The sequence below is a fragment of the Zootoca vivipara genome, chromosome Z1 (genome assembly GCF_965207765.1).
Source record: "Zootoca vivipara chromosome Z1, rZooViv2.hap1.1, whole genome shotgun sequence".
Taxonomy (NCBI): domain Eukaryota; kingdom Metazoa; phylum Chordata; class Lepidosauria; order Squamata; family Lacertidae; genus Zootoca; species Zootoca vivipara.
In genome coordinates this window covers 2,296,138-2,352,908 of record NC_142583.1, presented here as the reverse complement: position 1 = coordinate 2,352,908, position 56,771 = coordinate 2,296,138, and the positions used below count along the sequence as shown (strand labels likewise).

The 56,771-nt window shown below is 43.5% G+C and overlaps 1 protein-coding gene across 8 annotated transcripts; it reads left to right on the top strand.

The window, feature by feature from the left end:
• The first annotated feature begins 9,216 nt into the window (after nt 1-9,216).
• C1QTNF7 (C1q and TNF related 7) lies at nt 9,217-55,205 on the top strand. Of its 8 annotated transcripts, XM_088657327.1 has the most exons (4): nt 9,491-9,832; nt 34,357-34,523; nt 53,321-53,566; nt 54,192-55,205. In XM_088657327.1, exons 2-4 carry the CDS (start codon nt 34,472-34,474, stop codon nt 54,821-54,823), a joined length of 930 nt encoding a protein of 309 aa, XP_088513453.1. In that variant the 5' UTR covers nt 9,491-9,832; nt 34,357-34,471; the 3' UTR covers nt 54,824-55,205. The 8 variants fall into 8 exon arrangements, with proteins under 8 accessions (XP_034967427.1, XP_034967426.1, XP_034967425.1 ...); XM_035111536.3 differs by lacking the exons at nt 9,491-9,832; nt 34,357-34,523 and adding an exon at nt 9,217-9,394; XM_035111535.3 differs by lacking the exons at nt 9,491-9,832; nt 34,357-34,523 and adding an exon at nt 9,231-9,439.
• The last annotated feature ends 1,566 nt before the right edge of the window (nt 55,206-56,771 follow it).

Here is a 56,771-nt window from a genome sequence, read left to right as displayed (position 1 = left end):
CACAGGAGTGGAAGTGAGAGCCGGACCATGGACTGCAAGAAGATCTCCCATGGACTGCAAGAAGATCAAACCTATCCATTCTGAAGGAAATCAGCCCTGAGTGCTCACTGGAAGGACAGATCGTGAAGCTGAGGCTCCAATACTTTGGCCACCTCATGAGAAGAGAAGACTCCCTGGAAAAGACCCTGATGCTGGGAAAGATGGAGGGCACTAGGAGAAGGGGACGACAGAGGACAAGATGGTTGGACAGTGTTCTCGAAGCTACAAACATGAGTTTGACCAAACTGCGGGAGGCAGTGCAAGACAGGAGCGCCTGGCGTGCTCTGGTCCATGAGGTCACAAAGAGTTGGACACGACTGAACAACTAAACAACAACAATAATTAAGCTCTTGCAACTGTGTCTTAAGAATGAGCTATATCTTATTTTAGGAAGCTTCAGCAGCTGCTGGAGGCATTAGATTTATGGAGCAGGGCAGGAATGCCAAAGAACAAGAAGCATTAAACAGAACCTACAGCAAGGAAGTTTAAATCAAAAGAAGAATACCCGACCCTTGTCCTGAAAGAACCTGGCCCAAGGGAAATATCACTTTTCTGAAAACAGGTCTGGCGCCATCTTGTGGAAGTTAAAAGAAGTAACCCATGAAATAAGTAGCTGCCTCACCAGTTAGCAGGCGTATGTTGCAATAAGGATTTGCTCCGTGGCTCTCCTCTTCTCTGTGATGCCCTGGTCTCAATAGAATTAAAAGGGCAAAGTAGCTTGGATTGGCATTCATAGCAACTAGAAGCAGCACTGAAGGCCAATGGTCGGGGTGATGTTGGGAAATGCATCTTTGTCTGAAGGATCACAGACTCCCCACCATGATATATAAGAAGGTGAATGTGAATACATAAGAGATATGGAAAAGCAGCCACTACTCAGGAGCAGCACTCTGCAAATCGGCAAAAAACTGCATTTCTGGGTCAGACGAAAGATAAATCTAGCCAATCACTCTATTTCCCAAAATCCACTGTACAGTCATACCTCATGTTGGCGGGTTGCCTTCTTCCAGGTTACGAACACAGCGCACCCAGAAGTGTTTACTTCCGGGTTTTGCCGCATGCACATGTGCAGAAGTGTTCTGTGCCCTTTGCACATGCACAGAAGCACTCTATCGTGCTTTCGCGCATGGGCAAAAGTGTCGCTTGGGTTGTGGACTTTTCAGGGTGCGAACGGCATCCCTGAATTGATCAGGTCTGCAACCTGATGTACTACTGTAGTCAGTTGCCTAAAACTGAAAATCAATGGAAAGGATTTTTTAAAAATCATTTATAGCTCATCACATCCTGAAGGATTCAGAAAAGTGTGACAAGCAATACCTCTTCCAAACAGGGAAGAATCATATTGAACCTAACTCACTGAAATTTCACCAACTTTCCCCAATTCAATTGTAATCTCCAAAGACCAACTCAAACAGGTGGGTCTTACACTACTTCTAAAACATACTCACGGATTTGGGCGAACCCCCCATGGGAGGAAGTTCCATAGCTGTGTCTGAACCTTCCATTATGGTGCTGTCACTTGGAGAGCATCTTCTGAGGGGTCTCAGAGATTATAATAGGAAACAAGTAATGAGGTTGTCTCTTGTGCATGTTGGAACTATGGCAAGTCATTTAGAGTTTTGAGGAACCAGTGAGAGAACCCAGGAATTGTGAAACAGAGAGACAGACAAATTCCAGCCAAAGTCCCCAAACCACTAAGAGCAGTTTGTCCATGTAACATGGTCTCCACACATATAGTTCAGATGCAGATCACAGATCTCTCCATCCTGCATGTTTTTGTCGGGGGACATGCATTTACCTCTGCCCTCTCATAAGCTATTTTAGTGTCCCAAAACATCATTTTATGATGCAGTTAGGAGTGGATGAATCTCTCAGTTTCTTGTTTTTCCAACCTTAAGTTCAATCATCAGACAATGCTGTTTTAAGCCATTAGAATATTGGCATTGTTTTGACTTGGGATTTTTCTCTTTGACGTTTAGGAATCTTTTCAGGATTCTAGAATAAGTTTTAAAATTAGGTCTTCTCATGGCTCAAGTAATCAATTTAATGATTTTAAACAGCAGCAACAACACCCTGCCAGTCTAAGACCAAAGCTAAAGCTATCTCATGTTGCCACAAAACAGGAAAATGGGAAGGTCAGCTGTGATATTGTGCTTGCTTACAACTTATCCTCCAAGCTCTGAAACAGTTTCTCTTGGTCTTTCAGGTCCTAATCTAGATGGAGGAGATGCTGGTTCCAGCAACCAGCAAAGATGCCCCACACGATATCCTGTTCCTGTATGGCTTTTGGAAGCTAGAGGAATCCTCCTGTGAAATTTCATAATAGGTATTGTATAGAGCACCCACCCTTTGCAGATACTGCAATCCTGGCCAAAAAAAAAAGATTAATTTTTTGCTTTTAGATAAGCATTATTTTGCTGGAAAACCTTCCACAGACTTTAATGGGGTGGGAAAACCTTAATAAAATTTTAGTTGGTGATCAGAGCTTCCCCAAACCAAAGAAAGCTTGTGCTTCACAACAAGCCTGAACAAAGCACATTTACTACTACTACGTACTACTATTTTCATCAAAATTGAAAGAAGTATATGATATACTTTCTTTGGGGAAAGGGGTCAAATTGCCAATTTCCAGTACTTTTTACCTTGCTATATCTTGGGCCATTTTTACTAGAGCAGCTTGAAATCTGGCACTTTCATAGACCATCTACCAATTTTCAAGTCATTTGCTCAAAAGGTGCCATTTATTGAAAACAAAGTTCACCACAGCCAATCACAAACAAGCAACCACACCCTAGGCCAACCCCAACCTCTCTCACCACCAAAGAAATACAAGCGAATAGTAAAGAGAACCCGCACAAGTGAGGCTGACACAAAACCCCACACATACAATAAGTAGAAGTGAAGCATTGCCACCCCACCCACCTTCCCCCTCCACCTTCCCCCTTTTCTTCCTAATGTAACACTAACGCCTCAACAAATGAAACTGATCTGTAGAAAATGTAACTTGAAAAAGAGACATTGCACATACTTTTGTAAACCAAAAAAACTTTAATAAAAATATATTAAAAACAAACTATAGAAGAACTTCTGTGTCCCTATATTATAGGAGCCAGTCCCAAACTCCCATAATGTTGTAATCTCAGCTATATACTTAACAAAGTGTGAGGATTTGAGGGGTTTTTTAAAAATAAAATAAAAACTTTGCCACATCTCTCTTTCTCTGAGCCTCCTCCTCTGCTCCCCACCAACACCCGCTTTTATGTATGCAACTATATTCTGAAGATTGCTTCCCTTTGATGTTTGACAGCCTGCCTTGTGCAACCCTTAGTCAGCATTTTTAAGCATGCCACCTCCAGGGAGAAATGTCTATTTCACAAAAACATCTCTTCATTCTCAGTATGAAATGGCAGGCCCCGTAGCAACAGCAAAAGCCATTTATCAGCTGCAATGTTTTTAATTTTTTAATTTTTAATTTTTTTTAAAAAAAGATCTTTCATCTCCACTGAAGTAACGCTGGAAAAAGTAAGAGGTATTTACTGAGGAAGGAATCGTGCCATGAGAAAAATTAAATTAAAACAAATTCATTACCTTTACCATGATGTGCTGTTAGACGCAACCCCAATCCTGCCAGACTCTGCACCTTCATTTACTAAATACTTCATTTACTTGGCTTCTAAGCTCTGCCTCCTGCATCTCAGTCTCAGCCTCCAAAGAAGAGTAACCCTAGTAATTACTATATTGTCAGCTATGTAATGAGAATGAAACCCACACATTACTACCTCCTTGCTGTGGTTGCCATGTGTCCTCTTTTTCCAGGACACGTCCTTTTTTCTCATGGGTAGAGTCATCATAGCGATCCATAGTTAAAAGTATGAGTCGGCAAATGTGTCCTCTTTTTTTCTCTTCGAAATATAGCAACCCAACCCTACCCTTTCCCCTTGACTCATGGGCCACAGCTGAGAGACCCAGCTTCACCACGCAGTCATACACTCCATCATTTCTCCAATGAAAACGAGGATGTCCTAAGGAAAAGTGGGACATTCCAGGATCAAATCAGAAACTGGGGTGACTTCTGTAAATCCAGGACTGTCCCTGGAAAACAGAGACATTTGGAGGGTCTGCTCATATAAGCTAGTTTCCATTAGTCTTCTACAGGGAAGGGCATTCCACGAAAGACTGGCATTTTGGGCTAAGCAAGGAATCACCAAGAGCAGTCTTCTTCCTATTACATGTACTAGTCCAGAAATCAGTGCTGCTCATTCTCCATGACCAGATCGCTCTGGGATTATTATTTTTACTGGAATGAGTCTTACAAAGTATTCTTCTTGCCTGCCTCTAAAGCAGGAGTGATTAACACACAGTTTGAGAGTAAAAATAATAATCATAGAATCATAAAATAATAGAGTTGGAAGAGACCACAAGGGCCATCCAGTCCAACCCCCTGCCAAGCAGGAAACACAATCAAAGCATTCCTGACAGATGGCTGTCAAGCCTCTGCTTAAAGATCTCTAAAGAAGGAGACTCCACCACACTCCTTGGCAGCAAATTCCACTGCCGAACAGCTCTTACTGTCAGGAAGTTCTTCCTAATGTTTAGGTGGAATCTTCTTTCTTGTAGTTTGAATCCATTGCTCCGTGTCCTCTTCTCTGGAGCAGCAGACAACAACCTTTCTCCCTCCTCTATATGACATCCTTTCATATATTTGAACATGGCTATCATATCACCCCTTAACCTTCTCTTCTCCAGGCTAATCATACCCAGCTCCCTAAGCCGTTCCTCATAAGGCATCGTTTCCAGGCCTTTGACCATTTTGGTTGCCCTCTTCTGGACACGTTCCAGCTTGTCAGTATCCTTCTTGAACTGTGGTGCCCAGAACTGGACACAGTACTCCAGATGAGGTCCGACCAGAGCAGAATACAGTGGTACTATTACTTCCCTTGATCTAGATGCTATACTCCTATTGATGCAGCCCAGAACTGCATTGGCTTTTTTAGCTGCTGCATCACACTGCCGACATCAATCAAAATGCCCCACATCAGGGGTTTTTTCTGTGCTCCGCCTTTGTCGCCCCCCCAAAAAAACCCTATAACACCATGTTATGTATTATATTTTTTCCTTAGCCATCTGAGGATTGCACTTTATGCATCTGATGAAATGCACAAAGGTTTATGCCATAACAAGCTGGTGCTAAGAGATTCTTTGTTGTTTTGCAGCAGCAACATGGAAATCGTTTGGAAATATTGTGTCTTTTTTAAAAATTACCACTGGAGGGCAGTCGTATGCAGAAAGCCATCAGAAGGAGTACTTTGCCCTCCTATGAAGCATCCAGTCAGTTATGCATGAAATGTGCACACGTCTGATCCATGGGGTAACATGCGTGTTGCTGGCATGCTTTATTGCAGATTGTTTCTATGCAGGAATTTCTTAACGTTTCAAGCCGTTGCTCAAGTCTACAGGTAGCTCATCTTTTTAGTCTCAAGACTATTGTAACCTCTGGAAAGTTAATTTTTTGGGAATCTGAATCCATTGACAAATGGAAAGCCAGAAAACATAGTGGGGGCGGGGCAGGGCGGGGCGTGATTGGTGCAGATCCTGCACAATGGAACTGAACATGCACCAAGTCCCTCCCATTTGATCTAGAACTTCCTGGGAAGTATCAGCTCCTTCCCATGTGCACCATCTCTGTGCAGAATGGTCTGTGAGTCCTTTCCTCCACTGTCGCTTAGTTGTGTCAACTGCATATCTGAGGTTGTTGATATTTCTTCCAGCAATCCTAATTCTGGCTTGGGATTCATCCAGTCCAGCCTTTCGCATGATGAATTCTGCATATAAGTTAAATAAGCAGGGCGACAATATACAACCTTGTCGTACTCCTTTCCCAATTTTGAACCAATCAGTTACACCATATCCAGTTCTAACTGTAGCTTCTTGTCCCACCTAGAGATTTCTCAGGAGACAGATGAGGTGATCAGGCACTCCCATTTCTTTAAGAACTTGCCATAGTTTGCTGTGGTCGACACAGTCAAAGGCTTTTGCTTGAGCTACTTATGGCAATGTACATTCGCCACACTTTTCATGCCAGGTGGTACCAATCCACAGTCAGCCATAATGCAAGGAAGACAGGGCAGTTGTGTTATGAGTTTCTGAATGCAGATGTATTCAGTTTGTAGAGCACAAGGGAAATCGCAGATGCTGACATCAAAGACTGAGCCATATTTTATGCCACAGAGTCACATTCCTCCCTGCCAGACACTCGCTGTACATCAAGACACTCACTTGATTCCCAGTGCTGCTCCTTGTGGTGGAAATTACTTCTATAGCCCTGATTAGAACCTGCTGAATCTCAGAACTTCTTGGAAAGAGAGTGTGTGAAGAGCATCTCTCAGCAAGTCACAGCTGCTTGCCACATGGGCCTATGAAAGACAACAGCTACTAAGGACATCGTGATGGTTTGCAGCATCTGATACATTCACCTCCAGCTGCACATGTCCCTCTGTTGTTTGGGCTTATTTTATTACCCTCTTAGTCAAGAAAAGCATCTATAAACTACGAGGGAAATGCTGGAAAGGAGCCATGATTTCCCTTTTTTGTGTACTTTTAAATTCTTACTTTTAATATGTTTGTGCATTTATATATTTCAACTGCAAAGTGCCCCACTTGCATTACTTCAGAAATTATTACCAACAGCCTTGTAAGGTAGACATTATCATTTTCCCCATACTACAGATGGGAGAGACTGGTGCCCAAACAATTGTGGTTCATTTATTGCCCCATCTCAGGGCTTGGAGCAGATTTTTTCAGGGTTTTTAGCCTCCTCCTCTGGTCTTGAATTTGGAGAAAATATCAGGGTGACAGGGCAGAAATCGCAAAATAAGACATTTAAATCAAGAAAACAAAAATCATTCAAACACATTGACAGTCTGAGCAATGAGGAAGCAAGCTGGACCTCCTGTAGGACATTTCGCAGCCTAGGCACCACCACCGATAAGGCCCTGCTATGAGTCACTTCCCCACAAGTTTCACACAATGGTAGGACTGCCAGCAGAGCCCCCTCTGCAGAACTTTATTGACAGGATGGCAGATACTCCTTCGAGTTTTGGGGTGCAAGTCATTTAGAGCTTTATATGTCAGTATCCAAATCCAATAGTGAACAAGCAACCAGTACAATTCAAGAAGGAATCATGCAATTCCAGTAAGATATAGAATATTCCAGTCTCTAAGTTACCAGAGCATGAATTGGTGTGGCAAAGTTATCTGGATCCAGGAAGCAGCCAAACCAGTTGGATCTTGGCAGACATTATGTAGCAATATTATGTGACTTTAATGGCATTTAATGACTTTGTGGCTAAGAAGGGATTTGAATGTGGCAGTTGACACCAGCTGGTTTTAAACTGAAATTACAGTCACACCAAAACCCTGCCGTGGCCGGAACAGCTTGCAACTCACCAAGCACAAGGCAGCCGCCCCCCGCTCCAAAATCTCGGCATTGTGGTCTTTCAAGTACTTGAGAACTCACCGTCCCCCACATACACTAGTTTTCAGAGGGTGGGGCAAAAATATTTAAGTGGTAGAATGACAAGATTTTCAGCAATGTTTTAAGTCTCATTCTTAGATGAATTTGAGGTTAAATTACAAAAAAAGAAAAGCCCAACATTCTATGTGCTTGAGTTAGCCAAGCATTCATGAGCAAAGTGCTAATGTCTCTCAAGCCAGGAGCGAAACTAGGCTTTATTTTGCCCAGGTCGAAGACCCAGTTAGTCACCCCAACACACACACATTTGCATACACACAGAGGCTGGGAGCCTCCTTGGTGCCCCCTAGAGGCTTCACCCAGGGCAATAAGAGCTGTTAACATCTGGGCCCAGCTACTGGATGTGGCAAGGCTCAGTCTTGATTTGGTGTTTGGGGCTGGTTTGAATAAAGGTGAGGTGGAGGGGGGGGACTCATTTGTTCCTTTGTTGTGGGCAGATCACTATAAGGTAGACCTTAGGATCAAGTGTGAATCCTAACTCAACAGGAATGGAGGACCTATTAAGAAGATCCAAGCCAAAGACTGATGCATAGCTGCCAAGTTTTCCCTTTTCTCGCGAGGAAGCCTATTCAGCATAAGGGAAAATCCCTGTAAAAAAGGGATAACTTGGCAGCTATGCTGATGGAGCCAGACTGTTTCCTGATGCTTCCAGATTTATTACATCTATTACATTGAATTACTGACATGTGTTCTACATGGACACATCTAGGATGTTTGGGGAACATCTAGGATAGTGTCATATGAAGTTGTGTTGCCTTTGACAGGAGCCAATTGCTTGGAGCATCAGACTTGGTCAGTACACCATCTGCATTGGCATCTGGTTCATTTCCAGTCTCAGTTCAAAGTCCTGCTCACTCCCTTTAAAGTCCTCCTGATATACGAGTCTGCCCATTCTCTGTGGTTGTCTAGAGAGGCTTTGTTGCATATTGTGTTGGGATCTGAAGTTCAAAATGGCAGAGCCTTGGAACAGGGTTTCTCAGTTCTTGAGCTGAGGCTTTGGGAAAATCCTGCCCTGGAAGATCCATTTGGCATTCTGTTTAAGACCAAATCCTTGGTCCACACCATACATTGAAAGCACATCCAACACACATGATTTTCCTCAAAGAATTCTGGGAACTGTAGTTTCTTGAAGATGCTGGGAAACAATTCTCAGAGAACTACGGTTCCTAGGGTACTTTAGGGAGTGTCATCTGAGTTTCAACCTATTTCATTGAGCTGCCTTGAGTATGTCAAACTGAGGCAGAAAGGTGAAATACAAATTCTTATCACTGACTAACTAAAAGACAACATGTCTTGCGAGCATTGTGTTGCAGTCACTTCTTTATAACTCATGTAATGTTGTAGAAAAGGGAACAGCAACTGGAACTAGCCAGTAAAGAAGGCAGCTGGGAGAATAATAACTATTATCTTATTTTATTTTATTTTTTTAACATAGAGTTAACCCTTGTCCCTAGCTTTGTACCTGCCATTTTCTAGAATTAAATCACTCACCATCACACAGCTGCATTAAACAAAACAAAACAAAAACCCAGAAGAAGAACACGCTGGCCAATCTCCAACATCAGGTCTCATCTGGCCCTGAGCCAGCCTTTATGGATCATCCGCTCGTTTGGTTTTCATTGGGAGCCTGGAGGTTTGTAAGTCTTGTTTCGAAACCCATTACCAGTTCAGCTTTGGCCAGAAACAACAGGAGTTTCCCTTCTTTTATGCTTTTCTTTTCACAGGAGGAGACAATTTGAACAATTGCATTTCCCAAATATTATGTCACATCATTATCCAGAACATATGGTACTCCAGGGGAATCTTACGCTGGTCTACACAGAAGTAAGTCTTCTGGAAGTCCTTGAGCTCCATAGGGCTTGCTCCCAGGTAAGTGGGTCTACGATTACAGTCTAAGTGCTGTATTACTTCAAGCAGGGAGTGAAGCAAGCCTCTTGCCCCTTATGCAGTGTGCAGGGACCTCTTCCCTGCATTTAAAAGTAAAGTTGACAGTTGCTTTAAATTAGAGTGGCTGGCTCAAGTTCAAGGCAACGAGTGGGTGTTTATTTAGCTGAAGAAGACAGTTGCAAAACTTGGGATTCAAGCTCCATATGAATCCAGAGAAACCTATTATTTAACAGAAAGACACCTCTCCTTGTTTTCGGAAGGGCTTTTACTTATTTGGTACAGCTATATCTGCGTGAATTTTAACCAGTATGTTGCAGCTCCAAAGAAAACATACAGTTTTGCTGGGAAAGCTGAGATCAGTGGCTCCGAAGCAAGGTAAGAAGAAAGTGGCTTTGCTGCAAAACTTTTTCAAACAACAATTAATGAAGGGAACAAAAATGGAGAGGGCTTTGATTCAAAATGCAGGTTTGTACAAAATAATAGCTGGATTCCAGTGCTGTAAAGTTGCTGCAGAAGTTCTGTATATCTTGTCAAACGCAGAGTTGTATATCCCAATAAATAGGAACATTCCTTTCAGAGCAAACAGGGCTTGTAAGAGCCCCCTGTTGTACAAACAGAACAACTTGAACAGTTTATAGCAGAAGCATTTGCATTTTTGCAAGTAAGTCCCACTGTGTTCAATGATTCTGTTTGGGAGGCGGTGGACTCTCCTTCCATGGAGGTTTTTAAGCAGAGGTTGGATGGCCATCTGTCATGGATGTTTTAGCTGAGATTCCTGCATTGCAGGGGGTTAGACTAGATGACCATTGGGGACCCTTCCAACTCTACAGTTCTATGATTCTATGAGACTACTGGCTAAGGCTTCAATCCTTGCCCTGCTTATCTGGGAGTAAGTTCTAACTGAATTCACTTGGACTTACTTGTGAGTAGATGTGGTTAGAATTGTGCTGTAAATGTGCTTCAGATTACAGCTTTAATTATATTAGGCACAGGAAGTTAACATTTGAAACTTCTGGATTTCAGTGAAGGGGCTAGGGGTTGGTTTTTAATTGCACAAAACCTTTTGAATGTTGCTATAAAAGTTTGGGTTTGGTACTGAAAGTAAGCTTCTCCGTTAATTAAGGGAAGGAAATGGGTGCCTTCATATATTATATATCATAGCTGCCAAGTTCTCCCTTTTTTTAAGGGAAATTCCCTTATGCTGAATAGGCTTCCTCGCGAGAAAGGGGAAAACTTGGCAGCTATGTTATATATGCATATTAATAGAATGACCCTTTGGAGAGGAATGTGCAAATTATAAAGAACATTTTAATTTTAAAAAGGGGACACAATACAACCATAGTTAAACACCTTTTGTGTTCATTTGCTTTCAATGAAAATTGAGATCAGCAGGGCTTAAAACTGCTCAATTGCTCTTTCCTTTTCTCTCTTTTTTTTAAAAAAGCCATACATATTTGGTTTGGCTTCTCTCATTCCTTTACTAACTGACTTGAATGTTTCTGGTTTTGCTTTCTCATGAAAGATGTGAACATAATTCCAAAGATTCCCTTTAGCTCAGTTGCTATGGCTCCTCATGCACTTGTTTTTCTAACTGCTCTGTAAATACAAAATAAACTATAAGGCTTCGGAGTCATGAGCTGTAGCAAAGTTTGAGCAATCTCTCTCTCTCTCTCTCTCTCTCTCTCACACACACACACACACACACACACACACAGGCTGGCCAGTCTCAAGCATCATTTGAGACATCTATCACAACATGTTTACTGAGCTTTCTTGACATTTGAAGGATTGCGGCTGCTTAACACTAGGTGGGAGAGAACATGCCAGAATGAAAGGAAGTCTTCCATTCTCTGCTCACGCCCTCTTACAAAGTGTGAAATGTATGTTGTGTACACATCAGCATTTACTTTGGCACCTGTGTGCTCCCACTCCTCTGTTGGAAGCTGAGTACACATGCAGTTGGCCATAACCCAGATGTTTACCGTTGTTCCTTGAGAAATCCTTGGATTCTTTCCCCTCAAACCAACTTCCATTCAACTTGAAAACATAAGTTGCAATTACAAACCCTCCAGGTGTCCCTATTTTCCGAGGACAGTCCTGGATTTACAGAAGCCATCCTGGTTTCTGATTTGATTCCAGAATGTCCCACTTCTCCTTAGGACGCCCCTATCCTTATTGGAGGGTGTGTATGGAGTTTTGAGACCTGCCTGAGCCAAGGAGATAACTACACAACCTTTAGAAAACATCTGTAGGCAGCCCTGTATAGGGAAGTTTTTTATAAAAGTTGTTTTTATATGAGTTGGAAGCCACCCAAAGTGGCGGGGGGAACTCAGTCAAATAGGCAGATAATAATAATAATAATAATAATAATAATAATAATAATAATAATAATAATACCCTGCCTATCTGGCTGGGTTTCCCCAGCCACTCTGGGCGGCTTCCAACAGAATATTAAAATACAAGAATCTATTAAACATTAAAAGCTTCCCTAAACAGGGCTGCCTTACAGATGTCTTTTAAAAATACCGTGTTTCTCATATTATAAGACACGTCTTATATTTATTTTTCCCTCAAAAAAACACACTATGGCTTATTTTCAAGGGATGTCTTATTTTTTTCCTCCTCCTCCTGCCGCGGCCGGCATTGCTGCTGCACCTATCACTATGTCTTATTTTCGGGGTATGGCTTATATTCCTTGAATGCTTAAAAATCCTGCTATGGCTTATTTTATGGGTATGTCTTAAAATATGAGAAACAGGGTAGGATAGTTGCTTATTTCCTTGACATCTGATGGGAGGGCGTTCCACAAGGTGGGTGCCACTACCGAGAAGGCCCTCTGCCTGGTTCCCTGCAACTTGGCTTCTGGCAACGAGGGAACCACCAGAAGGCCCTCGGCACTGGACCTCAGTGTCCGGGCAGAACTATGAAGGTGGAGACGCTCCTTCAGGTATACTGGACTGAGGCCGTTTAGGGCTTTAAAGGTCAGCACCAACACTTTGAATTGTGCTCAGAAACGTGTTGTGTGGTCTCGGCAGCCGCTCCCAGTCAGCAGTCTAGCTGCTGCATTCTGGATGTAGTTTCTGGGTCACCTTCAAAGGTAGCCCCACATAGAGTGCATTGCAGTAGTCCAAGCGAGAGATAACTAGAGCATGTACTGCCGAGACATTCCGCAGACAGGTAAGGTCTCAGCCTGCGTACCAGATGAAGCTGGTAGACAGCTGCCCTGGACGCAGAATTGACCTGCGCCTCTACGGACAGCTCTGAGTCCAGAATGACTCCCAGGCTGCGCACCTGGTTCTTCAGATGAAGATCTTGAGCAGATCGCGCACCCTGGTGCAGAGGGGCGGAGATCGCTCCGCCGCCCGCCCCGCCCTCTCAGGGCGCAATTGGTTTCCGCGTGGCTTTGCCGCGCGGCGCCCAGCTTACCAGCCCCCCGCCATGGTGCACTGCGCCACCGGGGGTCTATGAAGAGCCGGCCCTGTCAGGGGCATAGTTACCCCATTCAGGACCAGGGAGTCCTCCACACCTGCCCCCTCCTGTCCACCACAAACAGTACTTCTGTTTTGTCAGGATTCAACCTCAATCTGTTAGCCGCCATCCATCCTCTAATAATAATAATAATAATAATAATAATAATAAGAAGAAGAAGAAGAAGAAGAAGAAGAAGAAGAAGAAGTCCCTATTTTCATTGGAGAAATGTTGGAGGGTATGCAATTAAGCTGAGGTGTGTATATCTGAGGCCGCTGTTGCATGTGTGCAGATGACAGCTTCATTGAATTTGGGAGTGTTGCAGGTGCAGGAAAACAAATAAGGTACCTGTCATGTGTGTCAGGTGTGTGCAGTAACAGCCTCACTATATTTTAAGCCACTATAAATCTCAATGAGAGATTTATAGCTCAAGCCTATACATGTCTACACAGACGTAAGTACCATCATTTTCAGTAAGGCTTACTCCCAGGTAAATTCTATACCATATTGTTCAAAACAAGATTGCAGCTTTCTTTTACTTAATAACCAGGGCAGCAAACAGTTAGTCAGATTTCATTGTCACTATACATAAATTGACAATTTAAGCCAAAGGCCTAGTTTATACCCTCAAGAGAATCAAGTACCGTCATAAAACTTTCCCTGCTCTGTGTGACTTTAGACTGCAGATTCCCTGGGGGAGAAAGGAGTCTGTCTTTGTATATCTTCTGGACGTTCCAAGGGTGCCTTTTCAAACATGGGGGGAAAGCATGCACTTGTATCTATTCAGAATTAAATGTTTTAAAGTTGTGCATTTGAAGAGCATTGGTTATAGTTTTTTCCCCCTCCTAACAATGAGAGCAGAGGTGTGAGTCCTTAGCTCATAGTCACCGTGATGTGCACACCTTATTTGGGTTTTTTCGATAAGCAAAGCAATTTGTTCCTTCCTCGATCACATTTTGCCACCTTTTGAAATAGCTTCTATAACTGTGGGGGGGGGGGGGGTAGAGACACACACACACACCACCCACATCGCAGAGATCTGTGCATGTACTTCATACACTCATGTAGAGTCCCTTCACATCATGCTAACCGAAACATTTGGAATTGTCTGCTCTCCATGCCCACATATTACTTCAATGCATGGGAGCAGCCTGACTCTCACTGATCTTTAGCTCCAAAACAAGTCAAGTTTTAGCACTGATTTCTGCATCTGAAACCTCTTTTGAAGGGATAGAAGGCCAGGACACACCTGAGCTGACAATCCTAATTTAGATTCAGGCAATTTAATGGTTTATTACAATAGTCAGTGTGTGGAACCACAAGTAAGTGGACAATACAGGCACTTCTGAGGAATCATAACAATTCTGAGGAATCACTTCTGAGGAATCAAAACAATTTCATTTAAACCACCTTAAATTAAATTTCTAGAGCCGTCCTTCATGGGAATAGGGCGGGGGGGGAGGGGCCTTCCCTGCACACAAATATAGAGAATGTTGGGGGAAGTTACTTTCTCCCTGATATGCCTTTCTTTTATGTGCAGGGGGAAGCTTCAACAAAGAAGCATTTTTAAATGAGCTGGGGAAATATGTGGCCAGATTACCTGTAACAGCTGCAGGTGACTCACATGTTTAATCCTGAGGCGGCCCCAGTCATGTAAGAAGCAGGCAGCAGGAGTCTCCCTCCCTCGATGTCCCATTGTCCCAGTGTTAGAGCCAAAAGGCTACCATGGACTCTGCCCATGAGTAGACCTGGGTTTCAATTGGTGTGTGCTTTTCTATTTGCAAATCTACCAAAGAATAAAATCAAATGGGGATTAAGGGGTTTTCTCAGGACACTGGAGGGGATGTGTGCTGTGTCCCGTTGGTACAGCGGTGGTGGGAATACTGTCGCAACAAAAAATGGGGGATTGAGGAGGGTCAGTTGCGGAGGAGTGAGAAATCTCCCTGTTTCCATCTGTGGGGTGTTGGAGACCATGGTCTTCTCTGAGTAGGGCTTGTGTTGAATGCCACCTTTTAAAGTCTGCTGATGAGGGTTTGAATGTGGTGAGGCCACAGGAAAAGTGGGGGAATGAATCTTTAGAAGAGGGACGGCAACAGTCTGCCTCAAAGACTGCATTGCGTGCAGCCAAAAGGGTTCTGGCAAACTCATTTTTAGCTCTCCTGATTTCTAAAGGCCACCTGGCTTAATTGTGCTCTAAGCCAACATCTGTTTCAATTGCTGATGTGGGACGCTTGAGTCTTCATGGAAGATAATGAAGTGGGATGAATATAATGGCCTCACATTTAAAATGTTTCTAATTAGGTAAAAAGATTGCCAGGGGCTGAAGATGCAGAGTAGCGTATTGTGCTCTGATTGTGCTTGGTTATTTATGTTTATATGCCACTAGTATGTTGGGAACAGCAAGTTTCCTTTATAATCCCCATTTAGTCAAAATGCATGGTTCATCAGCATAAGGCCAATTTGTGCAAAAGCCATGATGCATCTACATCTTATCCAGGAATTGGTTTTAAAGGCCTGCTTAGTCAGTGTACAGAACTGCAGGGTTTAACTTTGGCTAGACAGTGCTTGGGGCTGTTACCTTCCCTGAATTTAAAATCATAATAATAATGTTCTCTTTGAGATCAGTAAATTTGAAGTCAGTTTCCACCTACCATACTTGATTGTACTATTGTGTGTCACTTGCTGTGTTCAGATACTGCTTTGTCAAATCTAATACAACAAGGAGCATGGAGCAATGGGCTTATGGCTTGTCCCTGCCTGCTGGTTGCACAAACAATCCTGAACCTGGATTACAGGAGAGGACAGACCACAGGGTCAGGGAAATTTAAGGTACAGGCAGATGCCATGTCTCCTTAACTGGGGGGTGTTAATGTTCTGTGTCTGGTTGTGGAGTCAGGATGAGGGCAGGCTAAGGCCCAAGACTCATCCTTCTCTTATGCCAGATGAACATGCCTGAAGCTAACAGCTGTGGAAGTAGTGCTCAGTTTATTTTTACAACTCTAAAGTTGTAGTTCACAAAGGGTGTGGATTTCAGGGTTTTTGTTAAAGGAAATGAATATTGGAATATTACTTTGGATATCTGGGAAACACAAGACATGTAATACTAAAAGCAATACTAAAATAAACACAAGGAACAGTGGTTACAGGTAGGTAGCCGTGTTGGTCTGGATCGAAGTAAAATAAAAAAATTCCTTCAGTAGCACCTTAAAGACCAACTAAGTTTTTATTTTGGTATGAGCTTTCGTGTGCATGCACACTTCTTCAGATACAGTGAAATGGAAGTTTCCAGGCACTTATGTAGAGAAGGGGTGGGGAGGGGTGGGGATGGGGAGGGGGGATCACTCAGAAGGGTGGTGGAAATGGGTGATTGACTGACTGATAGCTGTTGATGACCGCAAACGACTGCAAATGGTTTTGCATGAAAAAGCAAGGGTTGAGATGGCTGAAGATAGCTTATCATGTATAATGAGATAAGAACCCGATATCTCTGTTCAAACCAGGTCCCTCCATGGTTTTGAGCTTGGTGATAAGTTGCAATTCAGCAACTTCTCTTTCCAGTCTATTTCTGAAATTCTTTTGTAGTAAGACAGCTACTTTGAGATCTTGTATAGAATGTCCTGGGAGATTGAAGTGTTCTCCTACTGGTTTTTCTGTCTTCTGGTTCCTGATGTCAGATTTATGTCCATTTATCCTTTGGCGTAGGGTTTGGCCTGTTTGTCCAATATAGAGAGCTGAAGGGCACTGTTGGCATTTGATGGCATACACAATGTTAGAGGATGAGCAATTAAATAGTCCTGAGATGGTATGTTGGATGTTGTTGGGGCCAGTAATGGTGTTGTCTGGGTGTATGTGGCAGCAAAGTTGGCATCTGGGTTTATTGCAGGCTCTGGTACCAGTGTCCATGTTAAGTCTGGTGGTTGTATTATTGTGGGTGAGGAGTTGTTTAAGATTGGGTGGCTGTCTGTAGGCAATGAAAGGTCTTCCTCCCAGAGCTTGAGAAAGGGAGCGGTCATTGTCCAGGAGAGGCTGTAGATCTCTGATGATGCGTTGTACTGTTTTAGCTTGGGAGCTGTATGTGATGACTAGTGGTGTTCTGTTATTTTCTTTTTTGGGTCTGTCTTGCAGCAGGTTCTCTCTAGGTATCTGTCTGGCTCTGTTGATCTGTTGTTTAACTTCATCAGGTGGATATTTTAGTTCTAAAAAGGTTTGCTGTAGATCTCTTAGGTGAGATTCTCTGTCTGTAGAGTTGGAACAGATGCGGTTGTAACGTAAGGCCTGGCTGTATACGATGGATTGTTTGGTATGTTTGGGATGGTAGCTAGAAGCATGTAGATATGTTTGTCGGTCAGTTGGTTTTCTGTATAAGGTGGTGTCTATACGTCCATCCTGTATTTTTATAGGAAAGGAACAGTGGACATCCATCTGGAACAGTGGACAAGGAACAGTGGACATCCATCTGGTGTGGGTGGGGGCTCTCAACTTTCTGTCACACTCAACCAATAAAAAGAAACACACACACCCCAGCCTTGGAGGTAATCTGATAGGAGCTCCCTTGATTCTCAGTTGCTGGGAGCAGCAGGGGCAGAGCTCAAGCGTAGCCTCTTCACACCAGCAGTGTCCTTGAGCATCCTCCTTTTATTTCTGCCATATGATGGTTGTCATTCATTCCTCTGTGGGGCAGGGGGATTAAAGTTCTGGAATTGTTGAAGAATCATAGAATCATAGAGTTGGAAGAGACCACAAAGGCCATCCAGTCCAACCCCCTACCGAGCAGGAAACACCATCAAAGCATTCTTGACATATGCCTGTCAAGCCTCTGCTTAAAGACCTCCAAAGAAGGAGACTCCACCACACTCCTTGGTAGTAAATTCCACTGCTGAACAGCTCTTACTGTCAGAAAGTTCTTTCTAATGTTTAGGTGGAATCTTCTTTCTTGAAGTTTGAATCCATTGCTCCGTGTCCGCTTCTCTGGAGCAGCAGAAAACAATCTTTCTCCCTCCTCTATATGGCATCCTTTAATATATTTGAACATGGCTATCATATCACCCCTTAACCTTCTCTTCTTCAGGCTAAACATGCCCAGCTCCCTAAGCAGTTCCTCATAAGGCATTGTTTCCAGGCCTTTGACCATTTTGGTTGCCCTCTTCTGGACACGTTCCAGCTTGTCAGTATCCTTCTTAAACTGTGGTGCCCAGAACTGGACACAATACTCCAGGTGAGGTCTGACCAGAGTGGAATACAGTGGAACTATTACTTCCCTTGATCCAGATGTTATACTCCTATTGATGCAGCCCAGAATTGCATTGGCTTTATTAGCTGCTGCATCACACTGTTGACTCATGTCAAGTTTGTGGTCTACCAAGATTCCTAGATCCTTTTCACATGTACTGCTCTCAAGCCAGGTGTCACCCATCCTGTATTCGTGCCTTTCATATTTTTTTTTGCCCAAGTGTAGTACTTTACATTTCTCCTTGTTAAAATTCATCTTGTTTGCTTTGGCCCAATTGTCTAATCTGTTAAGGTCATTCTGAAGTGTGATCCTGTCCTCTGGGGTATTAGCCACCCCTCCCAATTTGGTGTCATCTGCAAACTTGCTCAGGATGCCCTCAAGCCCATCATCCAAGTCATTGATAAAGATGTTGAATAAGACTGGGCCCAAGACAGAACCCTGTGGCACCCCACTAGTCACTACTCTCCAGGATGAGAAGGAGCCATCCTGAAGAGAAGGCAAAATCTGTACTGCATGGCTTGGCCCCCACCAACAGGAATTCTGCAGGTGGATTCAATGCACAAGCACTTCCCACAAACGTGCTCTACTGCTTATGGCAGAGATTTTGCCAGAGTACCTATACTGGCTTCTGTTTAATCCATATACTATTTGGGCCTCATCTGTTGCAAATGCCATGCCTTGCTGACCTAAGAATTTATTCCAGCTCTCTATTGGCAGGTAACAATAGCTTATAGCTGTTGTTATGAGTAGGGTAGCCTGTATGCTGAGACCCTTCTAAACCCTAGATCCCGGCAAGTGTTAAAATATGAGCTAGCTTCCTGATGAGGCAATCGCCTGGGTGATGGGCCATTAAGGGGAGCAAAGAAAAAGAGCCCTGTGCAAGATGGAGCCCATCCCTCAGCTCACATATAGTTAGAAGGACAAGGCCAGAGTTTAGAGTTGCAGTGATGTGAGCTAGACTGCTAGAGGGAAAGCAGAAAGCTGGAGAGAGAATCAGGCTGGTGTTTGATTTCTGTTTGAATCCAAGGCTGAGACTACAGGGTGTGAATTCTGTGAACCCCTCTCTTGTCGGCTCAGGTTGTATATGCGCATAACCATATCCTAGAGACACCACAGTCTCTGCTGTGCTTCATTCCAAAGGAAACACAAACCCTGGGTAAGCACCTCGAACCCCTGGAATCTCATCCTGCTCGGAGACTAGGGTTGTGTGCTTAAATGAAATGAGGACCACTCCTGGCTATTCTCAGCTCACAACCCTTTCTGGAACATTTTCAGAATCTGGAAAGCAAAATCTGTGCCATAAGCCAGAACATCTGGGGAAAGACTGTTTAAAAAATAATAATGGAGAGAATTATTCCAATTGTGCACTCATACACTCTTGCCAGAGTGCAGGATATGGAACGGGAAAGCATGGTGCTAACTTTGGGCAAGGTTCCCTTAGCCTCACTTAACCTCTCATAATTTCTGTGGCGATAAAATTGGATTGTCCTCCTGGCTTGGAGAAAGGGTGGAAGACAGGTGTGATGAAGGCATAGCTGCTAGCATGGTAGTAGTACATGACTGTTGAAACCTGTCGTTTCTTTAAAGCAGGAGGAGCTAACCTGTGACCCCCTCAGATGTTGCTGAACTACAACCCCCAAAATCCTTCCATCATTGGCCATGCAGGCTGTGGCTAATGTGAGTTGGAGTCACCTGAAAATTTGAAGGGTCCCACAGGCAGGGCCAGGTGGGGAGTGGGGCAGGAGTTCAAAGTTCAAAGTAGGCTTCAGATTCAGGAACCTGTTACATTTTTTGGCATTTGTAAAGTTTCACAACTTGTTTTTATGGACATGGGACCAACATGGGACAGACACACTCTCAGCTTAGAGATGCAAATGTACGGAAATAAGAGGTGTGATTTGGTAGAAGTAAGGCAGCCATACGTCCAGGAATCAGACTGTCAAAATGGCATCCATATGTCTGGGGAAACCTAGACATATGGCAACTAGGGCGATTTTTAAAAGAAAAACGCTGTAAAAATCCCACTTTTGGGACTATGGCAGCCCTAAAATGCTCTTTGTTTGTTAACTGTTATAGACTGAACTGGAGTTGTTCTCTTGATAACTGGAAATCTCTCTGCAGCTTCTGCAATGTAAATCTCATTGAAGAGACTACCTCTTTCAGCTAGTTGGAGAAGAAAGAGGGAGGGAGACAGCCTCTAGCCCTTTTCAGCTTGGAGAGAGAGAGAGACTGAGGGAGAATTTCTAATTGTAAGCTGACTGGAGAGGAAGCATCCTTGGAAGACAATTGTTCTCTTTGTGGACTGAGTGCATGATTAGTACGGTAGTTGTGTTGCCTGCTGAAAGCATCTGTGCTGTTTCCACCATGCTCTGCTTGCTCCTTAGTAAATACAGCAAAAATATGAAGCTGCTCTCTCTCATCCAAATAACCCTAAACATTGTAGTGTGGGGCCTGGATTTCTCACTCCTTGAATAAATTGCAGAATATCAAATCTAAAAGTACTAACATTAAAGTGCAGACCGTCTCTTGGGAACATTTGTTTCTTTTCCATAGAAATGAAACTTGTCAGCAAACTTTTTAGCACAGCTCAGTTAAAATTGGCAAGGAGTCAGACAACAAATGTTTTGGGGGGCCAGGACTGGTCTCTGTGTTGCTAGTTTTCTATCGCTTCATTAGATAATATCTCAGTTCCTCAAAAAGTCAACACTTCAGCGCACCTTCCCCACACAAAATGTCCTTATTGCGACCATCAAGGCATACCTAGAGGATGATGTCCTGTCTAAAACAAAGAGTCCAAGATTGTCATATTATTTATTCTGTCTGGTTGGATTTGGCTGTGTTTCCATGTTAAAGTCCTGCCCTGTGGACCAGTGGGTGGTTTCCCACACCTTCTGTAGGAGGTGAAGTGACATGCAAAGGAAGTTTGGCATCCAGATTCGCCGAGTGAAGGGGCTGCCACATCACTTTCCAAATTCATCAACCACATTATTTTGTTGAGGGTGGAGTGGGCACCTGGCTATTTTAAATGATACGTGTAGCAGGACTGTCCTTTTCATATGCAAAGGCTTTTGTTTTTCCCATGTTCTACTGACCTCTGAGGTTTTTCTGGAATGTGCTCGGGATTCTTAGAAATTAAAGCTAGATGATCCCATAGGAAGAAAAAAGCCTTGTTTGGACTAAGGCTGCCAAGATATCCTTAAAAGGAAGAGTCTGCCTGACACATAGCACTGAAAGCATTTTGTGGCGGTTTTGGCCTCTGCTGGAACTGAGGACTCGCTATGCCAAATATCCACGGGAGATTCCAGTCTTTCAGGCTGTGCAAACACCACACAAGGTTTGTAGAGCTATATCCAGTGTTTCCCAAACTTGGGTCTCCAGCTTGATGTTAGATTACAACTCCCATCATCCCTGATGAAGTTTGGTCTTGCCAGCTAGGGATGACGGGATTTGTAGTCCAACAACAGCTAAGGGATTCAGGTTTGAGAAACACTGCGTATTAAGTCATTGTGAGCAATAAGATCTCACGCAGCTTTAAAAACAAACAAAAAATCTGGGACAAATCCCCCACAAGGTTCTCTCTTATAGTAGCCACGCTTAAGTTGATGAGAACCACACAAAATATGAATAGTAATTTTTATTGAGTTTTCAATATTGCTATACAATATAAAAAGGAAAACAAATGCAGAATAAGAGAAAATAAACAAACCAATGTTTGTGGGTGGGGTTCAAAATAGCAACACCATAGACAAATGGAAAAGAACTTCTGGCATCGGAACAAGAAATTATAGATAAAGAGATCAATCTGAGAGGTCAACTCATTTTACAATTCCCAATATATCCAGTATCATAGCCATGGAAAGACCTGACTCTCTCAGAGATATTCTAAGGTCCTTTGCCAAATGTTCAGCATTCTTATCTTTTTAATCAAGTTTTCTTCCCCGTTACTTAGAAAGATATCAGAAAAGACGTGCAGGGTGTATTCTACCCAACTGCTCACTAAGATCTGGTGTGAACATGATACTAACCCACGCGGTGTAAATGTACAGTACTGGGGTCTTATTTAACTCAGGTGCTCAGCTTCTGCGCATGTTTTGTTAGGATCCCAGCACAGCACTCCACCCAGGCTATAGGTCCCTGACATGGGGTGGTAATCCTGTTTGTTTTATTTAGTAGGTTCCCATGCCAACTTTCCCCCAAGGAACTCAAAGCAGTGTACAGGATTTTCCTTTCCCAAGTTTATCCTCTCATCAATCCTGTGTGGTCAGTTAGGCTAGTTGGTTCAAAGTCACCCATTGAGCTGAACAGGATGCAAATCTGGGTCTCCTCAGTTGCAGTCTGACATTAACCACTACATCACACTGTCAGGCTGTGAACCTCCAGCCTGTGGGCCAAAAATGGCCCACCAGGGATCCCCATCTGGCCTGCCAGAACATTTCAGGTGTGGGGCAGCTACCAATGTGACTAGAAGGAAGCAATAATCACTTTGCTCCAATCACACCAAGCAGTTTCTGTTGAAACCAGTACGAAAACGGAGCAAAAACAGCTCTGTTAAGCAGCAGTTTCAATGACTTGCCAACTGTTGGAAGGAGCAGCCAAGCGCCCAAACCAAAGCTGAAAACAGTCTGTGTGTCCACATGTTGCTTGTGGATAGAACACTTAATCTTTGCTCTTGACTGGTAAGAGCAGACCTAATGGATTATAAGTAGAAACAGAAATGTGGGTAATTAATTGGCTCCAAAGGAGGTGAGAGAGTCCAAAGATTCACTCTGAGAATATCCTGAGAACAAGATAGGTCAGATGTAGCTTTTCTAGGCTGCTCTGTGTCTTTGACTCTTAATGCTGTTTTTCAGAAGCTCTGCCCAGATGTTCAGCTGTGAGACAACTGGACACAGTGAGCTGAGGGGAAGGAAGGAAAGCAGGACTATTTTGTAGTCTCTGTCGAGAGACCAGCTCCCTTTGGCTCTCTGCAACAATCACCTGCTACTAGCTGTTCCAGAAAGCTGCAGAGAAGCAAACAGGACTATTTTCTTTTACCTCTGCTGACGGATCAGCTGCCTTTGGTCCCTCGTGGCAGCCAGTCCAGCAGACTACCTGAACTGTTCCCACCCTGGGTGGTCATTACAATAACGGTAACATTAAGAACTGATGTCCAAGCTTGTTTTTCCTCCCTCCCTCCCTATGCCCTTTTCCTTATGTGTTGTGACTCTAAACTACACGGCGATCCTGTAGTAAGATACACACCTCCCTGTGTATGAAAGCAGCTTTTTCAGTTTCTTTGTGAGTAGAGTGAATATTCTGCACTCAGGCTACCTTCTGTCATGAGCTGAGTTATTTACAAATATGTACGCATGCAAGTTGAGCACAGGTTTTGCCACACTTGAATAAGCAGTCGGCCTACACTACCATTTCAGCCTGCACACAGCAAGTGAGATGTCCCACAAGTGCCTGTAGCTTGTAGTAGCCACCAGCCACCAAAGGCCATTAGCTGTGATCACCCCCCATACTGAGCTCTGACTCAACAGAAATGGATATTGAAACATCCAGCCAAATTGCTGCAATGTCTGAAAATTTGTTACTGTGCTAGTTCAGTGGCCAAAATCCCCCGCACTGTGAAATTATTTGCTAAAAAGGCTTATGTAACCAATTGCAAGAGTAGTCTGATAGAAAATAAACATTTATGCAAGAAGGCTGCTATATTAATGAAGAATAGGCATGGCTGTAAAAGAAAGCATAAATTTATCTTAAGTGCATGTCTATGGGGTACTTGAGATCTGAACAAGACCTGGATGAGTCCCAGGGCAAGAAATTCTTCCTCTGTTCACTTTTTCAGCATTCCCTACATCTTGTTGTTGTTTAGTCGTTTAGTCATGTCCAACTCTTCGTGACCCCATGGTCCAGAGCGGCCAGGCACTCCTGTCTTCCACAGCCTCCCGCAGTTTGGTCAAACTCATGTTCGTAGCTTCAAGAACACTGTCCAACCATCTGGTCCTCTGTCGTCCCCGTCTCCTTGTGCCCTCCATCTTTCCCAACATCAGGGTCTTTTCCAAGGATTCTTCTCTTCTCATGAGGTGGCCAAAGTATTGGAGCCTCAGCTTCAGGATCTGTCCTTCCTGTGAGCACTCAGGGCTGATTTCCTTCAGAATGGAGAGGTTTGATCTTCTTGCAGTCCATGGGACTCTCAAGAGTCTCCTCCAGCACCATAATTCAAGAGCATCAAATCTTCGGCGATCAGCCTGCTTTATGGTCCAGCTCTCACTACCATACATCACTACTGGGAAAACCATAGCTTTAACTATACGGACCTTTGTCGGCAAGGTGATGTCTCTGCTTTTTAAGATGCTGTCATTGCTTTTCTCCCAAGAAGCAGGCATCTTTTAATTTCGTGGCTGCTGTCACCATCTGCAGTGATCATGGAACCCAAGAAAGTAAAATCTCTCATTGCCTCCATTTCTTCCCCTTCTATTTGCCAGGAGGTGATAGGGCCAGTGGCCAAGATCTTAGTTTTTTTTAATGTTGAGCTTCAGACCATATTTTGAGCTCTCCTCTTTCACCCTCATTAAAAAGTTCTTTAATTCCTCCTCACTTTCTGCCATCAAGGTTGTGTCATCAGCATATCTGAGGTTGTTGATATTTCTTCCGGCAATCTTAATTCCGGTTTGGGATTCATCTAGTCCAGCCTTTCGCATGATGAATTCTCCATATCAGTTAAATAAGCAGGGAGACAATATACAGCCTTGTTGTATTCCTTTCCCAATTTTGAACCAATCAGTTATTCCATGTCCAGTTCTATATGATTCTCTCTACTGAAGCAAACTGCACCAAGCTCCAGAAGGATGTCTCTAAACTAGGCCAAACCCTTTCCATTCACCACTTTCTCAGTTGGGAGAGATCCTTCTTCTGGACCCTGGCACAGTCAACCTGGTCAAGTGGTTCTTCACAGGACCAAGAGAAAGGAGAGATGTCCAGTTCTAACTGTAGCTTCTTGTCCCACATAGAGATTTCTCAGGAGACAGATGAGATGATCAGGCACTCCCATTTCTTTAAGAACTTGCCATAGTTTGCTGTGGTCGACACAGTCAAAGGCTTTTGCATAGTCAATGAAGCAGAATAACCCCATCCAAGGCGGGCACAGATGTCTCTGGTACCTTGAAGCATGCCTGCAAGTTGAGAGCCTAGATCAGAATCAATCCAGGAAACCTGAATTAATGGTCACGTGGTTTGTCTAACTTTCCCAGATGACTTCTGAATTAGGCTGGGTGAGTTTGCCTATCTCTGAATGCTTTATATTGTTGATGGTTTCCTCTTTGGGACTGTGCTGTGACACACTTTGCACACGCTATTCCTACCAGAGTAAAAGTCTTTAGTTGACTCGCAATCCTCCACAGTGGGACAATGAAATGAGATGCCGCTGTACTCTGGGCCCTAGGCTTTATCTTCTGAGTGGTGCAAAGAACCCTTCCTATTGAGAGTTAACCCTTCTCTTTGAGAGTTTTGCATGGCAGAGCAGGTAAGTTCTACAAACCGTACTGCCATGTTTGTGCTGCAGTTGTTTGTCCTCAACTATGCATTCAGCACCGAGCCAGAAGATAATGTACTTTTTTTGGTAAAAGGGAGTGGGGGTGGTGAAGTTGAGAGATTCTCCTTCTTTCCCATTAGACCAAAGCCACATAGCATTTCCTATGCTAACATTTGCAGGGCACATAGTCTGCTTTGAGTTCTTCTGCTGTCAGGGTGGACAACTGATAAACTATGTGAGAACTTTGTAAAGGGGAAAACCAGGAAATTACTTATCAAGCTCCAGCTTTGCAGAGGTTCTGGTGCCAACGTTTGGGGGGAGGGGGAGGCTCGACTAAACACACAACATCTGCACACATTATAATCTTGAGGCTCCAGCTGTTCAGAACACTTTCAAGCTATGCAAGTAAGGAAAAAACTTTATTTCTCAGAGGCGAATTGTCATTACTCTCTTGGCTCCTGAAAGCTCTGAGAAGCCAGATTCCAAATAGGTTTGCTAATACCAGCTCCGGTTTTAACTGGCTTTCTTACACAGCAACACACACCCGTGGGCATGATAAACAGCATACTGTTTTCCTTGTAAATGTAATGATACGCTAGCCTATTCTCTAGGCAGCATTTTCTTCCTTTGCTCTTAAATTATAGAAATCTCTGCATTTGTGGTTTCAAGAAAAGGATATCTGATTTACCGGTAATTATCTTTTTGTTTTTCCAGTGCACACAGTGCAGTTTATTTTCAGAGTAAAGTGTGCTGTTGATAAACTGTGGAAATAAGCATGGTTATTACAAAGCTGCTTTTCTTGAGATTGTAGCTTGTGATTTGAGACAGATGAAACATTTTAAGAGACATCGGGCAATTTGCTGGAATCATTGCTGCCCTTAATACAAATTACATCTGTTTCTGCTCTGCTATGGGCTCCTGTCAAATGACTGGTTTTGCATTTTCTGGTATTATTCAGTCAAATGGGAGACAATAGCTGATTCAACCGTTGTTTATATGGCTGCGGCAGGTGTCTACTGGTGAGTGTCTATGACATCACTAGATATCTTCCTCACTAACCCTTGAGAAGTTTAGGAACAAACATGTTTGAAGTGTTTGTTTATGGTCATTAGTAGCTATTAGAAGGTATGGCACATTTCAGTAGCCAATCAGTTTTCTCCAAAATTTAACTAAGCAAGATTTAAATTATTTAACCTGTTTCAAACTCACTGAAGTCTGCGGGGCTAGAATGCAGTAAGATGCCCAACCCATGATGCTGCTTCCCCTTCCAACTTCCAACATCTCATCTCAAGTATAGAGCTAGACCCTTTGATCTGCCCAGGGGCAACTGCTCTTTGTGGATTTGGAGGCAATAAGCACGCTTGGGGGGAAGGCTACAAGTTTCATCAGTATCCAGAGCAGATCACTGCTAAAATGTAAAGCACTGGGCCTCTAGTCTCTGCTTTTTAAAGCTAACCCTATTCCCACTACCCAATTTGAGCTATAATGAGTGTTCACAGCTTCCTCACACAGGCAGTGCCATCCTTTGCATGCTAGCTCACAAGTAGTGCCCACTAACTTCAATGTGACTTTCTTCGCGCTAAACACACACAGAACAGCAGCCATGGTTTGCACATTCATGGATCTGTGCCCTACACACACACACCCCTGCAATAATCTGCATCCCTTCCTCTCCCTTTTCTGTCGGAGAACTCTCTACTGAAGCAAACTGCACCAAGCTCCAGAAGGATGTCTCTAAGCTAGGCCAGACCCTTTCCATTCACCACTTTCTCAGTTGGGAGAGATCCTTCTTCTGGAGCCTAGCACAGTCATCCTGGTCAAGTGGTTCTTCACAGGACCAAGAGAAAGGGGAGACGTCCAGAGGCAGAGGAACTGATGGACTAAAAGAAGTTCTGGAAGAGTGGTCCCAAGAGGGGAGCTTGAAGAGAGTGACCCTGTGTGGTTGTCAAGTTGTAATACTTCTTATTTTACAAGTATCTGTATACTTCACTTAGATTTTAAATCCTCAGCTTCTATACAATTCTAAATCTATTCTATACAATTCTAAATCTATTCTTGGTATACAATTTTTGCATGTTTTTTCAAATAGATTTTAAAGTCTTTCCACTCTTCTTCTGTCGCTTCTTCTCCCCGGTCGCGGATTCTTCCGGTCATCTCAGCCATTTCCATGTACTCCATCATCTTCATTTGCCAATCGTCCACTGTTGGTAATTCATGGGATTTCCAGTTCTTAGCTAGCAGAACTCTTGCCGCCGTTGTGACATACATAAAAAAATTAACATTTTTCTTAGGAATCTCTCTCCCGACTATACCCAATAGAAAAGATTCTGGTTTATTGGTAAATGTGTTTTTCAACACTCTCTTTAGTTCATTATAAAAATTTTCTCAGAAATGTTTCACTAATGGGCAAGTCCACCACATATGATAAAAGGAACCTTCCTCTTTCTTACATTTCCAACATTTATTATCTTTGTTATGATACATCTTAGCCAATTTTACTGGTGTAAGGTACCATCTATACATCATTTTCATTATATTCACTCTCAAAAGACTACACGCAGTAAACTTTAAATTCTGTTTCCATAATTTTTCCCAATCTTCCATCATAATATTATGTCCCACATCCTTTGCCCACAACATCATAACATTCTTTGTTTGTTCATCTTTCGTATGCCACTCCAGCAACAATTTATACATTCTGGAAAGTATTTTTGTTTTTGGTTCTAACAATTCTGTTTCCAACTTTGACTTGGAATTTTTAATTCCATCTTTAGCAATTTTCATATTATATCTTAAATTATTTTCAACATCCATTATCCTTAACCTTTAATCATCAAATATTCCTAACCCAAAAATTAATTTCCCAACTAACTATATTCTATTTCATCCCTTAGCCTAAAATTAATTCCCAAAAATATCCATAAAATCAAACATTACTTCTTATAACCTAATAACATTTAAGCACGTACCCATCTAATTCAGCCCCCCCTCCCCTGGTCCCGGTATCTCCCAGACGGTTCAGCCAGTTCCATGAATCAATCCAGTTTCAGACCATCTTAAGCAGTGGGGGGGGGAACCATCTCTTATTACTTCTCACCCCACTCCCACTCTATCGCAGCCTGTCAGCCGCACTTCCTTCTTCCTCCCCTGCTGTCTCCCCAGTTCCCTAACTGTTGCATGGTGTGTCCTCCTAAATTTCCACTTTCCATTCCTTTCACCACTTTTATTCCCCTTCTTACCCCAGCATGAGACCTTTCCTCCCTCTCTCACTGGGAGAACATTCTTCCACACTTGTTCTTCTTTAAAAACCTTTTGAATCAGGCGTGGGTCTTGTCGTCATCGTCCCCCTCACTGGGAAAACAATATTCCATGCTTCTTCCTCTTCTTCTTTAGGATCTATCACATTGTCTCGGAATGGTAAATGTTCATCTTTCATCTCTGTTCTCTCTGGTGAAATTAGTCCTCTTTCAAATTCCGCACACTTCTGGGTCATTTTTTAATCTGTATTGTATACTGTTGAATGTCACATCTTAATTCCCATAACGATTTCAAAAGTTCCACTTGGAAATCAGCAAAGTCTACTGGCTTATTATGTCTACTGGCATCTTTCACGTCTCAGATTTCCTGGCACAGCAGAGTTGTAAGACAGGAAATGGTGCAGTTTATATCTCCAATCTTCAAAAGCAAAATTTATGTCCAAACTGGGTGCAATTTGTCATTTTAAATTCTTGCTCATACGCTTTATTTCCATGTGCATTTATGAAGAGAACATTTATCAATCTCAGTCATATATTTTGTATTCTCTTCACTTCTTACAATTCCAACCTCAAGGAGGTAAACACATTCCTTCCTTATTGTGATGTCATAATGGTGGCTCGCTGATCCCTCCAGGGACCCATTTCCAGCGTACAGGGGGACTTTCCCCAGTCCAAAAAATAAATCTTTTACAGGGATTTTTTTCCAGTCAACTCTTCTCCCCTTTACCCTGCCTCAAGGGGAGAGTTTAAGTACAAATCTTTGGGGATTTAAAACTTCCCATCAGTCTTTCCAGCTTCGGGTAGAATTAACTGCTTTCTCACTCACATAGTGGGGGAGATCGACTTCTGTTTTTTGGCTCTGCTCCTGTGGCCAATTCCTTCTAATTTTAAATTTTTAAAAATCCTTTTATTTTACTCACGGTGTCCAATGCCCTCAAATATCTTTATTTTTGGGGAAATCCACCACTGCCAGCTTGGAGCTTTGCTTTGTGAAGATAGCAATTGACTCAAAAATGGGCCCGCGTCTCTACTCCGCTCACACTCAGGGCTCTTAAAAGAGCTTACTGGGGAGCGGAGGATACACGTCTGGGTGCAGCTGAGCTCCCACGACCCCACAAAGCTCAATCTGGGGTTCTTTTGGGGGGTCCGCTGTGCTCTCACGGCTCCCCCCCTTCATAGTGTCAGGAACATTGGTGCTCGAGGTTTCCTCACCGATCAGCGCTGGCGGTAGACCAGAAGTCCACAGTTTGTGTTTTAAGAAAATAAAAACTTGCAAACATTTAAATATCTGCACTTTAATATTGAATGGGTTTGGGGTTAGACTAAGTTGGTTTGGGGGGTCCTTGGACTGTGCATAACAATCTTACTGCTCTTACTGTTAGATGGCTATCTTTATTATGGAAACACTCTTTAAGAACTGGAACCGGATATTTTGCTAAAATTTATCCAGATATGTGAAATATACAAATAAAATGGAAAAGGATACTACACAAAAATAAGATTAATTGGGAAAACTTGATGAACCAAATGCACACAGGCACTTTTCAGTTATCAAACAGTATTCACCACCATTAAAGTGTTTGTGACAACTGACTAAGTTACCTATGGGCAATAAGCTCTGGTGATGATTTTTTTTGGTGGTATGGTATTTGTAAGCTGATTCATCTTGCAGTTTTATAGCTAAAAAGTACAGTGGTATCTCTGTTTAAGTACACAATTGGTTCCGGAAGTCCGTACTTAACCTGAAGCGTACTTAACCTCAAGCAAACTTTCCCATTGAAAGTAATGGAAAGTGGATTAATCCGTTCCAAATGGGTCTGCGGAGTACTCAACCTGAAGCGTACTTAACCCGAAGTATGGGTGTAATTGGTTCTGGAAGTCCGTACTTAACCTGAATCGAACTTAACCTGAATCGAACTTCCCTGTTGAAAGTAATGGAAAGTGGATTAATCCGTTCCAGACGGATCCGTGGAGTACTTAAACTGAAAGTACTCAAACTGAAGCGTACTTAAACTGAGGTATGACTGTATGTGTCTATAGTTAGCTTGCAGGATTGTATTCACCATTTTATTATTGTGTACATAGTAGTTTTTCCATTTTATATTTTACATCTCCGGATGAATTTTATTACAATTTACAGTGACTGTCTTGACCTTTTAAAAATTGCTTTTTGTTGTTGTGAGCAGTCTGCACACTTCTTTTTAATCTGGCATTTTTATTATGGAGCTTGAGCATTCATGAGGATGATGTTTTGTGTAGCAAAATACACTTCCAGCCTCTGGGCCTCTGGCTCCTGAAAGTACACAGAGTGTGCTAATAGGGCTAATTGTTACTGCAGCAGAGGGGATGGAATTTCCATCTGGAAAATGGAGCTGGGGATTAGGTGCCACCCTAAACTAAATTAAACCTCTTTGTCCGCAACTGCTTTTTATCAAATTTAAAAAGAAGGGAGATCCAAACTTGGCTCTCCAAAGCCTCTACTAGTCTGATCTTCATTCAGTTACACACAGAGACACAGACACACACCATTTATAATATAAGGTAAAGGTAAAGGGACCCCTGACCATTAGGTCCAGTCGTGACCGACTCTGGGGTTGCACGCTCATCTCGCATTATTGGCTGAGGGAGCCGGTGTATAGCTTCCAGGTCATGTGGCCAGCATGACAAAGCCACTTCTGGCGAACCAGAACAGCGCACGGAAACGCCGTTTACCTTCCTGCTGTAGCGGTACCTATTTATCTACTTGCATTTTGACGTGCTTTCAAACTGCTGGGTTGGCAGGAGCTGGGACCAAGCAACGGGAGCTCACCCCGTCACAGGGATTCGAACCGCCGACCTTCTGATCAGCAAGCCCTAGGCTCAGTGGTTTAACCACAGCGCCACCTGGGTCCCCTATTATAATATAAGGATGATAATAATATAAGGATGATAATAAAACTGACTTATTTTACAGGATTCTTCCATGATTATTGAAATGGTGTAAGCAAAGAACTTTGAACACTCAGAAGTACTATAGAAGTGTTTGGTATGGAATATTATCTCAATAAGCCAAAACATGTTCAGGGTAAAGTATTTTCACAGATGTACATCCTATACAATAAAGCTTTCTGAACCTTTTATTCCCTATCTGTTTGATCCAACAGATGTCCCTTGGTCCACAGATGGTTAGCCTATTTAATTTTCTCCGTAATCCTCAAACGCTTTGCTCAGTGCATTTTCTTCATGCAGGGATGTGCTGGTTTGTATCATATAGACTTCATATACTGAAGGAAGAGCTGAATGATGTAATTTCCTGACTCCAAAGCTAATAAGCCACACAGGTCAAATTGTGTATTTGCGATGGTTAGTTTCTTCCTCTCGCTTAATGCCTGGTTTCCAACTGGCAGCCTTTGCACTTCAATGTGGCTCAACGCTAGTTATGCAACCTATCAAATAGGATTTGTTGCGTAAGGAAGTGTTTTGCTGGATATTAGTCCCCAAAAGCTATATTCAGTAAAGATGCTGAAATTGTATTGTTACAACCCATGTTCCACACCAAAAAGCCCACCAGAAGCTTGGTAATTATTCTGGTTTTGTTAATGCTTAAGAAAAAGGGGAAAAAACCCATGGTGGAGACCTGCATTTACAGTAGCTTGGTGGGTCACACGTGGTGCAGTTCTATTGGTGAAATCTCTCACTATAATATTTCTAATACTATTGTCATCACACTGAGCTACTAGGGGAGTGAAAGAGGCACATAGACTTAACTGCTACATGGAAGCCGGTCCTTCCGAGAATCTACCCCAGATGCTGAATAGGTCACCTTGGGAGGAAGAGGATGGGAAGGGGAGGTGCTGCCATGACCAGCCGGGGGGGGGGGCTCTCATCCCTCCCTCCCTCCCTCCTCTTTCTGGAGGAAGGAGTCTGAGGCAGGCAATGAGGGAGAAATTGTGGCCAGGAAGAGACACAGAGGCTTGCCTTGCTGTCTGTGCTGAATCAAAAAATATGGCCTTGGCTTTGGGGGACACCAAAAAGAAACCTAGGGGACGCGGGTGGCACTGTGGGTTAAACCACAGAGCCTAGGGCTTGCCGATCAGAAGGTCGGTGGTTCAAATCCCCACGATGGGGTGAGCTCCCGTTGCTCGGCCCCTGCTCCTGCCAACCTAGCAGTTCAAAAGCACATCAGAGTGCAAGTAGATAAACAGGTAAGGGAAGGTACGAACAAACGGCGGGAAGGTAAATTGCGTTTCCATGCGCTGCTCTGGTTCGCCAGAAGCAGCTTTGTCATGCTGGCCACATGACCTGGAAGCTGTACACCGGCTCCCTCGGCCAGTAAAGCGAGATGAGTGTTGCAACCCCAGAGTCATCCGTGACTGGACCTAACGGTCAGGGGGTCACTTTACCTTTAAAAGAAACCTAACCAGAGAGCATGTTCTGTTGGAGCATTATGCTGTGTGTTCAGCTCTGCCTATATGTGTTTGTAAATATAACATTAACCATATAGAACACCACCATCTCCAGTGACTTTCATTCTACTGCAACCAGACCTGGAGTATGGCTGTGTCACTCCTGAAATATCTCACCACTAAGAAATCAGGATGCACATAAAAGTACATCTGGGGAATGGAAGTTTTCTAGGCTTGCGGGAGGGGGGCCCTAATCCCTAGAAATTAATCAATGGTGGGGTTTTAGTTATTTGGAATATGAAGGGGAAAACACAAGCTGCAGAGGAATTCCTGGGCTAGCCTATGCGACACAACCTGGCTATTAAGAAACAATATAGGGCTATTGAGGGCCATTGGCAATGCAAGAGAACAGCCCTGAGGTGTGACTAGAGACAGGAGATTTGGAAGATTGCCAGAGCAACTGGGTGTGAGGTGACAGGAAAAGAGAGTCTTTAGCAAGGTGTGCTGGGAAGAAGGCAAAAAATAATAATGACTGGGATCCATCTTGGGCAGGCTGGCTGAAGGCAAGCTGGGAACGATGTCTTAGACTCCAATGCTGCACTGCTGTTGGGAATAAGACCTTCTTGATATTACCATGCTGCAAGATCTGGACTGCCTCCATCTAAATTCAGGTGTAAATATGTGAATAAATTGTATTTATTTACTGTATATGGATCTGCCCTTGATATTTCTGCCTTTCACATGCATACACGTCTTGAGGGCAGCAGAAAAACAATGGAAGTTATCTCAAAGCAAAAATACATATATGTCTTTGTTTTAGACATCCCTTGTTTTTACCCACAAGATTTTGGAATGGTTGTGATTGGCCTGCCAAATCTAGTAGTCTCCCCTCCCCCACCTCTGCATACTTTCTTCTGCAGTAAATAAATGCAGATTTAATTTGGTTCCCTAAAGGATAATTCAAGACAGAAATTCATCCTGCCACATGACATGTATGTTATTGAAGCATTTGTCTGCTAGGACAGTGTTTTGTTTTTGAACAGATGCTGTTTAATTGTAGCAAGAGGATGAATTGCATTCAAGCGCCAGGTAGAATTCAGCTACCAGACAGCAAATGACAGCTTAAAGAAAGGAGCTCCAAAATAAATCCCCTATACAATGGAAAGATGTCATCATCCTCAGGTGTTGGCTGCCAAGCTCTTTTTTTTAGGTCAGTCTGTAGCCTAAAAGATTAAACTTCATTGCTTACGTAAATCACTAATAAGCAACAGGCCTTGAAGGGGCCTGCATCAAGTTTGCAGCTCCACGTGGGGATGTACCTTAAAAGGGCTGGCCAGGTAAGTAGGGATAAGTGGGGTGGCTCAGATTTATGACTTGATAAATGCCTGGAAAACTGGCTGAATAGTGATGGAGTGGGGTGATCAAGAAATTGCAGGCCCTTCTCTCCCAAATGACCCATTTTTTCCCCTCTCTCAAAGCCCTGCCTCCTTTCCTTGTCCTCAACTCACCTACTGTCAGGATACTGTCAGCAGCTCCCGGCTGGTTGCCCAGGAAAGTATAAAGACAAGGAAAAGTTTATTACAGTCCTTTTTTTATTCCAATCTTTACAGAGAGAGGCTATAGAACCGAGCCTCTTGGGTAATGGCGTTCTCCTGAGTGAATCTCCACCCTCCGTCTCTCCCACTTCCTCATTTGTCACTTCTATGGGTGCTGCTACACGCCCTCTGTCTTTGAGCTCTTTGCTCTCCTACTTTTAAGGCTCGCCGGGTTCTGGGAGATGGATAGTCTGGTATGCTTTCTAATGACAACATGTCAGCTGGGTGTTGTTCTGGCTCTCCCATGATTTCCCAGCTTTCCCATGAGTTCTGCCTCTGAGCTGCGATCTCCCTCAAACCCCCTGTTGTAAATCTATACTGTCTTCCTCTTCCTCCTCCCTGGAAGGGTCAGGCTGGGGAGGCGGTCTCCACCATTCTTCCTCTGCCCAGTCCCTGACTCCCACTGAAGCTGGCCATTGAGGCTAGCCTCTGTCCTTGTGGGCAGCCGGGGTGGTGTTGCCTTCTGCAGCCAGCAAAAGAAATATCGCTGGGAGAAATAATTGAGACTGGAAATAATATAAGCTTGGGTCCCAAGATTCCCATACATGAGTGGAAGGAACTTCTGCTGGTGAACTCAGGAGTAGGCTCACTGATTCCTCCCCCTCTGCACCTCCAGAAAGCCCTGCCCCCATGTGTTGCATGGTGCTCTGGAGAGATTTTAAGCCCTATATCCCATATATTTTGAAGAGTGCAGGTGCAACAACAGAGTGGATTCAGCATTCCTCCTGACCACAAGTAGGAGAGCCATGGAAATTCTTATGCTATCCCCAGAGGCAGTTCGGATTTCTGCCGCTACCTGCAGTTTCTTGTCAACATATGGAGACTTAATGGAGCCAAGTAAAAGGAGGAGGAAGAAGAGGGGGAAGACCTGGTATTGTCTGTTAGACTCTGTAAAAGCTGCTGTGTTTGTGACTGGAATGCTGCCTGTATTGTGCTTTGCCGTACAATCAGGAGTGCCAACTTGAATAAAATATTGGGGGCAGGCAGGTAAGCACCACCCCGCATAATCGATCACATGATGCAGGGCATGCACACCATTTGAATGGCAATGCCCATCAATTTTGGGGAGGCCTCTCAAATAGGTTATGTGGGGGAGGAGGGACCAAAGACCCCTTAGCCTCCAGGAATTGGCTCCTACGCTCACATTTTCTATAGCCACTCTTCTGCGAACAAACTATTTCATTTCATACTCAGTATATTCTTCTTCAGCGATGAGGTCAATTGTGCTGCAGTGCTTCAGCATGTGTGTTTCTTTTAAATGAAGGTTTCATTTAAAGCTAATTAGATTCCAATTACTGTGAATGGGGCAGGAAAATAAAATAATGCACCTCTAAGGCATTGAGGGGTCTAAATGACCTCAACATGGTAAACTGCTGTTTATACTGGTGCAGCTGTATGATTGTTGCTATTATTTATTTATTTATTTATTTATTTATTTATTTTGCTGGTCTCCTCCCCCCCCCAAAAAAATATGAGTAAGGAATATTAGAAAAAGAGAGACATTAAGGTATCATGCTTTCTTTGCTGGAGGTATGGCAGTAACTAGTTATCCAATGATCCTCTGAGTATACTTGTGCAAATTCTTCAACTGCCTGCTATATTATTGAAACACCATGGTGCATCTGTAGTAGCAAAACCAGGCACCTTCACCTGCCCTAAATGCAATATAACATGTCTCTCCCATATTGGTCTCCACAGCCACAGCAGGTGCTGTAACTCTCCAGTTGTTTGACTTTACAGTGGTGCACACTTCCATCGTCTTTCGAGACAGGCGGATAACAGCAATTGTCTGGGAAATTATATCTTGTGTGAGGATGTATAGACATAGGGACTGAACCGCAATGGAAGTAGAATCCGATACAGTGTTTCATTGATAGCATGTTTTATTGATATGCATGTTTAGAGCTCTACAATAAAGCAAGCCCTCAGCAGGGCAACAAATTGATACTTCCTCTTGTCCTGCAGTTTTCCCACGGGGAAAACCACTCTTTAGTGCTCAGTTGGAACAAATGGGCAATTTGGGTTTCCTCTGGATCAGCATTTGTTCCGATTTAGCCCTAAAGAGCAGGCTCTCTCTGGTTTGTTGTCCTTAACCCTACAACAAGGCTACTTCAACTACTGGAGGCAATAAACCTCTGAATATCAGCAGCAGGAAATGGGGAAGGTTCTGTTGTGCTCAGGTCCTGCCTACTGGCTTCTCACAAGCATCTGGTTGGCCACTGTGAGAATAGGAAGCTAGGCCAGATATGCCACCAGCCTGACCCAGAAGGCTCTTCTTATGAAACTCACATTTTTAATATCAGGCCTGGTGTTGATAAAACTCATAAACTCGCAACTTTTGGCTTAGTACCTAGATCTTATTTCACTCAGCTCTTAATACCACCACCATCCAAAGTCTAAAAATGGCTTTAAGGCTTTGGATCATTGGTCTTTGGTGGATGGGTTGGGATCTACTCACTGATCTACAGAGAGCTGCTACAGCAGCACAACCACCGTACACTACAAATACATTGGGGGGGGGGATTAAGAGAGTCCCCAAATGCATGTTTGTGTTAAATATGGGTTCTGGGCCTGAAAAGGTGGGAGACCAGTGCTCTAGACTCTAGATTATATTTAATGTGGCGGTAGTGCAGCAGTTTTCTAAGCTTGGGAGCCCTGAGTTTTCTTTGTGTTCATGCGCAGTATTTTTTTTCCTGTTCATGTCCAGAGGCAGATGACAATTTAGCTGGTTGCTGCCTAGGTTAGTTCCAGATACCACTAATTCTTCATAGCTGCCAATGTCTCCTATGATCTCATTGAGGACATGACATGAATGCTTTGAGAAGGCTCTCTTCAGCTTCCAAATGGAGCAGCTTCTGGGGAGCAGCCATGTGTTATTCCTAAGCAACTTTCCTTAGCTGGCGTTGACTTACAAAGAACTAATCATTCAAATGATTGTTTCCATTCATTCACTTCCTCCTTATGCACACACATAACTCTTCAACTCCATAAGCTTTCTGAGGAACTTCCACAGCTTCCACAGTTTATTCAGATTCCCCACTAAATTTGCCATAGGTTATGAGGTTTGTTCTCTTGCAATTTTCCCAGCCTAGGTCCCTCCTCTTTGACACACAGATTCCCTCTCTGCTGAAGGGGTATGGAAAGGGTGGGGAGAATGTATTGCAGGTATCAATATTGCACAGCTTGAAGCAATTGGATGCATTGTCCAGACCTATAAATAGGATTCAAACCAGAACTGCTTCAAAACAGGTACAAAAGCAAATCAATGATACCTCCAAATAGTTCCATAAGACATGTGCCTGGCCTTAGTCACTTTTAATTCATTTCAGGGTGTGTCTCAGTTGCAGACCCTCCAGGTGTCCCTATTTTCCAGGGACGTCCCTGATTTAGAGAAGCCATCCCGGTTTCTGATTGGATCCCAGAATGTCCCACTTTTCCTTAGGATCATAGCTGTCAAGTTCTCCCTTTTGTTGAGGGGAATTCCCTTATGCTGAATAGGCTTCCTCGCGAGAAAAGGGAAAACTTGACAGCTATGCTTAGGCTGTGCCTATTTACATCGGTGAAATATTGAAGAGTACAACACACACACACCCCAGCCGTCTGAAGGCAATCCTGTATAGGGAAGGGTTTTTTTTAAAAAAAAAAAGTTTAATGTTTTATTGTGTTTTCATATGTTTTGGAAGCTGCCCAGAGTGGCTGGGGCAACCCAGTAAGATGTGTGGGGTATAAATAGCAAAATTATTATTATAGAGTGGGCAAAGCCGGGCTCTAGCCAGGGAAGTGCACCCATTGGCCCCACTCTGGCAACAGTGCCTTGCTTTGCCTTGCTGTTTTCATCATCTGGTTGCACGCCATGTGATATGCTTGCATGAACATCTTAACTCCCAATTTCTGCTTATGGTACTTGGATACCAGGTAGCGTAGATCCAGCCACTGCCTGCCAAGCCACTTCTCTGAGGTGCTTGAATCTTATGCCCAGCCCCGCAAACTCATGTGCTAAGAGTGCCCCTACTTTAACCGTTAAACTTGGAGGATGCAAGAATGTTGTGCTCCTAGTAGTGGCAGGATCATGAATCACTTTGAAGAGTCTTGGACTTGTCATTCACATGTTGTGCATGTGTCAAATCTTAATACACAGAAATTCTGACTGCTGGCCTGTAGTCTTAAGCATGCATACCTAAAAGTAAATTTATTTTACTGAAAAGAATGGGGTTTCCACCCAAATAAATGTGCTTAGGATCAGGATACCAATATTATATATCAAGCTCAGCTTTTGATACCTGTTTATTCTCCCTTTCCAGAGCAGCTTTTTTGTGAACGCTGTCAGTTTCCTTGTGATGAGAGAGCATAAAGGCTTGCACTGTCTCATTCATTTGGTTTACCGGTATTTACAGAGCAGGATGAGGACCATAGAAACACCAAGACAGAATATATTTAAAGTGGTGGTGGAAAACCTGTGGCTCTTCAAATATTGTTTGATACATGGCCACTGACCATTCTGGCTGAGGCTGAGTGGTGGGAGGGGCAGCCCATCAACATATCTTCCTCATCACAGATTTTAAGCACCATCACGTCTCCCCAAAGTCAATATGGCATTGAAGCCCCTGCCAACCCGCTTCAGCGCTGGCTTCATTCCATGTGCCAAAATGGTTCCATTAGCCAGTGGGGTTTGTCAGATAACTGGCAGTTAATAGGCACCAGTGACTTATGTGGCAAGTACCGGTATGTTCTAGCCATGAGTATCTATTGAGGAAGCATTTTAGGTATTAGCTAAATAAAATCTTGGAGAGAATGCCGCCATACTTGAAAGCCATTACAATGCTTTGTTTCATTCTATTGGCCTCATTGTGCTTCATAGTTCTCTTTAAGACATCCTTTTTATTGTGGGTTTGTGATGATTTGTGCTCAATATGGTAAAGGTAAAGGGACCCCTGACCATTAGGTCCAGTCGTGACCGACTCTGGGGTTGCGCGCTCATCTCGCATTATTGGCCGAGGGAGCCGGCGTATAGCTTCCAGGTCATGGGGCCAGCATGACAAAGCCGCTTCTGGCAAACCAGAGCAGCACATGGAAACGCCGTTTACCTTCCCGCTATAGCGGTTCCTATTTATCTACTTGCATTTTGCAAAATGCTCAATATGGTACTGGGGCGGTTATATGTGATCTCACTTTCAATGTTTTTTGTGCATGCAAATGGTTCAGGGCAGACTTCGTTCCCCATCCGTGCATGTCCTGTAACTTCCTGCTAAAGTTGTGCAACGTTTTATATCACAAAGTTCTGGAGTGGGTGGGTTCTGTTCTGTTTTCGTTGTGCTATATGGGGCAAGCGCACCCTTCCAGATGGTGATAATACACTAACATTGGTGAAGCATCGCAAAACAACTAATAAAGCAGAATTATGTGTGGATATGGGACGCGGGTGGCGCTGTGGGTTAAACCACAGAGCAGACCCGGCTCTAGGGGTAGTCTCAGTGGCGCGGGGCGCCCGGGCACTGGGCCGGCAGGAGGGCGCTGCACGGCAAAGCCGTGCTGCGCGCTGCGCCCGCCCACCAGGGCGGGGGCGCCAGAGCAATCTCGGCGCCAGGGCACCCGACCAGCTTGAGACAGCCCTGCCACAGAGCCTAGGGCTTGCCAATCAGAAGGTTGGCAGTTTGAATCTCCGCAACGCAGTGAGCTCCAGTTGCTTGGTCCCAGCTCTTGCCAACCTAGCAGTTCGAAAGCACGTCAAAGTGCAAGTAGATAAATAGGTACAGCTAGAGCAGGAAGGTAAAAGGCGTTTCTGTGTGCTGCTCTGGTTCACAAGAAGTGGCTTTGTCATGCTGGCCACATGACTTGGAAGCTGTATGCCGGTTCCCTCGGCCAATAACACGACTGGACCAAATGGTATGGGGTTCCTTTACCTTTATCTTTATGTGTAGATGGTCCAGTATAAACCCACCACTAATGTGCAGTTACTGCATCAATGGCATGTTACAGAATACACACCTGAAGAGGCGGAATTCAATCAAATGATGGTGGGGACAAGAGACTTTCCTCTTTCTTACTTTAATCGGTGCCTAAGCATCAGGATGACACTGGGCATATTGTTCATGCCAAAGCAGACATGTTTCTGTTTTCACACCATTCTCTGCTTTTGCACAATCCATGCATAGAATTGGATCTTTTCTCTTACTGGACAATGATTTGCTCCTTAAATCTTTCATTGTTTATCCTCTTTCCTGACAAAGCTGTCAGTTGAAGTTTTGCTTATATGACTTATCCATAATATTTGGAATTCACACTTAACTTGGCAGACATCCCCCAGTGTAGAGAAAAATTGTAGCATTTGAATGAGGTGGAAGTTCAATGTCCTGCAGACTCTGTCAGCAAGTCTTTTGTGGTTTGAGTGATGTTGGGTTCCCTCTGGCTTTTGAAAAAATCCATAACCACAGAACTGGATGGCAACATAATGGAATACCAATAAGGTGAAAAAATTAATTGTCTCTGCCTTGACTTCAGCCCAAAGGTTCAGTGACAGAATGTCATGAGCTTATGCCAGCTCTTTGGTGGTCTGTATGAATCACTCTAGCAAGCGACAATGCAAAAAATATATTTGTGCCACCATGTCATAATTACTTTACTGTGATTAATGGCTATTACCAGATGTTAAGTATTGTGTTCCAAATCCACACAACAAATCTGAAAATATAATATTTTATCTATCTTCTTTGCCATCCTTTACATTATTGTTCACATATTTCCCCCTTGAAGCATACATACCGGTAGTTCTATCATTGGTGCCAGGGTCAGGCAGACACAAAGGAACCCCAAATTCTGCACCAAGAAAGGGGAAGTTATGTGAATTGTATAAAATGTGCATGCAGGGAGGGGTAGCTCAAGAGTAGTGATGCATAATTTAAAATGCTTCAGCTAGTTATGGGAAGAGGCAAGGAAGCACATATCTTTGAAATCTTATTCAGCCAACTCTTTGGCATTAGAATTGAGTAGACAATGGAGGAGTGCACCTTCAGAGGAGATGTCAAACTGTTGGAAGGTGCAGGCCTGCTGTAGCTGTAGAGACCAACACAGGAAAAGACATGTTTTGTTGCAGCTAGGGCAGGTGAAGGCATCCAGTATTGCTGCTACAGATGCACCATGGTGTTTCTGCTCTCTGCACTCCTCCCAGCGGTCATTTCTTCTCTGGTCACTGCTCTGGCTACATGACCTGATTGTCTGTTTCCAGGCACTGCGGTCGTCTGCAAGGACCCCAAAACACACATGGGTATTGTTGACTCATTTGTGGCACAGGAAGTTCAGTTAATCTTTATCAGCATTCTAGAGTGAGAACGCAAGTGTATGCTAAACTACAGGTACGTAGGGGAAAGTGTTTTTGTCAGCTGAAGGAATGTGGTTTCAGGAAAGCACTTCTAGAGATACAGATGGAATTTGCACCGCAGACTAAAAGAGAAGGTGCTGGGACATTAACAGGCAAAACCATGTTATACAACTGTGTCTGGAATGCTGTGCTTACTGTGAATAAATGGGCAGCTGATGAGTGTTCAGGGACTTTCACAAAAGTACCACCATGTTTCTTGATATCCATGAAACTTTCGCTAGCCTCTAGTTGTTTCAGAGCTACAATTTCTGCTTTCAAAAAAACCGGATTTTTAGGAAGCCGGCAATTTTCATCTAATAAAGGGGAAAGAGAAATAGCATGAATGCAGTTTTGCAGTTGAAATCAGGGAGCGTCAGGGGTAGGCTGAGACCTTAGCAAGTGTTGACTAAGACTAGAGTGCAGAGTTGGAGCGCTGTAGACTTTGATGGAGGGAATCTGGTGCAGGATGAGCAGCTTTGCTGCCTGATTTGATGAGTCCCCTTCCAACAGATTGTGCTTCAATATTTGTAAATAAAACAAATATTTGTTAATAAAGAAAAAAATAGACTATAACTCTCCAATGCTATCTCATACAAAGGAAGCCAAGCACTTCAAACACTGGATTTCTCACCCACGAGAGAAACTGAAGCACACAATGCAGAATATTTTTTTGCTTAGCTGGTTTTGCCAAACCATCAACTTTAAAAAACAACAGCAAGATTCCTTGCATATGTTGTGAGTCATGCACTGGATCTGTTGCTCTATATTCCTTCCTATAGCATGAGTAGGGAACAAAGATTGTTTGGTCTACAACTTCATCTGTATTAAGTGGTACCTCCTGCAGCAAAACCATTAATTCTCGTTTCGGCTACAACAGCTGATCAGATTTTAGTGTCACTTAAGCCTGCAAGGGAGAACTGCACAAGAGCCCATGATGCATCCATTATATTCAATTTTACTGCTTTTAATTTTAATGACCAGTAAAGTTGTCCCATCTCCAGCATTCTAGAACTGAGATGTAGAAATGTCACTGTAGTCGTGCCACTTTAAAAACAGTTTGAATGACTGTTTTCATAAGTAAAATTTGGCGGGAGTTCTGTATTTGCTATAGAAAATATTTGACATTTCAGACATTTGTATTTCACATGTTTGAAAGCAGTTGACAGGACAGCTAACTTCCAACTTCTGTGGTGCCTGATTCAAGAAAAATACAACCAACTTGTTCAAACTCAGGTCTACATGCCAAAATACTTTTGATGATATTATTTGCCTATTATGTGATCAAATGACTTTAAGCAATTTTATGAGGGGAGGGAGTATTGTATACTGGGAATTAGTTAGATTGTGGAACCAGAGCTTTGAGAGGCTGGCGGACAAGTGAGCTGCCATTGCTGAAGGTGCTCATCTGATTGATTCCAACCAAAGGGCCCTGTTTGGATATGTACCCGGCCAAAGATCCTAATCCTGAGGCAAGGGAGCAATCAGTGCAATGGCAGCTGGTGCCCATGGAGCCTGACAGGGCAGAGGGCAGAGAGACCAACAGCAGATTCCAAAAGATTTCATAGAATCATAGAGTTGGAAGAGACCACAAGGGCCATCCAGTCCAACCCCCTGCCGAGCAGGAAACACCATCAAAGCATTCTTGACATATGCCTGTCAAGCCTCCGCTTAAAGACCTCCAAAGAAGGAGACTCCACCACACTCCTTGGCAGCAAATTCCACTGCCAAACAGCTCTTACTGTCAGGAAGTTCTTCCTAATGTTTAGGTGGAATCTTCTTTCTTGTAGTTTGAATCCATTGCTCCGTGTCCGCTTCTCTGGAGCAGCAGAAAACAACCTTTCTCCCTCCTCTATATGACATCCTTTGGTATATTTGAACATGGCAATCATATCACCCCTTAACATTCTCTTCTCCAGGCTAAACATACGCAGCTCCCTAAGCCATTCCTCATAAGGCATCGTTTCCAGGCCTTTGACCATTTTGGTTGCCCTCCTCTGGACACATTCCAGCTTGTCAGTATCCTTCTTGAACTGTGGTGCCCAGACCTGGACACAGTACTCCAGGTGAGGTCTGACCAGAGCAGAATACAGTGGTACTATTACGTCCCTTGATCTAGATGCTATATATATTGATGCAGCCCAGAATTGCATTGGCTTTTTTAGCTGCTACATCACACGGTTGACTCATGTCAAATTTGTGGTCTACCAAGACTCCTAGATCCTTTTCACATGTACTGCTCTCAAGCCAGGTGTCACCCATCCTGTATTTGTGCCTTTCATATATATTTTTTGCCCAAGTGTAGTATTTTACATTTCTCCCTGTTAAAATTCATCTTGTTTGCTTTGACCCAGTTCTCTAATCTGTTAAGGTCCTTTTGAAGTGTGATCCTGTCCTCTGGGGTATTAGCCACCCCTCCCAATTTGGTGTCATCTGCAAACTTGATCAGGATGCCCTCAAGCCCATCATCCAAGTCATTGATAAAGATGTTGAATAAGACTGGGCCCAAGACAGAACCCTGTGGCACCCCACTAGTCACTTCTCTCCAGGATGAAGAGGAGCCATTGATGAGCACCCTTTGGGTTCGGTCAGTCAGCCAGTTACAAATCCACTGAATGGTAGCATTGGCTAGCCCGCATTTTACCAGCTTCTTTACAAGAATATCAAGGGGCACCTTGTCGAAGGCCTTGCTGAAATCAAGATAGGCTACATCCACAGCATCCCCTTCATCTACCAGACTTGTAATTCTGTCAAAAAATGAAATCAGATTAGTCTGACATGACCCATTTTTTTTAGAAACCCATGCTGACTTTTAGTGATCACAGCGTTTTCTTCTAGCTGCTCACAGACCGTTTGCTTAATGATCTGCTCTAGAATCTTTCCTGGTATTGATGTCAGGCTGAATGGGTGGTATTTGTTTGGGTCCTCCCTTTTCCCCTTTTTGAATATAGGGACAACATTTACCCTCCTCCAGTCTGCTGGGACTTCGCCTGTTCTCCAGGAATTCTCAAAGATTACTTCCAGTAGTTCTGAAATCACCTCTGCCAGTTCTTTTAATACTCTTGGATGTAGTTCATCTGGCCCTGGAGACTTGAATACATCTAAACTAGCCAAGTATTCTCGTACTACCTCCTTACTTATTCTGGGCTGTGTTTCCCCTGCTGAATCAACTGCTCCATATTCTTCAGGTCGGGCATTGTTTTCTTTTTTGGAGAAGACTGAGGCAAAGAAGGCATTGAGGAGTTCTGCCCTTTCTCTGTCCCCTGTTCGCATTTCACCATCTTTTCCTCTAAGTGACCCCACTGTTTCCTTGTTCTTCCTTTTGCTATGGACATATCCATAAAAGCCCTTTTTGTTGCTTTTAACCTCTCTAGCAAGCCTGAATTCATTCTGTGCTTTCGCTTTTCTGACTTTGTCTCTGCACATGCTGGCTATTTGTTTGAATTCCTCTCTGGTGGTTTCCCCCTTTTTCCATTTTTTGTACATATCCCTGTTAAATCATAACTCAGTTAAAAGTTCTTTAGATAGCCACCCTGGCTTCTTTAGGCATCTTCCATGTTTCCATCTCATTGGTATTGCCTGAAGTTGTGCTTTTAATATCTCCCTTTTAACAAACTCCCAACCCATCATGAACTCCCTTCCCTTTTAGAATTGCTGTCCATGGGATCTCACCCAGCGTTGCCCTAAGTTTTCTGAAGTCGGCTTTCCTAAAGTCTAGAATTTGAGTCTTACTATGCTTGGTTGCTCCTTTCCACTGTATAATAAACTCCAGAAGAGCATGATCACTCCCACCTAATGATCCTGCCACTTCTACCTCACTAACCAGGTCATCACTATTGGTGAGGACCAGATCTAAAATGGCTGATCCTCTTGTTGCTTCTCCCACTTTCTGGACAATGAAATTGTCTGCAAGGCCAGTGAAGAATCTGTTCAACCTTATGCTCTTGGCTGAGATTGACATCCAACAAATATCAGGATAGTTGAAATTCCCCATTACTACTATCTCACTTCCTTTTGAATGGTTGGCCATCTGTTCCAGAAAGGCATCATCTGTGTCCTCAGTTTGGCTTGGGGGTCTATAGTAAACTCCCACAATGAGATCACTGTTGTTGTTTTTTTATTTTGACCCAGATACTCTCAATTTGGCTTTGAAGTTTTAAATGCTGGATCTCTTCACAGGTATACACATCTCTGATATATAATGCCACTCCTCCTCCTTTCCTGTTTGGTCTATTTCTCCAAAATAGATTGTATCCCTCTATTACTACATTCCAATCATGAGACTCATCCCACCAGGTTTCAGTGATAACTATTATATTTAGTTTGCTGTACCAAGAGCTCAAGTTCATCTTGTTTATTTCCCATGCTCTGTGCATTAGTATACAGACAGTGAAGACCATTGATCATTCCCCCATGTCTCTTATTTAAGGATTTTTTCCTCCCACCACTAAGTCTGCGTGCTGGTTGCTCCATTTGGTCCTTGACATTTGGGTGATCATCTTCAGCACTTGGTAGACTTGGTAGACATCTTCAGGACCACTGTCTCCCTCCCTCACATAAGTCAGTTTAAAGCCCTCCTGATGAGGTTTTTGAGATTCTTGGCAAAAGCATTCGTCCCAACCCTTGTGAGGTGCAGCCCATCACTTGTCAGAAGTCCATCTGCATAAGTTATTATGCAGAAGGGTGCTCTACAAGCTGTTCACCATTTCTCCAAGTTGATCCTTGACAGATTGTGTTGGCTCTAGTAACCGGTGTGTATTTTGTAATGTTTTTGCTGGCACATACATTAATTATTTTAGTGTCAATTTTACAGAAAGAAAAGGAAAACAATGAAAACAACGTCCAGCTACATTCATATTTCTGTATTTTTTCTTGGCATCATGTACAAAATGCAGGCAAAATGCCACCTCTTGCTTTGGCAAGTTTGCAAGGCGGCTGATTGCTCTGTGTCTTAGGGCCGAGCTGGATGTGTGTGGGAAGATGCTGGGCTGAGGACCCCACTCCACCCCTAACAGCTGCAGAGCAGTGGGCAGGGTGCAGTTTGCAGCAGAAGAAAGCAGTGTGGGGTAGGGCTACACAGGCCCGGCAGCAGAGTCAAGCAACTGGTTTCTGGCAGCAACATGGAGCACAGACAAGAATTGGTGTCTGAATGGTACAGCAGGAATTGAGGCCATATGGTGTGGAAGGGGGCCACTTGACTCCAGTTTAGGCAGCAAAATCTCTTGGGCCAGCCCCGAACAGGTGGTTGGGGGTTCCTAACTCTTCCACGACCCTCCTGCCACCATGTTATTTATGGGTTCCTAAAATGGAAATGGTTTACTTGTGTTTTGCAGATTGCCAGATGACTTAACGCAGATTTTCTGTCAATTTTCTGTTCCCTGCCATCCCATCCTTTTGCTGTATAGCGTTGCCAGGCATAACCTTCTCTTCCAAAAGTAAAAGCTGGCATAAATTGGTTGTCACAAGTCACATATTCATACATGTGTAATGTTTTTCAGGAGCAGAGCTGTCAAATCTTTTTTCTTAATGCAAGATATATATTTTCGCAAGAGCACCGTGGTAAATTGCCCATGGAAAATAACCTTTTTAAGGTTGAGGCCCAAATTGCCTGCCAAGCAAATACAGTAAGTGGGCCTCCTGCAACTGCACATAATTGTCAGTGTTTTGAAAAAATATGGCAAAGCTTCTGACCTGCTTTGCCTGGCACAAAAGACTCCACGAAGAGTGTCCTTGCAGAGTATATTCTGCTTTTATTCTTAAAAACCTTTAACTGCAGAACGACAGACATCAACACCACCAGCTTTCTCCAACCAACCAACCAAGTAACAACCAACCAGACCCGACCAACATATATACAGGTACAATACAATTAGGTGAAAGGTTGCATGAGTCACTGCAGGCTGCTGACTCATGCTGACCCAGCTCCCCAGCATTAAAGAAACAGCGGCCAATTTTTAGCCGTGACACCCCTTCTGTTTCTTTAAATGCAAAAACTCCAACAGAAAACAAAACATACATATACTATATACATAAACCCAGTTTTTTCAACAATTCCTTATGACATGTTGCTGGCAAAGGCTTGGTAAACAAATCAGCAATATTATCTTGTGATTGACAATACTCCAGTTTGATTAACCCATTCTGTACACAATCTCTAACATTTGCATAACGGATGGCAATATGTTTTGATGTGGATTTCATCATTTCTGAGCCCGCTAATGCAATGCATGATTGACTATCTTCATACACTTGGATAGGCAAATCTACTTTACAATCTAGATCTTTTAGAATCTGTATAAACCACACAATTTCATTGCATGCTAGAGACAGGCTCCCATATTCTGCGTCACAGGATGAAGCTGCTACAAATCCTTGTTTCTTGGACCGCCATCCAATTATGGAATTGGCAAACATCACAACCATTCCACTTGTAGATTTTCTGGTAGTTACGCAGCTCCCCCAGTCTGCATCAACAAATACCTCTAGCCTCTCATCTTGTGTACTAGATATCTTTAAACATACACTTGCTGTCCCCTTTAGATATCGGATAAGCCTTTTCAAACCACACCAATCAACAGTACTGGGTTTAGATACACGTTGGCTCAGAACATTTGTAGCACATGCAATGTCTGGCCTTGACCACTGGCTTAAATACAGCAGTGATCCTATTTTTGAGTGATACAACTCAGGCTGATCAAATTCATCATCACACACTATCTTTGTGAAATCTGGTATCATGGGAGTTTGAACTGGTTTGCAGTTTTCCATACCAAACTGCTCTATCAGATGATTAATTTTCTCTTTCTGGCTCAATAGAAAGCTTCCATCAGCTTCTCGCCTTACTTCTACTCCCAAGTAATTGCTTACAGGCCCCAAGGCTTTAAGCTTAAACCTCTTTTCCAGCTGACTTGTGAGCTTCTGGATTTCATCTGTGGAACTCCCTGCTACAAGCAAATCATCTACAAAGACTAAGAGCATTAGATATTTGTCGCCTGTCCCCTTGGTGTACAGGCATGGATCAGCCACACTCTTTTTAAAACCTAGTTTTACAAGGGCTTGATTTAAACATTGGTTCCAACATCTTCCACTTTGTTTGAGTCCATAAACAGCCTTTTTCAAACGCCAGACTGCACCATTGCTCTCTTCAAAACCTGGGGGTTGTCTCATTAACACTTCATGGTCTAAATTTGCATGCAAATATGCAGCATCAACATCAAAATGGTGGACTGCTAGTTTTCTTACAGCAGCAATGGAAAGCATTAAACGAAAAGTTTCACTCCTTAAAGTGGGAGAAAACACTTCGTCATAGCTCTCCCCTTTAATCTGAGTGAACCCTCTGGCTACTAATCTGGCTCTGAAACGTGGCTCCCCCGATGCAAGGGTTTTTCTTTTGTAGACCCACTTGCATGACACCACTCTGCCACCAGGTGGCGGCACTATGACCTCAAACACTTTGTTTCGTTTAAAAGAGTCCATTTCTTCTTTCATAGCTTGTTGCCACAAAGCACGTTCCCCAGGGGGTAAGTTTAAGACTTCATCATAACTTTGTGGCTCTATACAATTCATATTACATGCTCTCACTCCTAGGGTCAAACGCTGAGGAGGTACACCCTTGTTTGAACGCTGAGAACGTCTAGGCAAAATTACTTCTTCCTGCTCACTTATCTCTGGCTCTTCTTCCTCTACCTCTGGAGAAGAAGTATCATCTATTGCCACATCTTTTGGGGAAATCTGTGCCTCCTCCTCATCCTGCTCCTGTGTTGCCAATGGCTGAGAAGAAACCTCCTCTCTTACTTGCAGGGGCAGTAGGCAATCTGGGTTCGCGTGGATCATGGTCCACCTGTCCTGGTCAGCGAAGTCTGCACTTCGTGACAAAACCACGCGTCCTGGGCATAAATTGAAACGCCACCCTTTGCCATAGGACTGATATCCCACAAAACGCAGTCTCTGTGCTCTAGCACCCCCTTTTTGGCGCTGAGCTTTGGGGATATTTACATGTGCCCAAGAACCCCAATTATGGAGCATCGTCCACTCTGGTTCTTTCCCAAACAACACACGATAAGGAATATCCTTTATAGAGCTAGACCAGGTTCTATTTATCAGGAAGTTCGCTGTGAGAAAAGCTTCACCCCACAGCCTATGGTTGTGACCTAATCCTGCATCCACTAGCAGACAGTCCTTTACTGATTGTATTACAGCCCCACGTCTTTCACACAGACCATTTTCTGCAGGACTATAAGGGTTAGTTAAACGATGAGTGATCCCCTTACGTCTCAACCATGCCCCAAACTGTTTGTTCAAAAACTCCCCGCCCCTATCTGTTTGCAACTGCACAACAGGGCGATTGAAGAGCCTTTCAGCTTGGGCAACCCATTCTCTGAATGTGGGGAAACACTCTGACTTCTGTTTTAGCAAAAACAGCCAACTAAAACGTGATTTATCATCTATCACCAGAAAAGCGTATCTGGCGCCCCCTTCAGTCTTCTGTGGAAAAGGGCCTATCACATCACAATGGACAAGTTCTAAAACCTCTTTAGATACTCTGTCACTTTTAGAAGCCACAGGCATCCTCTTAGATTTGGCCATTTTGCATACATTGCAGTCTAAAAAACAGTTACAGCTTTTTACTTTTAGGTTCTTGCACACCTTTTGCATCTCTGAAAGCACACGAAAATTTGCATGACCCAGTTTCCTATGTAGTTCATGTATACACCCCTTATGAACTGGCAAATTCTCTTGAACCACCTGGGCTGCTTTAACAGGCTTGTCTTGCATTACATACAACCCATTTTCTGTCTTTGCATGGCCACATACCTGAGTTCCATTCTTTATCAGACAACCATCCTGCGTGAACTCAACACTATACCCTGCTTTAATCAAACAACTTACAGACAGTAAACAATAGTCCAAACTGCTTACATACAGAGTCTCTGGCAGAGTAGTGTTCAAACACTGCAGGAAACATGTTCCCTGGCCATTAATCTTGCTTTTATGACCATCAGCAAGATAGATAGAGTCTTTTCCATCGACTGGCTTCCCCAGGGTCTTAAAGTCCTTCCGTTTGTTGCAGATTATGCTGCTGCTGCCAGAGTCCAGCAACCACGTTCCTTGAGGTATCTTCCTCTCCTCTCGAGAAAATGCAGAAACAAACTGAGCAGAATGCGTGTTCCTCTTCCCTGAAGAGAGCCCCTTCTGCTTACGTTTCTGTGTCGATTGCTGTCTCTGCTCCACGTCGTCTCCTGGAAGTCTTGCCCTGCATTGACGCTGGAGATGCCCTGGTTGGTTGCATCTAAAGCACCTCCTCACTGCCATGGCCAAGTCCAAATCTTGACTTTGCTCCTTTGGCAGATTCTGCTGCTGGCCCCCTCGGCTGTAACTCCTCCTCTCTTGGAGTTCAGCCTGTCTATCTGACCTTCTCTCTGCTTCCTCGGTCAATCTTCCAACCACATACTCAAGGGTCAGATCTCTGGGACGCATACTCTCCATGCTGTTAATCACGGGCATCCAGCTATCAGGCAAACTCGAAAGAATAATGTATGTTTGATCAGTTTCATCATAACGCTTACCTCTCTGCTGTAGTTGTAGAAACAGAGATTTCAGCGTTTGAAGATGAGTTGTCAAACTCTCACCTTCTTTCATAACAGTCCTGAACAGCCTTCTGGTCAGAGAAATGATGGTTCCAGCAGTTTCTCTGACATGCACTGCCTTTAATAAATTCCAGCACTCAAACGCTGTGCTGGCATTCGCAACATGCAGTAACTGGGAGTTGCTCAAACACAGCATAATTTGGGTACGAGCCCTTTCATCCAGTCGTTTTTTATCAGCAGAGTCCCATCTTGAAACCTCAGTCTCAACAAAGTCCCATAGTCCATCTCTCCTTAGCAACAACTCCATTCTTATTGACCAACTCAGCCAGTTGCTTTCTGAGAGAAGTTCAAAAAGAATGCCTCCCCCAATATTTACAACTTGGGAAGACTGGAAACCTGCCATCTCTGCTGGTGCTTGCTGAGCCCCTTCAGAAGGGCCTCCAGCAATCTCTCCAGACTCTCTCTTTAGAGTCCGACTGGATGATCCTGGCTGGCACTCACCGGCTTCTAGCTGCTGCCTCTGTTGACCCTCAGGTTCCACCTGGCTCTGCAACCAATGTAGCCGCTCTGTGAGTCACCTGCAGTCCTGTAGTGAGTCAAGCTGCTCCAGTAGCCCATGCTGGGTACCTTCTTGCCGCTCCAGCGTCGCTGCAGACAGTTACAGCTTGTCACGACTGCTCCAACGCACAGGCACTGGCTCAATACACCACCAGGACTCACCAGCTCCCTGCTGAGATGCTGTTAGTCGTTTTGCACTCTGCACATGCTCAGAAACACTGGGCCCATAACCTGTCAGTGTTTTGAAAAAATATGGCAAAGCTTCTGACCTGCTTTGCCTGGCACAAAAGACTCCACGAAGAGTGTCCTTGCAGAGTATATTCTGCTTTTATTCTTAAAAACCTTTAACTGCAGAACGACAGACATCAACACCACCAGCTTTCTCCAACCAACCAACCAAGTATCAACCAACCAGACCCGACCAACATATATACAGTTACAATACAATTAGGTGAAAGGTTGCATGAGTCACTGCAGGCTGCTGACTCATGCTGACCCAGCTCCCCAGCATTAAAGAAACAGCGGCCAATTTTTAGCCGTGACAATAATTTGGTCTTCTAAAATAACATATGCTATTGAGATTGGTAAAGTATATTTAGTTCCGCCCCCCGCCCCCCCCGCATGAAACAAAGTCTGTTGGTAAGATGCTTACAGCCTAATCTTTAGCACATTTACTTAGAAGGAATTGCTTAGAAATTAATTGTTTTCATAAAGCCATCAAGGAGAACTCTAACTGATGGAACATAAAGATGTACATAATTTGTATATTTTGATATGTGTGCACCTAAAATGTGTCATTACGTACCTATATGTGTGTATAAATGCGCATATTTTAAACATGGGCCCATCAACTACTGTTAAAGTTTGAATTAAATAAGTTAAATTGATTGTCTGGACACATTGCATTTTTTTTCAGCACCCAAGATGTTTGCGTTGTTCTGTGTCACAAGTTTGGCCATCTGTACAAGTGGGCAGCCTCTTCTCAGCCAGTTTAAAGGCGAGCATTATTCTACAAGATACGTGTGTAGCATACCTGGGTTGCCAGGTGCTGCAGGTCTTCCTGGAGATAACGGATTACCTGGACCTCACGGGCGCATTGGGATCCCAGGACGAGATGGCCGAGACGGCAGGAAGGGAGAAAGGGGCGAAAAAGGCAATGCAGGTACTGGGTGTTCATTCTCTTCTTTCTTTTAAAAAACAAAACAAAACTCTATCAAAACCATTTTATAATACTGAGTGGTATTCAGCTAAGTTTTGCTCAGTAAAGTTTTACTCACAAGGAAATATGAAGCCTGGCTAGGTTAGGTTCATTTATTTCAGTAGGTCTACTCTGAGTTGAATACCACCCCTAGATTCCAATGCCAGCCCTGCAAAATGCTTTATTGGAAGTATTCAGCACTACATAATTCAAATTAGTTTAATTTTGTATTGATTGCCAGGAGTTCATTGCATTTGTTCCATTCAGTTGATTCTACTTGATGCAGCTCTTAACTTAACTTGGTCTCTTGGGAATGAATATTTTAAATTTAAAAACAGGAAAGATTAACATTGTATACTTTGATAGCCCATGTATGGAGATTTTGGTGGAGACAGTGGGAGTCCCGCTATCAGAGAAATATATTCCTTGGACAAAAAAAGGAAGAGAATTCTTTAAAGCTATGTTGGCTGTGCACTTCATTTGTATATAATAATCCTGGATAACTTGTGTGTTTAATAATAACTGGATGATAGCCAACTAAGTCACATATTGAAATCAATGGATTTAAGTGTCTTTCGTCTCTTTTAAGGTTTAAGAGGAAAGACGGGCCCTGTAGGACCAACTGGGGAGAAAGGAGACCAAGGAGAAGCTGGCAAAAAAGGACCCACAGGGTCAGGAGGTGTTAAAGGCAGTGTGGGTCCCGTGGGTCCCGTTGGTCCCAAGGGGGATAAAGGAGACAGAGGAAAACCAGGTTTGCCAGGAACCTGTAAGTGCGGGCAAATAGTACTGAAATCCGCCTTTTCTGTTGGGATCACGACGAGTTACCCAGAGGAAAGGCTGCCAATTGTTTTCAATAAAGTCCTTTTCAATGAAGGAGGGCATTACAACCCTTCGAATGGGAAGTTCATCTGTGCCATCCCAGGGATCTATTACTTCTCCTATGACATCACTTTGGCAAACAAACACCTTGCCATTGGCCTGGTTCACAATGGGAAGTTCCGGATCAAGACATTTGACGCCAACACAGGGAACCACGATGTTGCTTCCGGGTCCACTGTGATATACCTTCAGCCAGAGGACGAAGTATGGCTTGAGATCTTCTACACGGATCAGAACGGTCTCTTTGCCGATCCCACATGGGCAGACAGCCTGTTTTCAGGATTTCTCCTGTATGTTGATACAGACTATCTGGATTCCCTATCAGATGAAGATGAACTGTGAAGCTGGAGATAAGCGACCTCTAAGTGAACACAAGACAATGAACAGAATCTGGCCTTCACTGTTACTGAGACAATTCAAGGAAGAATTTTTGTTTTGCTGACGATGCATCCGAAGCAGAAGACTTCTCTTGCAGTAACAGATGCTGTCTGCTGCTGCTTTTATTAAGCAGATGGTTCTACTAAGTCGATGTACATAACAGTCTTCTCAGAAACCATGCTTATAATATTTAAGCAAATGTACATGCAGTTTTATATAAAATATGTTCAGTAAATGGCTGGATTACTATTGCTGTAAAGCTAAATATAAATGATATCTGTGGTAAATACTTTTATGGTTCAAGGGAGGTAAGTGTTAATAAAGTAATGAAAGAAAAAAATGTAAATGCAATTGTACTGCTGTTCACTCTTTGAAATGATTTGACCACAGTCAAGACTTGGAAAAGTGTGCAAGCTGATTCCTGTATGCCTTCCTTCCACCTTACCTGCCACCCAAATGGGAATGGAATTTTCTGGGAAAACTCAGAGCCAAACGTATCCACACAGGGTTTTTTTTAAATTCCCATACAGATCCTTAATCTCATCAATTAGCTTAAAATACAAACAATTCTATCCATAATGTCTGTGTTTATAAAGGCCAGGTTTCCTAAGTTAAGCTGTAAATAAGCATATACTATTAAAAGGTTAAAAAAAGGTAAAGGACCGCTAAATGGCTAAGTCCAGTTAAAGGCGACTATGGGGTTGCGGCGCTCGTCTCGCTTTCCTGGCCGAGGGAGCCGATGTTTGTCCACAGACAGTTTTTCCGGGTCATGTGGCCAGCATGACTAAGCCGCTTCTGGCAAACCAGAGCAGCACACAGAAACGCCGTTGACCTTTCCGCCAGAGCGGTACCTATTTATCTACTTGCATTGGCATGCTTTCAAAACTGCTAGGTTGGCAGGAGCTGGGACAGAGCAACGGGAGCTCACCCCATCGCAGGGATTCGAACCGCCAACCTTCCTATCGGCAAGCCCTAGACTGTGGCTCAGTGGTTTAGACCACAGCTCCATTATACATAAGAACATAAGACGAGCCTGCTGGATCAGGCCACTGGCCCATCCAGCATTCTGTCCTCACAGTGTCCAACTACTGTAGATGCTTGAATCCGCCACTAGTTCAAGGCAGGTGATGCACCACTTCACCGCAGAATTGATGACTGAGATTCTACCCAATGCCTTGACACCACATGACCCTGAGGCTGTTCAGCGCAGCCAGCTTAAATGCATCGCTGGCCAGAAGGATATGAAAGCAGACAGTGCCTGGCCAACCAGTGAGACACTGACCAGGAATAAGGGCTTCTGATTTGCCCACTTGAACTTAAGGTTTTATCTGGCAATTGTGTCCAGCAGACCAGCCACAACGTGATCTCTAACCACCCAGGGATGGGGGCTGCTAGGAGAAAGGAGGAGGCCATAAACATGGCCCACGCAGGAAAGAGGGTAACAAAAAATAAAAAAAAATCCTTCCAGTAGCACCTTAGGGACCAACTAAGTTTGTCATATGTATGAGCTTTCGTGTGCATGCACACTTCTTCAGATAGAGGGTAAGAAAGAGGGTAAGCGGCCATTGCCGAGCCTCCTTACCCAATTGTACTCTCATTTTTTCATCCCTGCTTATTTTCACTCGCAGCTACTTCCAAATTGATCGTCCAAATGAAAACATGGCAAAAGGCAAAAATAATTCATTAATTCCAGCTGTGCAGCTACTCACCCTCCATGTTAACAGCCACATAAAGCTAAAATGAAGTGTGGACTCACAAGTGTCTTAGCCCCACCTATGACAGAAATTGAGTCACTAATATACGTAGTTGGAAAGACAGATGTTACCCTTTAGCAGGATCATGACAGCAATGGAAAAGTGAAAGTTCAGTTTCCTTAGATTTCCCCACGTGGATTATGTATTTTCAACTGCTG

Excerpts from the sequence above, each read along its gene's own strand:
- C1QTNF7 (XM_035111533.3), top strand. The coding sequence starts at position 9,766 with ATGTTGCAGCTCCAAAGAAAACATACAGTTTTGCTGGGAAAGCTGAGA. Across the intron at positions 9,923-53,320 it reads GGCTTTGATTCAAAATGCAG|CACCCAAGATGTTTGCGTTG; the intron begins GTTTGTACAAAA and ends ATTTTTTTTCAG. Across the intron at positions 53,567-54,191 it reads GGGCGAAAAAGGCAATGCAG|GTTTAAGAGGAAAGACGGGC; the intron begins GTACTGGGTGTT and ends GTCTCTTTTAAG.